Below are 72,089 nucleotides of genomic sequence, written 5' to 3' on the forward strand. Positions count from 1 at the left end.
TTCCTGTCTCTCTCTCTTCTCATCCACTATCAATCCTCCTAGCTCCTGTACTCTTCTGTCTGTCCCCTGCTCAAAGCGGTTTCTTCACACATTTGTACATTCTTGCTACTGACTCGAGGTCATAGCTTCAGAATACGTTTTCTCAGGATGTCTCTACTTCCACTTTATCTTTCAGTCAAAACTGATAAATCTATCTTTGAACCCATCCTATTCAGAATCCATAATCTCCTTCTCTTCCTTATACTCCCTTCAGGACTTAACATTGTACCACTACATTATTATAATATTATAATGATATTTCTCATGAACCATCCTGGTCAGGTCACCATAAATATAGAAACAGAATGTCTGATATATGGAAGTATACATAATGTTACCAGAAATTTTGCCTCAACATTTGAAAAACAATTTTTAAAAACAAGTAGACTGAAAGTTGTCAGAGGTAATCACCGGTTTCTTATGTAGATGGGATGGGGGGTTTGTGCATTTCAAAATAAAAACTTTCACAGTCTTTGATAGATAAATAATTAGAATAATTATTTAAAGACGAAAATAGGTAAATATGGCCATTTGAACTTCAATGTGTATTCAGAACTGTCCCATTTCATCAAATGCAATATTCTTGAGACTTTTAACTTGTTTATCTATTTTTTAATTGTTTCATATGGTCAATATGTTTGATGAATTAGTTACTAGTAAAGAATTCAACTCTTTACTAGTATCTGTATCCACAGAACTTTTAACCAGACTGCTCCCTCTTTTGGAGGTGCTGTAAGAGAGACTGCATCACCTTTCACTTAGCAGTGATTTGAGTAGGGAAATTTGACTAATGCAATAAGGAATGACCCAGACAGCTTGGTTATTCTAACAATGGAATTACCGTAACAATTACTGCAACTATTTACTTGTCTCTGTAACAAGGACATCTGAAAAAAAATGTACAGCTCTCTCTGTAGTCAGAATATTCCCTCATTTAGAGGAGCTGACCAAAAAACAAGCAATTCCCGGCAAGAAACATTTTTTAATAGATCCTATGGGACAATTCAGTATTCCTATGTGTGGAAAAGGTATTGAAACAAAAGAGACTATTTAAAAAACCTCACATATTTTTAAAAAAGCAAATTATGTATACATATATTTTGGATTTTTTTTAATTAAAGTAAAGACAAACTGCCTCAGTGAAGAGATACATGAAAAAGAAGAGCTGTGAGGGTGAGGGAACAGGTGGGTGAGAGAAAAAAAAGGCGATGGACAAAGAGATAAGGAGGGAAAGATAAAAAAATCAAAAGAGCATGAAAGAAAGATGCACTGTAAGTCTGGCAAGATACAGTACATGTACATTGAATTTTGGAATGACAATTGTGAGTAATTATGTGACATAATATCATAAAAGAGATCCATGCAAAATTTAGGGATAACAATCACAGCCATACAGTGCCAAATAGTATGCTAAAGGCAGCCCCTGCCTCTTGGGTCTGTCTCAAAGTGGTCAGTTTCCAGTTCTTCCATATTAAAAGATAACAGCATGCTACATTTTACTAACGCAGTACTGGCTTATGAGAATGGGTCTTTCTCTCTGAAAATCACATATAGGCACCTTGTCCCTCATAACTTTAACATAAAAAAAAAAAAGTCTGTTTTCATTAGAGATTACATGAGGGAAAAACAGAAGTACCTGGGGGCGCTGCCTCACTCCTCATCAATCTCTGTTCTGCTATTTCTGGGAAAACCCACACATTGATAAAAGCTGACATTAAATTATTTATACAAGAGATCTCAGTCATGTGTACTCTGAATTGCTGCAGGCTACTAGAAACAGAGAATGTCACTATATTTCAGCATGGGAGTTAATAAAATGTTTATTGAGCTTTCTGAATAAGCAGTGAAGAACTGCTCTTTCTATTAAAAACTCCCATACAGCGCTAAATAGGAGGGCTCATGAAGTTTACCCGGTAACACATTAAAATTGAATTTTTAATAGAAAGTATATTGGCAGTGCTAATATGCCCCCTTTTCTTTGGAAAAAAAATTTCAACTCATATTGAGCTGTACTGAATAATTCAAGGGTGACCAAGTCTTAGGGAAAGAAATACATATTTATGGTTGATAATAAATGCCTGAAAAAGAAGAATATAATTCAATAAATACATAAATAACAATAAGGGCAAAAGGATAATGCTTCCAGAATATCGTTTTACAAAAAGCGCCCTAAATTTGTACGTAATTTGGGAGTCTGATTTCCCAAAAGTTTTCCTCTCATTCTGAGTGGGAGAATCAAAGCTTTGAGGGGGGGGGGAATGATCTTTATAACAAATATATTGTTAAATAAAAAAGAAGACATGGTTTCACCCTATTACTTACCTGCTTTTTCTTTTAACAACGCATTCAGGCAGGTATTGAATGGAGAAGCAGAACGTGTCCTGCAAGTATCCATTTCCTTACCGGCACACATTTTTAGCATAATCTATTGTACTTTATATTTCTCTAATATCCATAATTTACAAGTTTTATCTGAATCGTGTCAGCTCCGAATTATCCAGCCGAGTGTTAACAAATCCGCGGAGTCAGTTTGCTTAAAATGACACCATCAGAGCACATCTGCCTGGACAACAAAAAAAAAAAAAAGACTGGGAAAACTTTGTACATCAAATCATGTCAAATCATGTATCTGATTCAAGTTAAAGCAAGACCCTCGTTTTTCCCCCGAAAAAAAAAGTAATCTTTGGAGATCAGTGTCCTTCACTGCTTTATATATATAGTGGCCGAATGGGTTGGAAGTTTGTTATTTTAAGTAACTAATTAAAAAAGTAAAGCAAACTCTCTTTTCGATAACAAGTTTAATAATACAGTAACAGAGGGAGTATCATCCAGTTAAAGTGTCCTGAAAAAAAAGTGCTGTAACTAGTAATGTACCTCAGATCACTTCACAATTGTAGATCTTTGCTTCCAAGTGAGGTAGACAGTGAAAACTTTATTAGCCCAGAATTTCAATCACGTAATATTTAAGAAACTTTAACGTTAAGTAAGGATGAAATGTTTGATTAATGCTTAACCCTGTACAACTCAATAAAAACTTAAAATATTAGAAATTATAACATTTTGAGTGCATACAATGTTTCGTACATTGAAGGAAATGCAGCTGTTTCACTTCTCTTCTGCACTTTTCAGTTCTTTAAATATTTAAAACACGTATTTACACACTTTAACAGGAAGAACAGTGCATCAGAAAGCAAGTGTGCATTTTTAAGTTATTTCCACCGGTCCAAACCTTTTCAGTATTTTTACAAACTGAGAAGAACAATATTCTCTTTTCACCAGTTTGTAGCTCTGGAGAAAATAAACAAACATGCTAAAACGTTCTTTCATACAAAGAAACGACTGAAGACACGAAAATGAATCTTTAAAAATAATCATGCTAGCTAGAAGTGCATTTTTCTTGGGTATTTATCAATAAAGCCTTGTTTCATGTTGAATGGAAGAAGGCAGCGAGCCTTTGACGGGCGCCTTCCCGTGACATTTGCATATAATACTGTAACAGGGCCCATGCGTGTGACATATCTGACAGGGTGAAATACATTCTGGGTTCCTTGAAGTAATGCAGAGTCATTCCAATCGCCTCCTGTTTGTGCTTTTCTGGAACAACACTTTGCTCTTTTCACAGTTTTTCATTACGGAGACTTAAAATATATACCTAAGTGGTAATTACAATCTGGAACAATACTTTTTTTTTTTTTTCTTTTTGGCCGTAGGCTTTTTCGGGCTGGTAATCTTGCAGGAATGTCAAAGAGAGGAGAAGCGAAATAACCCTTTTTAGACGAACTTCACAGGCAAGCCATTCCTCCCGCTCCCCTCTCTCTCTCCCTCTCACCCCTCCCCTTACCCTTCCCTCCCCCCCCCCCCCCCCGTCCCAGCTCGCTCTCTCTCCTCCCCCTTCTTTTTAGTAGGTCCTAAATTGCCTTCGCCCTTGAAGGCAGTATAGATTATCAGATAATTCTTGTGAGATGGAGAACACCGGAATAAAAATCTTTATTGGGGGCTTTTGCCTTGTCTGGTTGCCGGTTCCATTACTCTCCACATGCCAGCTCATGAAAGAGGGCCACTATTGCTTTACCTTCATCTTAAATGGCCTCAGTTTGAACAGGTGTCTGTCACTGTATCTTGTGTACACTCCGAAAATCAACAGAGGAGGCAGCAACATAATCCTTTGCTATCCAGACGTGACTCCTACCACCTGATCTGGATGGCTCTGGTTCCATCTGATCTGAAGAAAGCTCCCTCCCTCCCAAACTGCCTTCCCTCTCTTCCCTCCTTTTCCTTCCCCTGCATATTCTGGGAACACTTTCGTCTCCTCTTGGACGAAAATGTGCTCTGCTGAAGGGGACCTGCAGTTTCTGGATTATGCCAAGAATTACCGGTGCAAGGCTGCTAAATCATTAAATCAGGTCTGGTGACCTTTCCAGAGTCGGTTATAAAAATTAAAATGCATCCCTCTCTGAGCAGAAATCTGGAATCGCCCTGATCAGAATCGAAAAGGGGGGGGGGGGGGGTATGAGGGTTTTTGCTCATTGCCAATGTTTTGAAACTACAAATGGACACGAAACACCTAGATTTGTTCTCTGCGTAGGGTACATCGCTTAAACTCGCCATAGGCCGCTCAGTAAAACCTGAGAGGCAATATACGGATTACCGCAGGAAATCAAGCGAAAAACAAAAGGTTTTCTCGGAGCGCCAGACACGTGAGGCGAAGTTGGCAGGGGAACCTCCGGCTGGCCCAGCGCCCTCCTGCCCTCCAGTTCCTTTTAGCTCCGGGCCGGGCCAGGTTTTTCCCCCCCACTCCGGCTGGACCAGCTCTCTCCTGCCCCCCATTTCCTTTTAGCTCCAGCCGGGCGGGGTTTTTCCCCCACCGCTCCGGCTGGCCCAGCGCCCTCCTGCCCTCCCGTTCCTTTCTAGCTCCGTGGCCGGGCCGGGTTTCCGCGCCCCCCCCCCCCCCCCAACCCGTTCCGGCTGGCCCACAGCGCCCCTCCTGCCCTCCAGTTCCTTTCTACCTCTGGGCCTGGCCGGGTTTTTCCCCCCCCCCACCTCCGGCTGGACCAGCGCCCTCCTGCCCTCCAGTTCCTTTCTAGCTCCGGGCCGGGCCGGGGTTTCCCCCCCCCCCCCCCCCCCACCTCCGTCTGGAACCAGCCTCGCCTGCCCTCCAGTTTCCTTTCTAGCTCCGGGCCGGGTTTCCTCCCCACCTCCGCTGGACCAGCTCTCTCCTGCCTCCAGTTCCTTTCTAGCATCCGGGCCGGGCCGGGGTTTCCCCCCACACCTCCGGCTGGACCAGCTCTCTCCTGCCCTCCAGTTCCTTTCTAGCTCCGGGCCGGGTTTTCCCCCCACCTCCGGCTGGACCAGCTCTCTCCTGCCCTCCAGTTCCTTTCTAGCTCCGGGCCGGGCCGGGTTTTCCTCCCACCTCCGGCTGGACCAGCTCTCTCCTGCCCTCCAGTTCCTTTCTAGCTCCGGGCCGGGCCGGGTTTTCCCCCCACCTCCGGCTGGACCAGCTCTCTCCTGCCCTCCAGTTCCTTTCTAGCTCCGGGCCGGGCCGGGTTTTCCCCCCACCTCCGGCTGGACCAGCTCTCTCCTGCCCTCCAGTTCCTTTCTAGCTCCGGGCCGGGCCGGGTTTTGCCCCCACCCTCCGGCTGGACCAGCTCCTCTCCTGCCCTCCAGTTCCTTTCTAGCTCCGGGCCAGGCCGGGTTTTCCCCCCACCTCCGGCTGGACCAGCTCTCTCCTGCCCTCCAGTTCCTTTCTAGCTCCGGGCCGGGCCGGGTTTTCCCCCCACCTATCCGGCGGACCAGCTCTCTCCTGCCCTCCAGTTCCTTTCTATCTCCGGGGCCGGGCTGGGTTTTCCCCCCACCTCCGGCTGGACCAGCTCTCCTCCTGCCTCCAGTTCCTTTCTAGCTCCGGGCCGGGCCGGGTTTTCCCCCCACCTCCGGCTGGACCAGCTCTCTCCTGCCCTCCAGTTCCTTTCTAGCTCCGGGCCGGGCCGGGTTTTCCCCCCACCTCCGGCTGGACCAGCTCTCTCCTGCCCTCCCAGTTCCTTTCTAGCTCCGGGGCCGGGCCGGGTTTTCCCCCCACCCTCCGGCTGGACCAGCTCTCTCCTGCCCTCCAGTTCCTTTCTAGCTCCGGGCCGGGCCGGGTTTTCCCCCACCTCCGGCTGGAACCAGCTCTCTCCTGCCCTCCAGTTCCTTTCTAGCTCCGGGCCGGGCTGGGTTTTTTTCCCCCCACCTCCGGCTGGGCCCCGGCTGCTACCTGCACCCACAGGACTCCACCACCATGTCCTCATACTGCTTGTAGACCACGTTGTTGCCGGCATCGATGTACAGGATACTAATGGGCGTCAGTCTGGTGGGCACGCAGCAGCTGGGGGGGGTGGAGCCGGGGTCCATGGAGTTCATCAGTGTCTGGATGATGGCGTGGTTGGTGGGCTCCAGGTGCGAGCGCAGGGGGAAGTCACAGGCCCCCTCGCAGTGATAGGCCTCATACTCCAGCGGGGCGATGATCCAGTCGTCCCAGCCCAGCTCTTTGAAATTGACATGCAGCGGTTTTTTGCTGCACCGCGCGCGCGATTTCCTGCCGTGCCTCTTCCCGTGCCGGGGGCCAAAGGCCGTCCTCCTCTTCCGCCTGGTTTGGAACCGCAGCTTGGTTTCTTCCGCCCCCTTCTGACCCTTCGCCTCGCCAGTCAGGTGCCTTTTCCTTCTCGACCTGCTGAAGACCACCAGCAGGGCTCTCTCCCGCGGGGCGCGCGCCTCCCGGGCCAGGCCCAGGCCCCGCAAGTCCGCCCCTCGGCTGCTGGCTCGCAGCTCGAGACAGAAGGGCTTCCCGGCCGGGCCGGAGACCCGCCGGTGGCTCTGGAGGTCCTGCCATACGTCGAACACTTCCCAGCCAGAGCGGGCTGGGTCCTGCGGGGCCAGCGTCCTGGCATCCAGCAGGGTCCGAGCCAGGCAGGGGGCCAACTGCAGGGGGTAGGCAGCAGCAGCGGCCGGAGGCCTGGACCCTGGCGCTCGACGGAAGACCCTCAGCTCGGCCCCCAGCAGCTCTTCGTGGTCGGAGAGAGTCGAGACATCAAACAATACTTCTGTCTCCTTAAAGGAGTGCGCGAGAGATCGTCTGCAAGATAAAACAAAAAAATAATAATAATTACGGTCAGTTCCACTTAAGGAGAGATCTGGGAACTGCTACATCTACCTAGGAGAAAACAGTTACCCTGCCGGGTATAGCTCTGCCCTCTCTCTCTCTCCAGCTGCCAGATAGTTTAGAAGAAAGAAACAGTAAATCATTTCTATCTTTTTTTTTTTTTTTTAAATCGGAAATGCATTAAAAAAACAAAACAACTGCAACACTGGTGTGTACAGCAAATTGCACTACATGATTCTAAAATAAATGTCTATGTTTATTTCTAAATTATGTTGCAAGAGTTTGATACTTTGATTTCAACGTTTCACAGATATGTTTTTATTTACTGTGAATATGAATAAATGCTTCTGGCTACCAAGAAGGCTGGAGTGAGGTGCAGGGAGGGACCGTGGTTAAACTTAAAACCCACCCTTGCAGTGAGGGCTGGAATTTTTACAATAGCCTCACTAATCTTTGGTGGTTGTGGGGATTATTGCAAAACGTGGTAATAAGAAATAGAAGCGGCACCGGTGCTGGCTTAAGTAAGTATTGGTCTTTGAAGAATCAACGTTAAAGAGGGAAAGGCCTGAAATGGTCCTACTAGCAGAGGTGGTGGAGGCCATCAATATAATGGATTTTGAGCATGCGTGGGACAGATATGGAGGGCAGCAGTGGGGAAAAAGGGTTGAGAGATGAGATAAAAGAGATGGGGGAGGTCAGGGCTGGATTTAACAATAGGCAGAGTAGAGAAATGCCTGTGGTGGCTGGACAGCCACCCTGCAGCAGGAGTCGTTTGTTTTATCTCACCAGCTGCAGTGCCACACCACCTTGTATGGGAGAGGGGGGGGATAACCACCAGGGGTGTGAATCTTCAGTGGGAGATGACAGAGTTGGTGTTGGTGGGTGCAGGAGTGGTCTAGAGGTTAAAACAAGGGACTGAGAACAAGGGAATCCAGGATTCAAACCTTCTTTCTGTCAGTGACACTTATTGTGACCTTGGACAAGTCACTTTATCTCCCCTTACTTCAGGTACCTACTTAGATTGCCAGCTTTTTTTGGGGGGGGGGGAGGGGGCAGGAGCTTATCATACCTGAATACTTAGCACCAGCATCGAATATGCCCAGCATCACTATAAATACGATCAGCATTATTAATTGTTGGGTTCCATTTGGGAATTTTTGTGTGCAACTCCCTAAAGTGGACATACCTCAATTGTATAGACTGGATGGACTATTTTGGTCTTCATTTGCGGTCATTTACTTTGTTACTATGTTACCATGAAGAAAACAGGGAGAGACAGATCAGCAGATGGAGGAATAGACAGAGAGCGAGCAAGAGAGAGGGAGACGGGCATTGTAAAGGGGCCGGTCAAATATTAAAAAAATCATTTCAGTCTGTGTTGAATTCTCGATCCTTTTGTGAATATAAACACATTTAGCACGCAAAACAACTTCTTTTCTGCTTCAGTTAACAACATAAAGCACAAAAACTAGAACCAGATTCTCATACATTTACAACGCAGCACCCCAGACAAACTTTCAAAGTGTCAATAGTAAAAGTGCTCGATCTGAAATCCCTGGTCAGCAGCAGCAGGCGTTTCAAAACCGAGTCAGACAGAAACAGAACAAAAACATAGGATGCTGGATATTCACTAATTTCAGAATCACCGAAGCATTCTTTTTTTTTTATTTTGTTTTGCCTTTTTTTCTGGCGGGGGGGAATGCTTTCAAACTTGAAAAATCAAGATGGGCTAAAATATAATTCATAGGCCATTGTCTAATGATCGCATGGATTCAGAGATAAGATAGGAACAAGAGCTCTTTGCAGATGAAACTACTTAGCGATGACAGCAAGTTAAAGGCCCCCGAATACCAAAAGTTGTGCCATAGAAGTAAAACAAGGGAAAACAGCGAAAAAAAACGGTTCCCAAAACCAATGCAAGGGCATTAGGTACACACGATCGCTTCCCCAATCTTACACTTTTGCGGCCAGCTGTGAGGGCGTTCATTTCTAGCACTTGCCCACCAATGCACAGTTCCACAATGAAAATTATTGTTTGGATTTTCTTTTTTTTTTTATTACAACCACAAGCTTTGTCTCGTGTATTTACGATGCTTTCCTCGCAGCAAGCCTCTGGCAGCGTTCAAACTCTTCCAGCCTGCGATCCACACGTGGCATTTTAGTAATCCAAAACTATACCCCAAAAGGTTTGGTTGCTGTTTGAATATCTCTAAACACAATTTCAATTTGCTTTGCATGGAATTTGTATGGCCTGGGCTGCTGTTCAGGAGGCCGGGAAGTGTATGCTCTGGTTTTGTTATTCTAATTAAGGACAACTTTACTTTAAATTAGGTTTGCATCTCAAATTTACATGCATTCGACATCCAAAAACAAACTATTGAAGTAGGGTATGATTATAATCCCGTGGGCTGTTGGGTTTGTGCTTTTCAGGAACAAACTTATTTGAGGGAGCCAATACAGGACCAGCTATTGGGCGTTCTTCATAATCAGGGCAAGGTCTCTCACGTGGTCTCTACCTATTGCAGATTCACATTCCCTCAACTGAAAAAAAAGGCCAAGAGAAAAATGTGCGCAGATTTATTTTTCCTGTTGTTCCTAAAAATATTGTGTAGCCTGCTTTTTGCTACAACCACGATCTTAACTAAACGTCGAACGAGACAGCCTCCCTTTTTCACCTCAGAAGGACACAAGTTAGCTGATATTTCTTGTTCAGGTCTAGGCCGTAGTGAAAAAATGCGCCCCTAAATGTAGGCAAAGATCCTCATGCACGCACCTGATTTAAAGTCAGGCTTTGCGAATGACAGTTGCGTTTTCAAATGCCGGGGTAATGCAGTCATTGTGGCGCGCATTCTTCGTCAGCTGTTTTGATACCCAGTGATTAAAATATGTTCAAATTCCCGACCCTGAGAAAAGTGTAGACCTGATCGAGCTTCAGGTTTTATAGCACTGCTTCTTTTACGGCGTTGGGAAATGAGAAGTTGGCTCTGTGTTTTCATTTTCCTCCTCCTTTTTCTATTTGAGACGGCAAACTACAACAGAGCACAAACTACAGTCCAACTGCTCCCCGCCGCGAAAATCAAGCTTTGCTAATAGGTCTCCTTTTTATAGGCTTTCATCTATTTTACAAGTTTACTAATATTTTGGGGCAGCGGGAACATTGATGCTTTTCAAGAAGGGATCTGATTTATATATGTATATGTACATATAAATATGTATTTAAAACTATTTACGTTATAAAGCATGAATATGACTATGTAACCAGGCACAATATGAGGTTTTAAACTTTCTAACTATGCAAGATCAACCCTCAGACTTCTATTGTATTGATCATTTCCCAGGCTTGATAACACCATACACATGGTTTAATCACAGATATTCCTGTTTATAAAGTAGATCTCAAATGTATTAAGTAGTTTTTTTGTTTCATTTACTGTTAAATGTACTAAGTTGTTGTATATGTAAACCGGAGTGAAGGCATCTTCGGTATAAAAACAACCCTTAAATAAATAAACTAATGAAATGATAAAAGATATACTCTACTTGATCAGAGAAATCCTGCACATCTAGAGTCTTCTTAAAATTCTCATTCTAATAGTGAAATAAGCGATCCTTCACACATGTGCAGAAAACCTGATAGGGAAATTATTTAACGGTGACATTTTTGGAAATAAAGCAGCGGGGTATCCCGCCTATTTGAGCAAGCATTATCTCGGTTTTCAAAACATTTCTCCTGTCGAGATCCTGAGCATTCGTTTTTGGAAGTGCTTGCTCTGGCTTTTCCAGCCATTCGCACTGATCTACATCACCCTAGTATCGCCATCACTATAACACAAGAAATATATAACTCCAGGGCAGGAGATGGAACCGTGCCCAGTTTTAGCCAGGTCTGCACTGAGAGGTGTTTCAAAAGAAGGCCAAATCACTGTTGGGACTTGATTTCAGTGCTGTGGCGGGATGAGGAGGATTCCCAGCTCCCACGTCCCGTCCACTTTCCCCATCTGACCTCTGCCGAACGATGTCTCGTGGTTTCCTTTACATTCACGGCAATCATCCTATCCGGCCTTCATTTTCTTCTATCCAACTGGCAGGTGAGACAATTGACCTGACCGCGAGTGTTTGTTAAGCGCATTATTCAAAGCGCTGTGAAATGTATAATTTATTTTTTTTTTTGCCAAGCACCACCTCTACGGTTTGCACACACAACAGTGAAGCTGAGAGAGAGGGAGAGGAAGAGAGGAGCAAAATGTGTCCCGCCCCGCCAGCAGATCGGACAGGTGATGTGAGCTGCCTCCGCATCAGAATTCTGAAATGCTCCATGCTCTTCTTGCTGTGCTCTCATACATAAACACGCACACATGCATCGTTTAACCACTTCGGCAACACGTGTACATTATTATCATGCCCATAAAGTTTTCCGAATCTAAGAGAAAGTGAGAAGTGAGAGAGATTCCTCCTCTTTCTGTGTCCCCGAGGGCCAGGCAGCTGTCACGCTGATTAGTCCCCCTACAGCAACCAAAACGTTCATCTAATTATTCTCTTACAGTCATTCAGATTACGTGGAACCACAGGAGAATCCCCTTTCCATATTTCTGCTAAGTGAAAGGCGTCAGAAAATGCAGCCCCCTCCCCCTTCTTACCAGCCACCTGCTAATTCCAGCACACTTCTCCCCTTCCACCCCCCGCCCCGCCCCCACATCACATTAGACAATTAACTCAGTTAATATGGTTTGTGCTGTCAAATATGCATTAAAGGCATTTTTTTTTCCCAAACTGAAACGTGGAAGGAGTTTTGTTTTTAAATAAAAGTCCTTTTGAAAACAATATTTTAATTTTTTTAAAAAACCTTTCGCCAACGATTGGGATATCAAACAGCATGACATTTGCATTGTAAAATCTAAAAAATATCAAGATTTTGGCCCGGAAATGTTGCAGGTTGTACAATATGTGGCTTTGCTGTACTTCTTGGACTTGATTGTTTATATGTAAAAGCAGAGTCGACAATGGAAAACATTCGTGGGTGAGGCTCTCAGCCATTTAAGAAGGAGGTGGGACTCGGAGGAATCCTGCGCCCAGAAAGCTTAAGGCGCGTTTCGACTGGAAGGGAAAGCTTAGACACAGTAAGGGGGGTCTCTTATTATTTCCAGCCTAGAAAATATGCCTTCAGTTGATCGGGCAGCTTCCTGAATTGCCCTCCTTGTGTGGGGGGACCTGTCATAATGACTTCCCGTTTAAGTCTCACCCAGAAGCATGCTTTCAACCTCCTGCCCGCCGCGGCTCCCCTGCCTTATCGCGCTGGAAGTCTGCGGGAGCGTTGTCATAAACAGACAGCAATGTCTGCTGCAAGCTCCCAACTGGCAGAGGGGGAGAACAACCAGCCCGAGCACTTGGGAAATCCAAGGTATAGATTGCCTATATTTGTGCTATTAGACATCGAGTTAGTTCGGCAATTCAACTTTCAGCCTGCACCGACAAACGTATTTGTTCTCTTGTAACCTCATAATTGTACATGACTACATAATCCTACGCCATATTGACTTGCTAGAGGTGCAAACACTCAAGAGAAAGTGAGAGAGAGAGAGAGAACCCTGGTTGTATTTACCATGAGAGCAGTCAGGGGGGGGGGGGGGGAATGCTGTAAGAAAGAGCTGGATCCCTTTGGCAATTTTTCCTTAAATTTGCCCTTCGTTTTCTGACACAAAAAGACCACAGTTGAACAGAGAAAAGGAATTTCTATTCACTGTGTCGTACCGCATCTCTGGAATGAGGCGGTCACTTAACAACATCTTTATAAACTCTGTTCCAGCTCCATCAGCCCGGTGGCATATTTGCAAACTAAGGGCCAGATGCACGACAGGGGTTTTCCTATTTGCTGTCTATGGGAAAAACTGCTTTCCCCGCTGTTCAGAACATTTTTCAGAACCCAACCGTTTTCAGATGCTGTTGCTGTAGGAAATATAAGACAAGAGAAAATTCAAAGCAGAAAATGTTCAGCCTCTGAGCACGCTTTACCAGGAATAGTCTGGATTTTATTTCTTGGCTGACCTGATTTTTAGTTTTTATTGGTTTTGCTGGCTGTTTTGAGCTTGTTCGGTGTGTTTTTGGCGGCCTATGTTTGTTTTGTGGAAAGTTTCTGTTTAGTTTTGTTTTGTTATAAACGCCTTTCTTGAAGAAAAGGGAGAGCAAACAGTTTGCTTTTTTTTCATATCTACTCATCTTCCAGTGTTGATAAAATAGAAATGACCCCCCTTTACACTGTTTTTTTTTAATCAATATATAAATCAATATAATTGAAGTGAAAGAAAGGAACAGATGCCATTTCGATGTTATTATTTGGGGCAGCATCCCCGACTGAAATGTTTTTATTTTCTTTTAGGCTCCGAAGGGCAGAAATCTTTTTGAACGTTTTGAAATCTTTTTGAACGTTTAGTCACATCTCTATTACATGAACCTCAAATTATATATATATATATATATATATATATTTATATATATATATATATACACACACCCACCCACCCACATATAAAATGGGCAAGCATTTAAAAGCGGCAGTAAGACTTGCATTTATATGTTTTTACTGTATTGCTTTCAGTTAATTATATCTGTGGTTTAATAGGATTGCCTCATAAAATAGCTTATTTTAAGCCCCCACCCCCCCCCCCCATTAAAATGTATCTACTGGTTATCAGTTCCTCTGGCAATATGGTAGGTTAATAGAAGAGCAGAAAACGTTTCCTCTCTTTCCTAGCATATCAGGAGGTACTGGGATCCAGGCCAGCTCATCAGCGCTGGGATCTTAACTTTACATCACGGTAAATTACACTGAAAACCGCAGTTGCAATAATAATTTGCTGCCTTGAGAAGACATTTCCAACCACATTAAAGCCCCATACAGGAAACAAGTTTTAAACTGCACACTCCCGATTAATTTGTGGCAAAAAAAAAAAAAAAAAATCATACAACATCCTGAAGCTTGTTAAATGAAAGCTCAGTCAAGAGAAATCCTTCAGACGCATTCCTTCCCCGGCACCCTCCGCTTTCTGACTACCAGGCCGAAAGTGTTACTGCTCGTGCGGCTCAGGGAAGGGAATGCACCCTGCCAGACCTGCCATCTGATTAAACGCCTTCAAATGAGTGCTCGAGTTTGGAACAGACAGGAGACCAGGACTATAAACAAGTAGTTTCGTACCATTTCTGGTTAAAATAATAATAATTAAAAAAAAAAGAATCAACTCAGAACAAACAAGACTTCTAGCGTCTGTCATGGGAAGATGGCAAATCCCCAGTTCTGGCAGTTTATGGGCCAGGCGATTCTACTTTCTAAACGATCTTACTTTGGAAACTAGTTGAGTGACATCCTAAATCTACACCTTCTGTAGGTTAAAGTGAAACAGGCTTCTTTCTGCTTTTGGCAGCTCTGCTCTGGGCTTAGTGCCAGCCCCTTCATCTTCTATCGCTCCTTCTAATTCCATGGACAAACTTCAAACAGAGGGACAAAGCAGATGGGACAAGTGTACTCCAGTCACAAAGCTCAGGACCAGCTCCTAGCTTCTCTTTATCGCCTACCTTTCTGTCCTAGCTTTAAAAAAAACAAACAACAAAAAACCTTAATGGATACAAATCTTGGTTAAAAATCTACAAGAAATGTCCATTCTTTTACTTAAGAGTTCCGCCTCTCCGTTCTCCCCTCCCCCTCACACACTCCCACTAGTCTAAAATAATATATTTTAGTTTCCAAATAGTAATGATGACTAAACTATAACGAAAAACGTTTACCCACTGCCCATGCGTGGGCACGCTTCTTAAACAATATTTATTGTGAGGGATGGGGGGAAGGAAAGAGGTTTTTGTTTTTTTGTTGTTTTTTTTTTTTAGGAATCGCCAAGGAAAATACATTGCGTGTAAATTCTACTTTTAGGAGTATAACTTCTTTTCTAGAGCTTTTACGGTTTAGAAAAATAACCCGCTCTTAAAGTTTATTTTGGGAGGGGGCTACCTCTCTGATGCCCCTGGGGTAAGTGGAAGAAACCCCCCTCCCAACATGAAAATGCCTAATGTACAGCATTTCGCATTTAAGAAGGAAAGCAGGAAACGCCCAAACTGCAGTCTCTCCAACACTAAATGCCACTCGTTTTCCAGTTTTACCACCATGTGGAGAGCTGAACCCACATGATGTCCTGCAGCACCTGCATGTAATCCGCCTGAAAAAGCGGTAAAGAAATAAAATGTTAATAATAGTCCCATGGAATCAACCCACCCGAGCGAGGCCAGAGAACGCATCTGATTTTACATTGCTTTGGATTTCAGAGCGGCTGCTGATTTCTCTCCCTTCTTCCAAAGAGACATGATAAAAAAAACACACACACACACATACACACAGTAGCTTTGGAAAACAGGTCGGAAATTTGGAAAAGAATTAGTGTGAAGGCTTCCGGGCTTTTTTTCGATCTAGCAGAGTCAATTTACCCTGCATGGTATTTATCTGCTTAGTAGCTAATAATAACAGAGAAATCGATTATAAATGTGGAAGCTTTTTTTTTTTGTCAATTTCGGTTATATTTTTCTTAAACTGTACGATTTAGAAAAACGCTGCTTTCTCCTTCCCCGGTCCCCACAAGAATACAAACGATTGCATTAATATTTTGAGGCAAGATTTTTTTTCCCCTGAATGAAGCCATATTAAAAAAAAATTAAATATATTTCTTTCTGAACTTTATCCCCCCTCGTCGCCCATCGCCCCTTCTTTTCCCAGGATAAGCCAGTTCTCAGGGTAGACGGATAAAAGTGGCCGCGATTTTCTTATGGAGGGAAGGGGGCTAGGCTTGCAGCGTTGCAATCTAAACTGGGGAATATTTTTTCAAAGGGACGTCTCCCTTTGTCTGTTACAAAACTTTTTTTTTTTTTTTTTTTTCAATAAAAATAGGCCCTATATGCCAGCATTTGTGCAGATGTGAATGCTATTTCTTTCTTTTTCTTTTTCGGAAAGATGCTTTTGCAAAAAGCCCGGGGTCCCCGGCGTTAGTGCGCGCTCGGCTCTGCCGCTTCCCAGATTGGAACCTTCTGCGGCTTCTTGCCCGCTTGGGCGTCTGGACTGAATTAAGCGCTTTTTTTTATACGGGGCTCAAACAAATCGAATACAAGGTCACCAAATAACAGTTTCGAATTCCCTCCTTACCCATTAAAAGACTTCCCTGCTTAGATTTCATTTTCCCTTTTCGCCCAGGACAGCAGGGCCGCCGCCTTCGTAGTGCATTGCCCGCGTATATGAGATCCGCTGGGAAGGCGGGGGCCCCGCGCAAGCAGGTTTCAGGGAGTGGGGGAGGGGATTTCAGGGGACTGCCCCAGAGTTTCCAGGGGGGATGAGTGTGTGCGAACAGCAATCGCCTATTAAAGCAGGTCTTTCGGCGTTTTGCAGGCAAGTAACAAAGTGGCCACTGACAGACGGAGATCTGTTTTGCACTCTGAGACGAGGATATTTGGTACAAGCACGTTTATTGTTTTCGCTGCATCATAAGAATCACTTCTTAGCTGTAATCTAAACATCTTTTTCGTTCTAGCCAAAGGGGGTCTGCCTATCGGTCCTTCACAACTAGTTTTATTATTTGTGCCCTAAGAAACGCTTCTCCCTTCGCTGCCCAGCGCCATTTCCGCTTCCATGGGATGTGCAGGTAAAATAAAAGTGCGATGCGCGTGCATTTGCTCGTTTGTCAGCTTGTCCGTTCCGCTCCTTCCCCAGGCCGCGTCCCTCTCTGGCAGGCCCCTCACTGCCCCCTTTTACAGTAGTGGAGCTCCGATGCTGGGGGTCCCCAGGCCGGCCAGCACCATCTGCGTTTTAATGAGTTACCTCATGTTGTCAACACTAATTGTCCTACAGTCAGCAAGGTCCTGCCTGATCTTAGGATCGTAGCCAGGAAACAAAATGATGTACATAAAACGTTTTCAACACTTTGCATAATTGTTTCAAAAGCAATTAGCAGGACTTTCAGGGTGGGGAGGGTTGCCTGTGAATCTATGCTGAGAATGATCTCATTAGTTTATGTGCAAAGGAAGCAACCAGTTGGTAAAAATAATAATAATAATATTGGGAGCAGTGAGTTAACTGGTCCCCTGTCTCCCTCCTCTTCCATTCGTTCTGGAGATGCTGATGGACTGAAACGCTGGGTGTGGGATGAACATCTGAGTTTATGTACTTTGCCTTCAGTTTCATGAAATAATCCAGTGAAGCTTCTTCTTGTTGTTGAGTATTTAGCGATGTCAAAAGCTGGCCCCTTCACCCCCTTATCTCTCTTTTTTCTTTTTTTCTGCTAACTCAGAAAAACACGTTGTCCGGCAATGGTAAAGCAAACAAAGAAAATGAAAGAGAGCGGGAAGATCGCTAAAGCGGATCTGCCCTTACTGGCTCGATCCACTCCTTCTTTATGCCAACAGTAATACTGCTCCCACCTTCCCCTCTGTACCACCTTCTCCGATGTTAGAAGCGAAACAGGGCGCGTGGCTGCTTCCTCTTCCCAGATCTGCAGGGTCAGTAGTGGGATAAAGTGTGTGGGGGGGGAGGGGGAGGGGGGATTGACCCCCCCCCTACTGTCTGTAAATGACTTGACACAAACTTCCTGAGCCATCCTGTGCTCGGCAGCAGCCCCCACTCCAGATCAGCAATTCACGGCAGTGAAAAAGCAACCGCTTCAGAAGGGAAGTTTTCTTGGGGGAAAAAAAATGTTTTGTTTTGGGGTTTTTTGTTATTTTGGTTTTTTGGTGTGTGCAGAGGTGCCATTGGCTGGCTCGCTTCATTCCGGGAGGCTGGACACAGATTTGCTGTGTTATGACCTGAACACTCAATTAGATCACTGGAGCTCAGGGGCTGGAAGCTTAGGTAACCAGCAGAAGGGCCGGCGTAAGGTCACAGCCCCGTGACACATCAAATCAAAATCAATGGAGGAAAAGGCAGCCTGTCCCTTAATCAATCCAGGATTTCTTTTCACAACCCACATCCCCCCCACCCTCCCACAGAAGACCCTCCCGTGCAGCCAGACGAGGAACTTTTGTTGAACTGTCTTTCGGTTATTAAGGAAAAATTGTATTTACGATGTGCGTCGCCTTGTTTCCTTCCCCCTAAATTGCTCCCCGAGGAATTGAGGTTTCTGAGAGGGGGAGGTGGGGGGTGTGGGTTTACTTGGCTGTTGGCTGAAAGTTTCCAGCCTAGCTTGAAGGGTGTTCCTCTGAAAGCACGAGCAGCCAAGGGCGAAAACTGTGCTCCTATGCTGTCTTCCTACAGAGCACCAACCCTTCCCTGCGAACGATCCAGTGCACCCTTTGCACTTATAATGTTACCACAGTCATATGAACGTCTATCATCAAAGCACCAAATCAGGACGGGGAACCTCTGTCCCCCTCATCTCCCCACCCCCACCTCTTTCATTTTACTTGGCCAACAACTCTCCGAGTGTCAAACATAACGGATTATGAGGAAACATAAATTCTGCTGCACACAGGAGCTACTTCACTCCCTCTGAACTTTGCTTGCTGACCGCAGGCTCCTTCCCCACCTGTCTTCTCGGGGCTGAACTCGGTTTATAATCGCAACACCACTGAGCTTATGCATAAAGCAGCCGGGAATATTTTAGAGTCTGGAAGGAAATCTGGCAATTTACGCCCTAAATAGCATTGGCAGCAGCATCGGCCATGCAACTCCAAATCGGTTGGAGAAGAGCCGAGAAAAGAATGTTTTATCCCACCAGCGGAACAAATAAATACAAAGCTAAAGACACTATCCCAGTCGAGGCAGATTTGCAAAACAGCCCTCGAACTCCGAGGGAATAAACGATTTTTCTAAAATTGGGATCCTAGAGACTCTCACCGATTCATCCCCACTATGGTCCATTGATCTACCCGCTCTTCCTAATTCATCTAATGCAGTCCTACTACTACTGTTCCTGCTTCTGCCCTAAATGCACTGCAGCCTTCTTACAAGCCCCTCCCTCTTGTATCGATTGTAACCTGTTACTCTACATCTTGTAATAGGAATCTAACTCTAATCTGATTGTTATCCCTTTGAAACTACTTTGGCAAAGGCTGAATATCATACGTTTATAAACAAACAGACTCTGCAGGCTGGTTTATTAAGGTTTCGGCCAATTTTGCTCCCGTGTAAATATTGTATTAATTTTGTTCCCATTGCAAATCATCCGATTTTTTTTTTTCATCGCCTGTCTCTTGCACATTTTGCATTTGAGCTAAACTGTTAGTAGGCAGAGGTCACTACCATTTGCCGTAACCCGTTTAACTCACCTCCAGCTGATTCCTCTGCTCCTACAGTCTCCTTGTCCCGACTGGAACCTTTAGCAAATCAGCCCCAAGACGTACAAATGTGCCCCCTGCTTTTCATCGCCAGTATTCCGGGCACTCAGCACGTCTCTTTATTTCGTAAATCTCATGGCATTGCCAGGGGGAGATTTGTGCCTTCTCGCCTTTCATTTCCATATCTGAATAGTATGAGCCTTTGTTTCCCCACGAAAATGAAAGCGTCCAGAATCAAGGTGGTAAAGCAAAGCCATCGGCCTTCACTTACTATGGTGCGGGTAATTTTCAATGGGATTTATACACATACAACCATGTATGAAAACAATTTTCAAAAGCCCATTTACACGCTTAAAGGGCACTTATGGACCTAAAACCTATTGACGATTCCATGGCATACATTGTAGCAGTTTTCAAAATGTCTAAAGTGCATTCACCCACTGAAAACAATTTTAAGCATGTAAATCCTTTTAAAAATTGCCCCACGATATGTTATTTTCGGTGCTAGAGACATTAACACTGCATGATGTTGTCACCTGCCTTAACCCCTTTGATCCCAAATGTGAACTAATAATTTGTATGCTGCGAATTTCTCTTTTTTTTTTAATCTCAGATTTGTTTTTAACTGAAACAACATGAACCTACCGGCTCAAATATATTACTCAGAATCTACTCGGAAAAAAAGTGCAAACCAGAAGGAAAATTATATTTAACTTTTGTTGCTGTTGGATGCAGGGAAGGGGGGGGGGAGGGGGGAGAGAGAGAGAAGGCGATTTCTACGGAGTCTCTTCCTGGTCTCTAAAGGACACAGGCTGCCTTTCTGCAGATCAAAAAAAAGCAGCCCTTTGGGCGAAACAAGTCTGAACTGTGCTTTTTATTGAAGCCGGGGACTAAATAACCAGCGGCTCACAGAACTACAAAGGAGTCACGTGGCTTGTGAAAGCGGCGCATAGAACCTGCTGCGCTACTTCGCAACGCGGGGCTTGCAGCAGCTGACGAGCGCTGCCCCTCCGCGGTCTATGGAGGGTTGGGGGGGGGGGGGGGGGCAGCTACAGCCTTCATTACGAGCCTTAATGGCTCGCCAAGCAAGACGGGCTAAAGGTATCACGGTTTTGACTCTAACCGGAGCCGAAGGGCTCGTAAGCTTTCGCCTTCTCCCCCCCGACTGCCAGAGACAAGGGATGGCAAACAAGCGCTTTATCCGAGCTGCAGGAGATCGTGGGGAAACAGGAATGGGTAGCACAGGCTCTTGCCCGCAGGTTCCTTCGGTCTCACCGATTGAGCTGTGAGATCTGAGGCGATTGAGTTCTGTTCCTTAACTAAACCCGGTCTCAATCCGTGCGCACACACCACGTTTTTTTTTACAAGGAATGGATTGTTTTAAGGGACAACCCCTTCCAAAAATCACAGCAAAAAGGAAGAAGCTCCAGCTCCTGTTAACAAATGGGGAAAACCTCCATTAAAAAATAAATAAATAAAATAAGCTACAGTTCTGCTGCTTGTGCTCGGGATTCCTTCAGAGATTCTGGTGCAGGGCGACCAGTGCTAAAGTTTATAACAGAAAGCTTTACCGCAAGCAAACCGACCCAGGAACTTTAATCATGCAAAAAAGTGAAACCGGTTTCCAAACGTCCTTACGCTCATTTCCAAGCCTGCTGCTCTCATTCCAGATACTCCTGATAAAACAAAACAGGACTCTCCTAGGATAAGAGTACGGCCAGCAAATGTTTGCTCTCAACCCGTCTGAACTTTATATTTGCCCTAAAACTGGATAGATAATAATAAAAAAAAAAGAATCTTTCTTTGCAAGAAACTAGCAAAGAAATCCAGGTTTAGGTTCGACTAAATTTCAACGGCAACTCTGCCCACATCAAACCAGCCCAAATGGTCTCTGTCTAGTTTTTCCTGGTACAGATTCGGCATTGCAAAGCCCATCTCCCCCCCTCCCCATTGACTGAACCCCCACCCGCGCTGGTTTCCCCCACGGGATCGCTTCAATGTGCAGGTTCCCTCCCCGACCTTTGGCTGCAGGTCCCCGCTCCCGAAGAGCCCCAGACGGCGCCACTCACCTCGCCCCCGGTCCACGAAGCTGCTGATGGTGTTGGCAGCCTTGGAAGACGGGAAGTGGCTGGCGTTCATGCCCGCTCTCTCGGCCGCCGCGTAGGTCCGGTACAGCGCCAGCATGTAATCGGGGGCGACGGTGCCGCCGGGCTGGCCCTGCCGGCGGGCCCCTGGCCCCTGGGACCCGCCGCCCCCGTCGCTCTCCTTGCGGAACCTCCGGGTGCCCTGGCCGGGAGCGGCGGGCGGGGAGGGGGAGGCGGGGAGGGTCGCCTGCCGCGAGGGGGCCGGTAAATCCCACAGGACGAGGCCGAGCAGCAGAAGAGCTCGCTGGGCGTCCATGCTCCGGCCGGACTGCGAAGCGGAGCCCGGCAGCGGGAGGAGAAGCCTCCGAGAGGCTTCGGTTTGGGGGAGGGAGAGGGAGAGGGGGGGGGGGGGCTCGGACACGCCCCTTCGGGGCACGCCCTGCGCGCGGCAGGGTGGCGAGTGCGGGCAACAGGGCAGAGCCATAGGACGGGACGGGGTCGGGGAGGCCAGGAGGCGGAAAGGGGAGCTCAGGGGGTCAGTACGAGGCAGAGCAGGGCAGGGGGCGATCAGGGCCCCACAGATCACTGAACAGAGAGCACTTGACAGCACTGGGCAGGAGAGTAGACGTTCAATAAAGCACGGGGTGGGGGGGAGAGTATGGGAGAAGGGTGTGAGAGCAGGCAGGTGAGAAAGGTCCGGAGAGGGGAAGGAGCAGCATGGAAAACGACCAGGAAGAATAGATAGCACGGGACAGGGGAGCAGGGGTAGCAGGAGACAAGACAGGGGGAGTAGCAGGGGGCAACACAAGTCAAAGGACAAGAAAGCTATGATGGAACAAGAGAAGAGAAAATTCTTTTTCACTCAGCACCTAGTTAAGCTCTGGACTTCATTGCCAGATGATGTAGTTACAGCAGTTACTGTAACTGGGTTTAAAAAAGGTTTGGAGAAGTTCCTAGAGGAAAAATCTGTAAACTGCTATTACTTAATTAATAAGCAGTAGTAGCTTGTGATTTATCTAATGTTTGGGTACTTGCTCTGGTGACTTGGATTGGGCACTGCTGGAAACAGGATACTGGGTTTGACAGGCCCTTGGTCTGACCCAGTATGAAAGAAAAATAATTAAGAGGGATAAGGGACAGGACGAGATCACAAAACAAGAGAGCTAGCAGAAGACAGGCCAGTTAGTTTGGGATATGAGTGCTAAGAAAATACAATAGGGGACAGAGCAGAGGATGCAATACAAGAAATAGTAAAGAAAAGCAGATAGCATGGGGCTAGAAGGATATCACTGGAAAGGATGGGAGAGATAGCAGGGGACCTGAGAGGATCGATAACTCTAACAGCAAAGATAACAGGAGTACAGAAGCATGGGAAGGAGCAGAAGTACAGTTATACACAAAAAGGTTAAATTATTACAACTTTGAAACTTAAAAGCATTAAGAACATAAGAAATTGCCATGCTGGGTCAGATTAAGGGTCCATCAAGGCCAGCATCCTGTTTCCAACAGAGGCCAAACCAGGCCACAAGAATCTGGCAATTACCCAAACACCAAGAAGCTCCCATGCTACTGATGCAATTATAGCAGTGGATATTCCCTAAGTAAACTTGATTAATAGCAGTTAATGGATTTCTCCTCCAAGAACTTATCCAAACCTTTTTTGAACACAGCTACACTAACTGCACTAACCACATCCTCTGGCAACAAATTCCAGAGCTTAATTGTGTGTTGAGTGAAAAAGAATTTTCTCTGATTAATCTTAAATGTGCAACTTCCTAACTTCATGGAATGCCCCCTAGTCCTTCTTTTTTTTGAAAGTGTAAATAACTGATTCACATCTACTCATTCTAGACCTCTCATGATCTTAAAGACCTTTATCATATCCCCCCTCAGCTGCCTCTTCTCCAAGCTGAACAGGCCTAACCTCTTCAGCCTTTCCTCATAGGGGAGCTGTTCCATCCCCTTTGTCATTTTGGTCGCCTTTCTCTGTACCTTCTCCATTGTAACTATATCATTTATGAGATTTGGCGACCAGAATTGTTAACAGTATTCAAGGTGCGGTCTCGCCATGGAGCAATATAGAGGCATTATGACATTTTCCATTTTATTAACCATTCCCTTCCTAATAATTGCTAACATTCTGTTTGCTTTTTTGACTGCTACAGCACACTGAGCCGACGATTTTAAAGTATTATCCACAATCAGGCCGATTCAGTAAAGTCCGCGGAAGAGCAGGCGAACGACCGCTCTCTCGGCGCGCGCACAGGCGAGTGGCCTGTGCGCGCGATACAGTATTCAAATGAGGCCCGGTGGTAGAAACGGGCAAAAGGAGGCGCTAGGGACACTAGCGCTTCCCTAGCGCCTCCTTTTTGACAGGAGCGGCGGCTGTCAGCGGGTTTGACAGCCGATGCTCAATTCGTGGCGGCTGTTGGCTCAGAAACCGGACACCGGCAAAATTGAGCATCCAGTTTTCGACCTGACAGCCGCCGGCCAACTAATTTTTTTTCTTTTTTTCTAACTTTTTTTACTCTTCGGGACATCCGACTTAATATCGCCATGATATTAAGTCGCCAGTGCCGGAAGAAATTAGCGCCTACCTTTGGGTAGGCGCTAATTTCTGAAAGTAAAATGTGCGGCTTGGCTGCACATTTTACTTTCTGAATCGCGTGCGAATACCTAATAGGGCCTTCAACAGGCATTTGCATGTTGAGGGCGCTATTAGTTTCGGCGGGTTGGACGTGCATTTTCTGCCCCTTACTGAATAAGAGGTAAGGGAAAACGCGTGTCCAATGGCAGGTAATCGGCCTGTACAGTATCGGCCTGTATGATGCCTAGATCTTTTTACTGGGTGCTAGGGTTATTTTTCCTTATATGCAACACCTTGCACTTGTCCACATTAAATTTCATCTGCCATTTGGATGCCCAATCTTCCAGTCTTGCAAGGTCCTCCTGTAATGTATCACAATCTGCTTGTGATTTAACTACTCTGAATAATTTTGTGTCGTCTGCAAATTTGATAACCTCACTTGTCATTTTCCTTTCCAGATCATTTATATATATATTGAAAAGCACCGGTCCAAGTACAGATCCCTGAGACACTCCACTGTTTACCCTTATCCATTGAGAAAATTGACCATTTAATCCTACTCTCTGTTTCCTGTCTTTTAACCAGTTTGTAATCCACAAAAGAACATCGCCTCCTATCCCATAACCTTTTAGTTTTCTTAGAAGCCTCTCATGAGGGACTTTGTCAAATGCCTTCTGAAAATCCAAATACACTACATCTACCGGTTAACCTTTATCCATATGTTTATTAACCCCTTCAAAAAAATGAAGCAGATTTGTTAGGCAGGACTTCCCTTGGGTAGAAATCCATGTTGACTGTGTTCCATTAAACCATGTCTTTCTATATGCTCTAAGATTTTGATCTTGAGAATAGTTTCCACTATTTTTCCCAGCACTGAAGTCAGGCTCACTGGTCTATAGTTACCCGGATCGCCCCTGGAGCCCTTTTTAAATATTGGGGTTACATTGGCTACCCTCCAGTCTTCAGATACAAAGGTTGATTTTAATGATAGATTACAAATTTTAACTAATAGATCAGAAATTTAATTTTTGAGTTCCTTCAGTACCCTAGGATGCATACCATCCGGTCCAGGTGATTTGCTACTCTTTAGTTTGTCAGTCTGGTCTATTATATCTTCCCGGTTCACAGTGATTTGGCCTATTATATCTTCCTGGTTCACAGTGATTTGGTTCATCTCCAGAACTGGTATCTCCCCAACATCCTCATTAGTAAACACGGAAGCAAATAATTCATTTAGTATTTCTGCAATGGCCTTATCTTCCCTAAGATCCCCTTTAACCCCTCAGTCATCTAATGGTCCAACCGACTCCCTCACAGGTTTCATGCTTCGGATATATTTTTAAAAGTTTTTATTATGAGTTTTTTCCTCTATGGCCAACTTCATTTCAAATTCTCTCTTCGCCTGTCTTATCAATGTTTTATACTTAACTTGACAATGTTTATGTTTAATCCTATTTTCTTTAGTTGGATCTTTCTTCCAAATTTTTAAGGATGTTTTCTTGTCTAAAATAGCCTCTTTCACCTCACCTTTTAACCATGATGGTAATTGTTTTGCCTTCCAACCACCTTTCTTAATGCGTGGAATACATCTGGACTGCGCCTCTAGGATTGTATTTTTAAACAATGTCCATGCCTGTTGAACATTTTTAACCTTTGCAGCTGCCCCTTTCAGTTTTTTTCTAACAATTTTCCTCATTTTATCAAAGTTTCCCTTTTGAAAGTTTAGTGTTAGAGCTGTAGAATTACTTATTGTCCCCTTCCAGTTATTAGTTTAAATTTGATCATGTTATGATCACTATTGCCAAGTGGCCCCACCACCATTACCTCTCTCACCAAATCCTGCATTCCACTAAGAATTAAATCTAAAATAGCTCCCCCTCTTGTTGATTCCTGAACCAATTGCTCCATGAAGCAGTCATTTATTACATCCAGGAACTTTATGTCTCTAGCAAGTCCTGATGTTACATTTACCCAGTCAATATTGCGGTAATTGAAATCTCCCATTATTATTGCACTGCCAAATTGGTTTGCTTCCCTGATTTCTCTTAGCATTTCATCATCTGTCTGACCATTTTGTCCAGGTGGACAGTAGTATACTCCTATCACTATACTCTTACCCAACACATATGGGATTTCTACCCATATAGATTCTACTGAGCATTTATTCTCTTGTATAATCTTTATCCTGTTGGACTCTATACCTTCCCGGACATAAAGTGCCACACCCCCACCAAGTTGATCCTTCCTATCATTGCAATATAATTTGTACCCTGATATAGCACTGGCCCATTGGCAGGGCCGGAGAGAGCAGGAATTAGGCCCATGCCAGCTAAGAAAAGTAGGCCCCTATGGAAGGCCCCTATGGAAGAGAAATCATTTTCTAAATTTCCCAAATAAGTTTTATTTATTTAAGAAGGCTTTACAAGCTTTTTTGTTAGTAAATTCTTCAATTACAATTGAAATTTTTATTTATACATGTTAGAAATAGATATATTTAGCTTTTTAAAAATTTTGCCCAACAAGAGTAGGCCCCTTGAACATTGTAGGCCCAAGCCAAATGGCCATGCTGGTACCCCCGCTCTCCTGGAGTGCCCATTGGTTGTCCTCCTTCCACCAAGTCTCTGTGATGCCAATTATATCAATCTCATCATTTGCTGCTATACACTCTAACTCTCCCATCTTACTTCTTAGACTTCTGGCATTGCCATACAGCCCCTAGCTAATGTTCATTAAGGTAGAGCAGGGCTTCCCAAACTGTGGGTCAGGAGCCCAAATGGGGTCACAAAAAGGCAGCATTCTTCTGGTTCCAGCAGAATTAGAGGAGGTGAGAGGGGATCAGTTGGTAGAGGGGGGCATGTGAGAGAAGGACTGGAGGAGAGGAGATGATGCTGAAAGTGAGGGTAGCGGGATGAGAATGAAGGGGGGTGGAGATGAGAATGAAGGGGGAATAGGGGTGGGATGAATGGGAGAGGTTACAGAGGATCACTTGGGGTTATAAGAAGGTTTTGGGGGAGAGAGAGAATCAGCAGGGCTGATGTGAAAAGGGATGGGCTAGGGAGGTGAGAGGAGTGGAGGTTGAAACAGGGGTCTGGTGGAGGGGAAGAGGTTAAGAGAAGAGGTCCTCTGGAAGGATTGGAGGTAGAGAAGGGGGATCAGCTGGAGTATGGGGAGGGTGAGAAGTGATTGTTGGAGGGAGACCACAACCCTGCTAATTTGTTTTGGTTGTCTTCTGGAATCATGTGATTTGCTCTGTTCTATTACTTTTAATTTTATATGTTGATGTTGATTATGTATGTATTTCTGTGAAGTGCCCTGGACAGAATGTTTTTTTGAAGTGTGCAGAATATAAGATTGTGCAATAAAATAATAATACAAATTTTAAGTGCTAAAATAGGGTCACATTGGTTAAAATTTTGGGAAGACCTGAGGTACAGAGAAAGTGACCAAAATGATAAAGGGCATGGAATGCTCCCCTAACAAGGTTAAAGAGATTGGGTCTGTTCAGCTTGGAGAAGAGACGGCTGAGGGTGGATATGATAGAGGTCTATAAAATCATGAGTGGAATAGAATGGTTAAATGTAATTTGGTTATTTACGCTTTCAAAAAATCAAAGAGTAGGGGGCACGCCATGAAGTTAGTAAATAGCACATGCAAAACAAATCAGAGAAAATTCTGTTTCACTCAACACACAATTAAGCTCAGAAAGTCATTATCAGAGGATGTGGTTAAGGCAGTTAGCATAGCTGGGGTTAAAAAAGGTTTGGACAAATGCCAGAGAAGAAGTCAATAAACTGTTACTAACCAAGCAGTCTTAAGAAACAGCCACTACTTTTCACTGTGCAATAGCAGTATGGATAGGGTTGCCAACTGGCTTCAGATTTTCAGGGCAGGTTGATCCAATCCTGGTTTTACCCTATTGCATGCTGGGACTTATTCTGATTTTCCTATTGGATTTCCTAAGAAAATCAAGATTATAAGTACTTGCATACAGGGGAGTAAAACCAGGACTGGATCAATCTGTCCTGAAAATCTGGAGCCAGTGGGCAACCCTAAGTATGGAATCTATTTACTGTTTGGGATCTTGCCGGGTACTTTTGACTTGGATTGGCCACTGTTGGAAACAGGATGCTGGGCTTGATGGACACTCAGTCTGACCCAGTATGGCAAATTCTTATGTTCTTATCTTTCAGAAACAATCATAAGTGAATTACCTATAAAAAAAAAATCTAAAAATTCTATCAAAGTAAAAGTAAATTTCATTTACTTAGCTCATGCTTGGATCAATAAAAAGGCTTGGGCATACTAATGCTGATGTCCTTAGGAACTCTTATTAGGAAGGTTATATTTAATATACCTGGCTGTTTTCAAAGATCCTAGCATGAAGGGAGTGATGAAAGATGCACTTTTACTTTTGACGGATACTTTTGTATTTTAAAGATAACAGAATTATGAATGCTTGTGAAAGATACATAAACAGACAGCAGCCAAGTCTGAAACCTTGATGATTGGGATAACACCGCAGCCCACATGCCGATGGGCTCAGGAATTAGTAAACTCCATTGGCTTCCCATCAATTGGAGAATTAAGTATAAGACAGTTATGCTAATTCATAAATTCTTAGGCAAAATTGAATCCCTGTGGATGAGCTCTATGCTTCATATTTATAATCCCCCGCATACTCTGAGATCATCACAGACTGACTTACTGGGTGTTCCTTCTCCAGAGGCCGCACATCGCTTTGAAACTCGAGAGAGGTCATTTTCCATTTGTTGGAATAGTCTTCCAGAGCGGTTGCGTCTGACAGGGCATTCTAAGAGCTTCAGGAAATTGCTAAAAAAACTTACTTTTGTCAGTTGGCATTTGAGATGGTGAGAAGTAATTGAACAACAATTCGCTCTTGAATTGTCTAGGCAGTTAAGCTGAGAATTGTATCTTCAGGAAGAGAATAACCCATACTATGATCTTATAGGGTTTGTCTGTATGTTTGCTTGTCATTTTTATTTTTTATGGCATGTTATGTTTGGTTTTTATATACCACTTTAAATCTTATGTGGCTTTTTTTTTTTTTTTTTTTTAAATAAATAAATAAATAAATAAATAATAAATACCAATTTCAAACTTGCATTAATTCAACCCCATTTTCTATGTATTTTTATATCTTGGAAAGTAAAAGAATCAATGCATCTAAATCTGGAAGTATTTTCAATTCTTCGGAAGCCAAAGGAACAATAGGATGCCAGTTTTTAGAGAACAGCGCATATTTTGGAAATTAGTTACTTCTGTCCTCTAACGTTTGGAACCCTTTTGCACCCCATTTTGGAAGTAGAACATTCTTCTAATTTAGGTTTCTGCAAACACGCAAGACAGCACAGCAGGGTAAAGATTAGGGATGTGCACACAAAAAAAAAAGTTTGTTTTGGTTCATTTTCTCCTATATGGGGTGGCACTTGTTTTTTCAGTTTGTTTAATGTTTATTATGGTTTGATTCATTTGCTGAACCAATATAAACATTAAATAAAAAAAAAAGAAACCAAAACACGGCCTTCATGGGCTCCTCCTTCCCTGCTATCTTAACTGAGTGGGGTCTCCCCAGGTCCTTCTGCTCCTCCTCTGCAAAAAAAAAAAAGGACTTTCCCAGTCCTCTTCAGTCCTCCCAGCCACAAATAAGCCAGGCCATTCCCTCCCTGTCCCCACTCACCCCTTTTGTGGGGGTCTTTCATGAGGAAAGCGGCTGCAGCATTTCCCAGTCACTCCTGCCTCACTGGATCCCATTTAAAAATGGTGCCGGATTCAGGGCCAGCCAGCACCATATTGTTTTAGGACCATAAAGTATTAGAGCCACAAGGCAATATGGCCATAAATCTTGCTTTATGGCTGCATTGCTTTACAGCCCTGACACTTTATGACCACAAAATGATATGCCATTGGCCCGGCCCTGAGAACAGCACCATTTTTAAACGGAAGCTGGCAGGACAGGAGTGACTGGGGATTGTTCCTACCCCTTTCTTGTTGGAAGACCCTCTTGGAACGGATAAGTGGGAACTGGGGCAGCCCCAACCCTGGCTTATTTGCAGTTGGATTGCCAAATGGCTGCAGATTTTCAGTACAGGTTGATCTAGTCCTGGTTTTACTTCATTGTGTTGCCATTTTGTTATGGTGGGTGATAGAGGAGATGGCTGAATAAAAGGTCATTTCCCTGATGCAGGCATGTATGTGTGCCAAAGCGCTATAGCGTTGGGAGAATCTATATCGAGTTACTTTTTTAGAGACGATGAGATCCATCGGAAATGTTCACTTTTGATAAGCCGGGAGTTATGTACTTGGTGACTCGCATTTGAAGACGAGGTGACTTGGAATACGTTGGCGATGTGGACTGACAGTGAAGTGAACACATAAGGAAACCAGGCTGGGGGCTCTAATGTTTGAATATTGTGAAGATTATCGACAGAGATATGATTATATAGAGAAATTTCGATGTTGACGAGTTGGGAAGAATACATTAAAACTTTATTTCTTTTGTGCTAAGAACATCAAGAAACTGTATTTATTTCATATTGAGTATTTCTTGAGACTCTTAGAAGGTACTCCATAAGTTAAGTATAAGTCTGTTTATGGAATGCATAAACAGCTTGGAAGAATATAAAAACATTGAACGTGGCTTGTGCTAATAACACTTTATTTTTATCGATATTAAGGAATTGTTTTTTCCATGGAAAGATTAAGAACATTAATAGTGCATTTTTTGCTTGTGTTAAGATATTAGAATATGTATGCATGAGAATATGGATGTTGGAATGTATAAGAGGGGTTTTAGATAGATTAATACGTGTTTATATGATATCGCTTCTTTGGCATTGTTTAAATACATTAAGGTCTCTGTGAATAAAGTGGTATTAAAGAGATTTATTACTGATCATGATTTTGTAAACTGATAAAGTGGATACTGTTCTTATTGATACATGTTTTGGAGAGTCATTTTTCTGTAGAACAGTTTGATGTAATCTTGTTTGTTTTTTACTTCATTGTATACAATGAAAATCTGAAAATCTGGAGCCATTTGGCAATCCAACTGCAAATAAGCCAGGGTTGGGGCTGCCCCATTTCCCACTTATCCCTTCCAAGAGGGTCTTCCAACAAGAAAGGGGCAGGAACAATCCCCAGTCACTCCTGTCCTGCCAGCTTCCTTTTAAAAATGGTGCTGTTCTCAGGGCCGGGCCAATGGCATATCATTTCATGGTCATAAAGTGTCAGGGCTGTAAAGCAATGCAGCCATAAAAGGATTTGTAGTTTTGATTTCCCTATTAAATGTTCTAATAAAAGCAAGACTACAAGTCCTTGCATGCAATGGAGTAAAACAAAGACTGGATCAATCTATCCTGAAAATCTGGAGCCAGGTGGCAACCCTAATTTGCAGCAGAAGGGGGAGGGGCAGAAGGGCCCATGAAGGCCCCCGCTCAGTTAAGGTAGTGGTGGGGGAGACCAGGGAAGCTCCAAAAATGTCCAAAACTTTTCAGACATTTTTGGGTATGTTTAGTTTCAGTTCGTTTTGTTTGGAACAAACTGAAAATAGACTTTTGTTCCAAAAAACACATTTGTTTAAAATAAATGTACATCCATAGTTAACATGGGGCAGGAAGGTCCAGAGCAGGGAACAGGACAGCACCCACCTGTAGTGGAGTTAGTTTGAGGTAGAGTGGATAGAAAGAGTAAAGCAGGTATTGGGCAAGGGCAGAGCAATATTTATCTCTTACTCATCCCAGAGTGGAATGATTGGACCAAGAAAACTCAGGTCTAGGATACCCCTCTATCTCTGATGGCATGACATGGCACAACATGACCTAGCCTGGCTCAGGCAGACAGAATGAGACAGGTACTCCTCCCAACCTCACCTCTCCCTCAGCTCAGACTCCCCCATACAGAACAAACAAAACCTACAAACAGACTCCAAAAGCCAATACAATCCCTCAGGGTGATAGCACGAGCACACCTGAAGCTAGACATTTTACATGTGAGATGCCAAGTCATGAAGGGATTAGTAATATTATTATTTTAATGGTCACCCTTTTGCACTGGAATTCCATTGCTTAAGGAGAATTCTAACAAGTGGGAAAGGAGAAGGCTTCCTTCTGCAGGAGAAAAGAAGCAGAACAAATCAGTGCAAGGTATGGGAATTATTTCTTTTTTCACATTCTATAGGAAATAAAGAGAAATCCGATATTGAAATTCTTGTGAAAGCCTTTATTATTTATTAATCAGAAAAACAGAGTAAGTGCTCAAAATGAAATACTGATCATAAAAGCAAGCTCTACTGTCTGTCTAATGTATATATGGCAATCAGTAATATTCACCTTTTAGCAGTTACAAATGTATTTGTTATTTCACTAGTTCTAAATTTCTTTAAACAGCTCCCCCACAATTTCACTGAACACTTGTAAAGAATCATGTGCTGAACAGAGTCACAATTTCCTTGTTTGGGCTAGAATCAGACTTACCCATGCCGTGTATGATGTCCTTTCTGATATCATTGCTCATATGGACCAATCAGATCTAGTTAGTCTGAGGTAATTTGTAACTTTCTTTCTAAGATGGCTGCTTTCAGAGGTTCAGGAGAATTTTTTGAGCAAATGTTTAATTACAAAAATAATTTAACAATATAATATTTGACACTGCTTATCAGCTTTATTTTTAAATGCTGCATAGGAGACAGAGGGTACTTCTTTCTTCTAAATTGTCTGATTTGATTGATTCATGTACTTTAGAAGCTGAGATGCTGATAGGTCTCTGAACTGTGATGATCACTGTGATATAAGGGTCCCAAAACTGTGAAAGACTCCCTAGTCGTATCAGATTCCATTGTCACGGGCTGCTTCATCTGCTAATATAAGGATTAAAACCTTGTCCATTGAAGAGCTTTTTTTTTTGCATAACACATCTGAATAGATAGAAACCATGCCTTGTCAACAAAAAGAGTTTAATGCAAAGCCAGAGCATATTACTTAAAAGTGACTCATAGAAAACCAAAGATTCCTGAAGTTTCCCAACTGTTCTTGTATGAGCCCTTTTATCTCTTACAGACAGCAGGATACTAAGTGAAAATTGCTTTAATAGCAAAGCACTCACCTGTTCCTGACATACTGCTTAGCCCTAAGGTCTTCATTTTCCAAAGGCTTAATCCCATTCTGTGCCCATGGGGGAAAATCTTTGGAAAATAATTGCTGACTCTGGGGAGTCAGATCATTGGAATGCAGATCCTTATGAAATTAGCTCTTAGCCATTTATATGTGTTGCGGTCTCCACCGCTTCCCCCCTATCCGCTCTGCACTGCGCTTACCTACAGTGGTGGAAACACCGCTCCCGCAGCTCTGCCGGCCCTCCAGGGCGTCCGCCATTACCAGCTCATCTCCCTGCCGCCACGCGCGCGCGCGTGAGGACGCACACTATGGACGCACAGCCGCCGGAAGTCTGGCCCTGCCCGGGCTAACGACGCCACGCCCCAAGCTTGATTTAACCGGCGTTCGGTTACCGTCTCATTGCCTTGCAACGAGGGTCGCTACTGGTTAGTAGTTCTGAGTTGCGCTTCGCTTGTTCCACGTTCCTGACTTGACTTCTGCTAGTTCCTGACTCCGCTTCTGCCTGCCGCCTGCCATTGACCTCAGCCTGTTCCTGACTCCGCTTCTGCCTGCCGCTTGCCATTGACCTCAGCCTGTTCCTGACTCCGCTTCTGCCTGCCGCCTGCCATTGACCTCAGCCTGTTCCTGACTCCGCTTCTGCCTGCCGCCTGCCAGTGACCTCAGCCTGTTCCTGATTCCGCTTCTGCTCGCCGCCAGCCACTGACTATTGCCCATGCCTGATTCCGCTCCTGCCTGCTGCCAGCCTGACCTGGGTTCGTCTGCGTTCCTACTCGCAGGTTGCTTCATCTCACAGCACGCTACAGACTCTGTTTCTGCTCACAGTCGGTTCCAGTTCACGCTACAGACTTCGTTCCTGCTCACAGCTTGCTTCAGCTCAGCACGCTACAGACTACGTTCCTGCTCATAGCTTGCTCCAGTCCACAGCACGCTATAGACTCTATATCTGCTCACTATCTGCTCCAGCACACGCCGGACCCAACTAGCCCACAGACTACAGCATTCCTATTGGACTACCTTATCATACTCTCTGCTAGGGGTGTGCATTCGGATTGACCGCATTAGTAAAACGCAACTCATATTTTTTTTTTACTTAAAAAATTGATTCGACATAAACGATCGGATTTCCCACATATCGAACATAGATATGTTCGATATGTGGGAAATCGCGATTGTTGAGCCAAAATAAAAATATAAACCCCCTCACCCTCCTTAATCCCCCCCCCCCCCCCCGACTTACCACAACTCCCTGGTGATGGAGCGAGGAGTGAGGACGCCATTTCTGCAATCCTTGGCGAGAAGCATGTGACGTCGGCGGCACGTCGAGTGACGCCGGCGTCACGTGATTCCCGGCTCGTTCGCGCCGGACGGCTCGTTCGGCCCAAAAAGAACTTTTGGCCAGCTTGGGGGGGTCAGGAGGCCCCCCCCAAGCTGGCCAAAAGTTCTTTTTGGGCCCCCCAAGTTGGCCCCCCCAAGCTGGCCAAAAGTTCTTTTTGGGCCGAACGAGCCGTCCGGCGCGAACGAGCCGGGAATCACGTGACGCCGCGTCACTCGACGTGCCACCGACGTCACATGCTTCTCGCCAAGGATTGCAGAAATGACGTCCTCACTCCTCGCTCCATCACCAGGGAGTTGTGGTAAGTCTGGGGGGGGGGATTAAGGAGGGTGAGGGGGTTTAAATTTTTTTTTTGCACATATGTACATATACCCAACTCATTGGATTTTTTTTATGTCCATATTGGCCGCAAGTGGGACCCCCTTTCGGACATAAAAAATATGAACATAAAATTTTGCTCTGCACATCCCTACTCTCTGCCCAGGCCTTCTTCTTCTATAGAGACTCTCACTGTTCTCCTAAGTCCCAAGGTTCTAGGACCCTACGGGCTTGTCTGGTCGAATCAAAGATGAACTGGCAGGAAGGGAAATCCCTGATGATTTGAACGACTTAATGGACATTGCGGGTAAAGTAGACCGCCGTCTTCAGCAGCGGGACAGAGAGAACCGTTCGTCTAGTAGAAGTCTGCATCGCCTGCCTGCCTCCTCTAAGTCACCCCCGCTGAGGGCTTCTTCTGCTTCTACCCCTGCATCCGAACCCATGCAACTGGGCAGGTCACCACTTACTCCGGAAGAGAGGAGCCGACGGCGCTCCCTGGGCCTCTGCCTATATTGTGGGGGCAAAGGACATTACCTGTCATCCTGCACTGAGCACCCAGGAAACGCTCGTGCCTAGGTTATACCGAGGAGCTACACCTAGGTGCTACCGGATCAGCTCCTCTCTGCACACTTCCTGTAACCCTCAAATACCCCGGTGGGGAAATCCAGGTTCAGGCCTTCGTCGATTCTGGAGCCGAGGGGAACTTTATTGTGGCCGAGCTGGTGACGCAACTTGCCCTGCCTACTGTACCTAAGGTTCCTCCTCTATGGATCTCCTCGATCCGAGGGACTTTGCTTCCTGGGATTATCTCTTTTTCCACGAAACCAGTGACTCTGCAGACAGGCCTATTTCACTCCGAGGAAATCTCTTTACTTGTCCTGGAACGAGCAGTGCATCCGCTGGTGTTGGGACTTCCGTGGCTTCGTCAGCACTCTCCCGTCATTAGATGGGATGATTTCCAATTAGTCAGCTGGGGTTCTGCCTGCTTTGAACGGTGCCTACACCTCCCACATCCTCCTCAGTCTCTACATCTCTGTTCCTCGCACCTTCTGCCTGAGGCCTACCAGAATTTCCAAGATGCCTTCTCCAAGGAGATGGCGGAGATCCTTCCTGAACACAGGCCGTTTGACTGTCCCATTGACCTGATTCCAGGTACCACACCGCCCCGTGGCCGTGTGTATCCTCTATCATTGCCCGAGACCAAGGCAATGTCCCAGTACATCTCAGAGAACCTTGCCAAGGGGTTCATCCGTCCATCCCGTTCACCGGCAGGTGCCGGATTCTTTTTCGTGGCCAAGAAGGATGGCTCGCTTCAGCCGTGTATTGATTACCGCGGCCTCAACGCCATCACCAAGCGAGACCGGTACCCACTCCCGCTTATCCCAGAACTGCTGGGTCGTCTTCAAGGGGCTCGTATCTTTACGAAGTTGGACTTTAGAGGAGCCTACAACCTCGTCCGCATACGTCCAGGGGACGAATGGAAGACGGCATTCAACACCAGAGACGGGCATTACAAGTACCTCGTGATGCCCTTCGGGCTTTGTAATGCCCCCGCCGTCTTCCAGCACCTCATGAACGAGGTGCTTCGAGAGATGCTCCATTCCCACGTGATAGTCTATCTAGACGACGTACTCATATACTCTAAAGATATGGACTCTCCCCGCCAGCATGTCCGCCAGGTCCTCCAGGCTCTCCGAGCTAACCGTCTATATGCCAAATTGGAGAAATGTGTCTTCGAGGCCGAGTCTCTGCCTTTCCTGGGCTATATTATCTCAGCTACCGGCTTCTGTATGGACCCAGAGAAAGTAGCGGCCATTACGAAATGGCCCCGGCCCACAGGTCTTAAAGCCCTCCAACGGTTTCTGGGCTTTGCGAACTTTTATAGACATTTTATCCCACGGTACTCTCACCGGGTGACTCCTCTCACAGCCCTGACCCGAAAAGGAGCTGATGTTAAGCACTGGCCTGATGCTGCGGTTGCAGCCTTCTCTGATCTCAAGGAGGCCTTCCTCTCTGACGTCTGCCTCCGGCACCCGGACCCCTCACGACCATTCATCGTGGAGGTCGATGCCTCCAGTATCGCAGTGGGAGCGGTCCTCAGCCAGCATTCTGACTCTGGACAACTTCTTCCTTGCTCGTACTTCTCCAGGAAGTTCTCACCCACTGAAAGCAATTACTCCATCGGGGACAAAGAGCTGCTAGCAATAAAACCCGCCTTCGAAGAATGGAGACAGTGGCTCAAGGGCTCCTTGCACACCACCACCGTTTACACGGATCACAAAAATCTAGAATTCCTGACTCAGGCTCAACGACTGAACCCTCGCCAAGCCCGCTGGGCCTTGTTTTTCAGTCGGTTCGACTTTGTTTTACAGTATCGCCCTGCGGCCAAGAACCTCCGGGCAGATGCCCTGTCCCGCACCTCCTGTGCTGAAGAGGACCATGAGCCACCTCAATTCATTTTGGATCCCGCTAAGGTTCGTCTGTCTGCCATGACTATCCTCTCTCAAGACAGGACGGTGCTCTCGTGCCGGGACCAGCTGACTGCCTTACGTTGGGCTCACGACTCCTTGATCGGAGGACACGCTGGACGAGAAAGGACCCTGGAACTTGTTAACTGGTATTACTGGTGGCCTAACATCCGGCGTGATGTCGCCTCCTATGTCGCCTCCTGCCCTAACTGTGCTTGCCAGAAACCCAGTCCTGGCTCCCCTTGCGGGCTCCTCCACCCACTTTCGGTCCCCACTGAGCCATGGACCCACATAGCTACGGACTTCGTAGTAGATCTACCTCCGTCTGATGGACATATGGTCATCTGGGTCACGGTTGACCGTTTTTCGAAAATGGTCCATCTAGTTCCTCTTCCGAAGCTTCCCTCTGCACCCGAGTTGGCCCATCTGTTCGCCCAACATGTCTTCAGGCTCCACGGTCTTCCCCAGGACATAGTGTCGGACAGAGGCCCTCAGTTTGTAGCCCGCTACTGGAGAGCGCTCTGCAGATGCTGTAAGGTAAAGCTCAGTTTTTCCACAGCCTTCCATCCTCAAAGCAACGGATAGACCGAGAGGATGAATAGAACCTTAAAGGCATACCTCCGGGCCTTCATTAACGAGAGGCAAGACAATTGGTCTGAGCTCCTGCCCTGGGCCGAATTCGCATATAACAACCAGGTCCATGCTGCTACTGGCAAGTCTCCATTCCATCTGGTGTATGGAAAGCCGTTATGGCCTCCGCTGCCGCTGGAGGCTCCCAGTGCCTCACCTGCTGTTCAGGTAACTGCCCAGCAGCTCCAGGCGTTGTGGCACATGACACGAAGACAGCTACTCCGCGCGGCCGCTAGGGCCAAACAGACAGCCGATCGCCATCGCCGACCGGCTCCCACGTTCCAGCCAGGGGATAGAGTCTGGCTCAGCACGAAGAATCTGCACCTCCGACTTCCCTCTCGGAGATTCGCTCCGAAGTTCTGCGGACCATTTCGAATCGCTGAACGAGTGGGCCTGGTGTCCTATCGGCTAAGATTACCATCTTCCTTCCGGGTCCACAATGTCTTTCACGCATCACTGCTCAAGCCTGTAGTTCTCTCCCGGTACCACCGCACACCTCCGGATCCTTCGGCCACGACCATCGATGATGATCCCACCTATCAAGTGCGGGAGGTCCTAGATATCCGCTTCCACAATCGTAGATGGGAGTACCTACTGGCCTGGGAGGGCTGTGGTGACGAAGACAACACCTGGGAGCCCAGCCGTAATATCCTGGACAAAGACCTCTTGCACCAGTTCCACCGGGACCACCCAGGTAAACCCGGGCCTCTCAAGAGGGGCCGTAAAGGGGGGGGGTACTGTTGCGGTCTCCACCGCTTCCCCCCTATCCGCTCTGCACTGCGCTTACCTACAGTGGTGGAAACGCCACTCCCGCGGCTCTGCCGGCCCTCCAGGGCGTCCGCCATTACCAGCTCATCTTCCTGCCGCCACGCGCGCGCGTGAGGACGCGCACTATGGACGCACAGCCGCCGGAAGTCTGGCCCCGCCCGGGCTAACAACGCCACGCCCCAAGCCTGATTTAACCGGCGTTCGGTTACCGTCTCATTGCCTTGCAACGAGGGTCGCTACTGGTTAGTAGTTCTGAGTTGCGCTTCGCTTGTTTCACATTCCTGACTTGACTTCTGCTAGTTCCTGACTCCGCTTCTGCCTGCCACCTGCCATTGACCTCAGCCTGTTCCTGACTCCGCTTCTGCCTGCCGCCTGCCATTGACCTCAGCCTGTTCCTGACTCCGCTTCTGCCTGCCGCCTGCCATTGACCTCAGCCTGTTCCTGACTCCGCTTCTGCCTGCCGCCTGCCATTGACCTCAGCCTGTTCCTGACTCCGCTTCTGCCTGCCGCCTGCCAGTGACCTCAGCCTGTTCCTGATTCCGCTTCTGCTCGCCGCCAGCCACCGACTATTGCCCGTGCCTGATTCCGCTCCTGCCTGCTGCCAGCCTGACCTGGGTTTGTCTGCGTTCCTACTCGCAGGTTGCTTTATCTCACGGCACGCTACAGACTCTGTTTCTGCTCACAGTCGGTTCCAGTTCACGCTACAGACTTCGTTCCTGCTCACAGCTTGCTTCAGCTCAGCACGCTACAGACTCTGTTCCTGCTCATAGCTTGCTCCAGTCCACAGCATGCTCACTATCTACTCCAGCACATGCCGGACCCAACTAGCCCACGAACTACAGCATTCCTATTGGACTACCTTATCATACTCTCTGCCCAGGCCTTCTTCTACTATAGAGACTCTCACTGTTCTCCTAAGTCCCAAGGTTCTAGGACCCTACGGGCTCCTCCTGGGGGGTTCCTGGTTCCCGGGTGAAGACCTCTGCCTGTGGCTCCGCCTCCCGACCTGCCCTATCTTTGGGGTAGTTCGGCCCAAGGGTTCACTCCTGGTCTGCAGCTTCCCAGACTGCAACAATATGTAAATTTCAGGTTGATTTCTCCAAACTGATATTATTAGGAGCACATTACAATAATGTTCTCTTTCCCTTAGGACCATATTTTCCAAAAAGGTTTTCTTAGGCATGAATAAAAAGCTTGAGAAAATATAGAACTTATCCGCAACATGAAGTGTAAGCAAGCAGTGTATTCTATTCTATTCTATATACTGCCTTATTTCCCCATTAGGAGACCTAAAGTGGTTTACAGCATATAAAATAAAAAAACATTAATACAGTATACAATGCATTTTGAAAATGCAAATTGAAATGCAAAATTCAGTCTAGTTCAGTATCACATCCCTGCCTGGAATGTGTAACATAGAGTGTAACATGGTCATTCTTTGCACCTGTCAAGAACCAAGAAGCAGAAAACGCAACAAGCAACTTCTGTTGAGGATGGAACAACTTCCCATATCTATAGATTCAGATCAGTTTGTAGCTCTAAACCTGACCACTGCAGGGCAATAATGTAGAGATAATCTAACGCTTCCCTCAGTATTACTTTGGAGGCATAATAAACTTTAATATGGATTAATATAGAAAATTATATGCTTGAAATGACTATGAAAATATTGTCTTGGCGTCTTTATTTGAGATCTCATGCTTTCAGTGACACATGGGATGATAATGGGGCAGTTCTCAGGAAGAAAGCCTCTGTCTCACTGGAGATACAATATAAATTTAAATCTGTATTAATAAGAATAGATCTCTGAAAATCAGTAGTTATAAAATTAATACCTATCTGCAGAAATTTACTAGTTGTAATCATTTCTTAGGCTGCAAAAATTGTTTACCTTCATTTTTCTGCCCCTGCACAAATCAAATAATTCCCTATAGTGGAAGGAGCCCCCAACAGAGACTCCATATATGCCCTTAATTCTAATTCATAACAGTGACTAATCATGCTTTTTGAACAAAATCCCATCATAAAATCATAAGTGCCATGCTGGGTCAGACTAAGGTTCATCAAGCCCAGTATCTTGTTTCCGACAGTGGCGAGTCCAGGACACAAGTACCTGGCTGATCCCCAATAGTTGTATCTTGCTCCCACTGATAAGCGGCATTGGCTTTCCCAAGTTTACCTGGCTAATAGCTGTTTATGGACTTTTCCTTCAGGAGCTGGTCCAAACTCCTTTTGAATCCCAATATGTTAGTTGCCTTGACCAAGTACTCCGGCAACAGATTCTTTAACGTGATTGTGCATTGAATGAAAAAATACTTACTACAATGTTTTAAATCTAATTTCATGGCGTGTCCCCTAGTCCTAGTATTGTTTGAAAATGTAAATAAATATTTCCTATTTACCCATTCATCTCCACATGTGATCTTATAAATCTTTTCCAAGCTAAAGAGCCCTAATTTGTTTAGCATTTCTCCGTAAGAGAATTTTCACACCCTCCTCATCATTTTCGTTGTACTTCTCTGCACCTTTTCTATGTCTGCTATGTCTTTTTTGAGATGGGATACCAGAACTGCACACGATATTCAACATATGGTCTACTGTAGTTGATGTGCTTCTAAATCTGTATGAGACAGCTGATATCTGGAGACATGCAATTGCAGGAATCAATTGGCACCTTTATTGCAGATCCCTGTATTACAATTCCTCCTTTTGCCTTCATTTTTCCTCAGGCCTCTTTGCTTACCGTACATTATTCCTACCCTTCCTACCCTCTTCTCTTCCCTTTTTACTTGTGTTTCACCCCTCTCACTTTCATAATGCCCTCTGTCAGATGGCGCTTCCTTACTTTGTTTTTCTCTGAACATTGACTACCTTTCCTTTGTCTTCCTCTAGCTTGCCCCACACATTTGGCTGCTTCCTCCATTATTTGTCTCTTATGTGTCCTATTTTCCCACTCTTATCCCACCATTCCCATCCCATATCTCTTCCACCTGTCAGCTGTCTCACACATTGACCTTTCCTTTTGACATATCCTCGTATTCTTTCCCCAGCAGAATTCCTCCATCTACAGGTCCCCTTCTCCTTCCAACACTGGGATTTCTACTTTCTCCCATTGCCTTCTCCTACACTTGTGTTTCACATTTATTTTTCTCCTTTGTTCCATACACTATATTAAAAAGATATACTAACCTCCCTTGACCAACCTCCAAAAGTAGGGTTTCTTTTCTTTTATGCACAACCACCCCATGATCTCCATACATAACAAAGCTAAGAAAATGAGCATATTTCACCAGTAATTCCAACCATGCTGAATGCAGAAGAGGAAAAACAATTTTCCAGAGATTTATGAGGGACCCGGTAGTTCTTCAAACTATGCAGGAGGTTCTAATGCACATAGTTTGCATAATTTTTCAAAGAGAATCCATTTGCATAGTTTCTCTTTAAACATTAGCATGTGCAAAACGTGCACATTGAAAGTATCCATGTACTTTGAACCTGTTTAATTGCACAGTGGTGATGGGGGAAGGAGGTCAAAGTATTACATGTATGATGGAAAATTGAATGTGCATGTGCTGTTTTATTCCTCTGAACCAAATTTGTCCACTAGACACCCTCTTGTTAATGCAGCTAAAAGTAAGCACACATTATGGAACCGACGTGTACTCTGACCACCTTTAAGGAGGGCAGTTTTTAATCAGGCCATTTTATCCAGGTAAATACCTTTGAAAATTGCACTTTTAAATAGTTAGCCATTAGTTTTTACACTTCTGAAAACCTTGGGACAGAATTAGGGCATGTCAGATGTTGTGAGCTGGAAAATCATCTTTAGAGGTGAAGCTTATTTATGGGGGAAATCTAGAGCCCAATACAAAGTGGTACGCTGAGAGAGGGAGTGTAAGTAGCAGGGGAAGGGGAAGGGTAGCAGCATTGCTCAATGGGGGTATATGCTAAGTGTCCAAATGACCTTTATACCTGGCCCTGCACAGAATGGAAGAAACCTTTTGAAAAGTGATCTCTTAAAGGCAAGTTCAATAAGAAGGTGCCTGGCACCATGTGTTTGGGAAGTATCTTCAGTAAATCCGGCCCCTATTCTCTGTCCACTGGTTACAAACACTCTGTACCACCTGTGCTTTCCCTTTTTCACTCAGCTCTAACCTGAAACAGTTCACAGGCTTTGTAAGGAAAGTATTTGAAGTATGTGTACAGAGTTTGCTCTGAAATGTACAGTGTAGTGGGATACCATCTGGGGAATGAGCGAGTAAGTGAGGGTAATTCTGTTTCAGGAATGATTTACTTTAAAAATAAAAATCTGGCACAAAAAATAAAAATGATGTAGCAAAGTGACTTTCCAACTGAGGATTAGATTTGTTTATGAAAAATGACTACCAACTTCGTAAACACTAAACAGACGCAATAACGATGTAAACGTTTGCGCAGGTGATCCAGAATGCTTGGGCAATTGTAAGCATATGGTTCTTTTACGTGAGGTCGCCCGTGATTGCTGGTGCTGTGGGAGAGCTGAGGTTCTTATTTATTGATTTGCATATGCAGAACACATCATGTTTCCCATCGTGCTACGTTAATCTAGAGTTCTTTTTCAGAACAGCGGGAACTGAGCAGAGTCTGTACAGCTCGTGCTTTGCTTAGATGCAGTCCTAACAATTCATATGTTGGGGTTATACAATTGATTCTGTCTAAAAAAAAAAAAAGGAACCAGCAGTGTTTCTTTTCAACTGGTATTTGTAACCCAGAGTACATTATCAGAGCAAGTTTCCATTTACAAAATTCAACAACATTTGCTGATATGCATGCCCTAAAAGTTGTCAGTTTTAAGATTATTGATTGTTAAATCTGCAGTTATTACTATTGTTATTGTTTTGCTTTTCTGTGTATTGCTGATATCATTTATAGTGCTGTACAAGGGATACAATGAATGATAACCCTGCTGATCATCCCCCTTGTTCAAATAAGTGCGACTTACCATGGCCTCAGAAAGGGCCTTCATCTATTCAGGTCCTGTTTTGTAGAATGAGTTGCCCCTTCCCCCCAAAGCCCGGAGTTGTGAGCATTATTTATCTTCTCTCACAATAGTAAAAGCTTGGCCTTTTAGAAGGGCCTTGACTGGATAGGACATATGTTCTTTATTTTTCTTGGGACTGAGCAGATTTCATTTTGACCAGGATTGTGAATTCAAGTCCTTGTAGTATGGTTTCAAACATTAAGTATTCTTTGCGATGGTAGTTTTTTGATGGTAAGTAATTTGAATTGATTTATGGATCAAGCCAATATTTTAGGTTTATGTATACCGATAAATGTATATTTATTGTATTGTTGTATTTTTTTAATTGCTTATTATTGAAATATACATCTAATATAGTATGTTTCTTTGTTCTTACCGTCATTATTGATAATCACACTCACTAGAGAAGTTTGATTATAGAGTGGTATATAAATGGTAATAAATAAATATATAAATAAATGTTATCTAATTAACTAGTAATTTATTTATTCTGTTTCTAGTCAGCTAGATAGTCAGTGATGCTCCTAGCATGTCATAACAAAAGAGCAGACCTTTGGAAAGGTTGTAAAAATATATTCAGGCTACTCTGAAGGCTGTGCCCTTCTATTAGCAGTCTCTGCGCCACTGCTGGCCCTACCCTAAAGGGGTTATTCATCTTATCTAGATACATGGCTTTTATTTATATCTTCTAGGCTTCCACCCTGAATAGATTAAAATCCAAGTCAGAGCAGGAGTAAGTCCAGGTGATCTGTCTTTTTCCTGTATACCTCACACTATTTCCTATGGGAAGAACATTTTTTTTTCATTTCTTCCCTCCACTCATAGAAAATCACAGAGATGGCCCATGTTCCCCCCTCTTTTCTTTTACTCCTATTTCATTGGAATGGAAACAGAAAAATATCTCAGCAATCTCCTTTTCAAGACTATTTCTTAACACTTTTAAAGAGATAGTGCTGTAATCGCTGAAGCAAATGACAGCACTTATTTGTTTCTAAGTGGCTTTGACAGTCCTTTCATACTTGGTAAGCATTCCAACACATTTGTTAACTACATATGCACACCTCCTTTTCTTTCGTTTTTACATTCTGCACATGCACTCAAACTCCGGCACTCAGAACATTCATTCACACTCATACTCCACTAATAATACACATAGGACACAGAAAGTATAAAAAGTAAAAAAAAAAACCTTTTATTTAAAAAGCAAGGAACAAAATTTACCTTTTTCCCTCTTCTTGGAGAGGAGTGGGAGAGTGGATGATGGTCAGATCCTGATGCCTCTTTGGGAAGGAGTTGTATTTTTTTGCCCTGCCTCCAAGGAACCCCTTTTTAGGATTTCACCTGCTACATAACCTTATCCTACCTTCTGGACTCCTGCAATGTTGCCTCCACAGCAGCAGAGGCCCTCAGGTAACCCCACCTCTAGCCTTGCTAAGCTCCTTCTCTTTGCCTTTGCCATGTCTCAGCCTCAGCCCTATGTAAACCTGTCTTTCCAGAGGTTCCTTGTCTTCTCATGGTGTTACTTCTGGCTCTGTGACCTGACCCTTGTTCTTGCCTTGCCTTGTGGCTTACAGGCCTTCTATCTTTGCCCTGTGGCCTTCTTGCTTGCCTAGCCTTGTGGCCTTTGGGCCTTCTAGTTTCTTGCCTTGTCTTGAGACCCTCGGGCCTATCTTGCCTTGTTTCCTGTCTTGAGGCCATCTGGCCTGTTCTCTCTTGTATCCTGCCTTGGGGCCTTTGGACCTATTCTGTTCCTTCCATGCTTTGTTGCCTTCAGGCTTGTATGCTCTTTGTTGCTTGTCATCCTTGTCTGCCTTGTACAAATCCTACCCTAGTATGCCTTGTTGATCTTGTCATGTCTGTTCCAAGTATCCTGTCCTACCTGTACCAGAGTTCTGCCCTTGCCTTGTCTCACCCTTTGTATTCTTTAGTTCCAGGACCTGTAGAGTACCAAGCCTTGCCTTGTCTGCCAAGCCCTGCTTGCTTTGTCTGCCTTTCTTGTCTGCCTTGTCCAACCTGCCAAGCCCTGTCTGCTGTGTCTGCCCAACCTTGCCTGCCTTGTCCAGCCTGCAAAGCCTTGCCTAAGCCTTCCCTCCAGCCTGCCTCATCCAAGCCTTGTTGCCAACCTGCCTTGTTCAAGCCCTGTCTCTCCAGCCTTGCTAGTCGTATTCCAGCCTGTGTGAACTCACCACTATGATGTACTGCCGCCACAGAGACCTACTGGCCCCCAAAACCCAAGGGCTCAACCTGCAGGGGAGGGGGCTGGCTAGGTGGAATACCGGCCCTTGTCTTTTCCTGAGTCCTTCCCTGAAGTCCTGTGCTGCTCCCTTGGTGGGTTTCCCTGATTCCGGGGCCCGAAACACCCCTTCTCCTTTTGCCATCACTCCCAGAAGTCCAGTATGAGCATGTCCAGAGGAGACTGAATGAGAAAAAAGACAGATGCCTCACAGACAAGAAAAAGAGCAGCAGGTGCAAAGCAGGAGAAAAAAAAGTAGTACATACATTACACCTCCAATACAGAAAAGCCCAGAAAACACAGGTACAGTATGCCTGAGCTGCAGGACATCTGCTTTGTGGAGAGGATGCTGGATGTTCAGAGAAGTGGGATGAAACTTAGATACAATGGAGTGACAAAACATTCAAAGGCATGACAGACAGAAGAGAGAAGACATCCAATGTAAGTAGAAAAACAAAGCCAAGAATCATGACAGATCCTGCTCAGGAAAGAGAATCAGCACATGTTTTTTTATTGCTTGCATCAGATCAGACCCAAAACACAGAAAGAAAACAATGCCACAATTCATGCACGTGCACATACAAGCATGACAGTGAGAGGGGAGGGAGCATGCACTCAGGAAATGGACCAAGTGAAACACATAAACAAAATATGAGAACAAAACAGATGCCACATGGAGACAAGCGTCATATGAAAAGACATTTGCAGACACATAGATTTACACGTCTTTAGCGAGATACTGTAGCTATGTTAGTCTAGTGTAGCAAAAATGACAAGAAGCGGGTGGCAACTTATAGACTAACCAATTTATTGAGGCATAAGATTTTGAGGACGGAGTCCACTTCATTAGATGCAGCATCTGATGTACGATAACATGGACATATATAAGGAAATATAGGGTGAATCTTCTCTATCACCCACAGTTATTATTACAGAACTTCATACCTCTGAGGGTCTTCCATTAACTAGCAGAACATCCTTCCTCAATCCACTTCTGCCTCCTGACTCAGTCTGATTCCCAGAGCAGGATCAGGTGCTTCACATGTTCTAGATCAGTCTGAAATCATAAATAAAACAGAAGACTCTCATTAATGAATAAAATCCAATAAGTGCAAAACAAAGAAATAGTCTAGAGAAAAGATTCACTCTCACTCTAGAAACAGACATTGTACCCATCAACAATGTGGAAGACTCTACTCTCAAGATTGTATGAGACAAGACATGTCAGTCTTATCAGAGTTGAGTGGAGGACCCACTCAACTCTGATAGATTAGAGATAAGTATGAGTGATGAATTAGGACCCCACAGTGTTTTACCAGATCAGGCACACCTGAATGTTCTCTTGCCCACTGGGTTGTAGTATAATAAGTGCTGTCATAAAACCCACCCAATCTAGTCTTCTAAAGTTAGGGTGGGAAAGCAGGAATCAAATTAGGAAACATCTAGACTAGAAGTAAGTTTAAAAAAAAACCTTTATAATAAATAAATTCTGTTATTTGTTGTTTACAGTTTTTATTGCACTAAATAAATTAAAATATATCAACTGGTAGAAGAGTTATTTTCTTTCCTTTTCTCTAACTTCTATTTTTATTAACTATCAATATTGTATTGAGAAGTGATTCTTTCCTTCCTTTACATGTTGCAAGTGATGTTTTGTATTTCTTTCAGGTAAGTATTCACTTTTCTTTCTTTTTTTTTTTCCGTATCATAGTGTAATTATTTGTGTTTCCTCAGATTGTCCTTCTCTTTGCTTATGGTTTGTGTTATCTTTATTGCTTCTTATTTTGGCCAGAACTTATTTGTGATGGTTTCTACACTCTTACATTTTCTCCAAAGATTTCCTGTGAAGAATGCCAAAGTCTGGTTCGCTGAGTTGTCTGACTTCTTCTCTTCTTGGTACCTACTACCCTAACTTAAAGAAATCAATAAACGAAAGCACTTCTACACTGTCACAGGTTCTTAGTCTGTGTCTTACTATCCTTTTCCAGGATTCCTTTTTGTTTTTTGAGATTGCTGGCTAAATGCAAAAGAAAAAGTAAATGCAGTGTAATCCCTGTCTATGTCCCCAAATATATTAAAATTACAGGTTTCCTGTACATAGTGACTCAATAAAAACCAAGTGTAAAGATACTCAGGAACTCCCTCAGTCACCAGCTTAATAATAATCTGCCCCCTTCTTTTTCATTAAATGGGACACAGGAGACCAGGAACACCGAGATGAAGACAGGAATGCTGAGGCAACTCACTCTACTTTTTAGTAGTGGACCTATTGATGAGGCATGGATTGCAGAGAGGAAGGCCCTTTTATGAGCCCAGAGAAGGACAACCAAAATGGTGGGGATCTCCATCAAATGACTTATGAGGAGAGGTTGAAAGACCTAAATATGTATACCCTGGAGGAAAGGAAGTGCAAGGGAGATATGATTCAGACCTTCAGATACCTGAAAGGCTTTAATGATGAACAATCAACAAACCTTTTCCATTGGAAAGAAATCAGTAGAACTAGGGGTCAAAAAATTAAACTTGAGGGAGGACGACTCAGAACCAATGTCAGGAAATATTTCTTAATGAAGAGGGTGGTAGATGCTTGGAATGCCCTTCCGGAGGAGGTGGTGAAGACAAAAACAGTGAAAGAATTCAAAGGAGCATGGGATAAACGCTGTGGATCCCTAAAGGCTAGAGGATGGAAATGAAGAAAAAAGTGCATGGGGTAACTTGCTGAATTGGCGGTTACTACTCTTAGCTAATAAACCTTTACATTGTTGATGCAACTCTATCATTGCTCTCTGCTTCAACAGCAGGGGCAAAAGAGGAAAAGGGGAATTGGATTCAGACAACAACCAACAAAGACCCTGACTTTTATGGTCTTGGGAAACCAATAAGCTTGATGGTAACTTCGTGATGCGGCTGTTACTACCCTTAACCAATAAGCCTGATACTTTTGATGCAACTCCAACATTGCTTACTGCTTCAATGGCAAGAGATAATGGGGAATTGGACTCAAACAGCAATAAACAAGGGCCCTGACTTTTACAGTCTAGGAAACTAATAAGTACGGGGTTGACCTGTACAGTGTGGCAGATATGACCATAAGCTTGCTGGGCAGTCTGGATGAACCGTTTGGTCCTTTTTTTGCATCATTTCTATGTTTCCATATTAGCCTCTAGTGAGTAGGGGGCTGTTGGTGATGTGCAGTATTGTAGATGGTTTATTAAGTGGTACTCTTTAAGGAGGTATTTTGAAAGAGAACCACTAGGGACCGTTTTCATATAAATGGGTGCTGAGGGGGATTGGCGGGGCTTTGGAAGAGTCTTGGGCTGGAAGATGAAGTGAAGCCAGAGTGGGAAAATCTCTTTCTCCTTCTCTGCAGTCCAACTGGCCAGTTTCCAACAAATTAATATAGAGGTGTATGGTTTAGTTGTAGTTATTCCCTTAAGTGTTGTGTGACAGTTTCCAACAAAGCCATACCTCAAAGATTACCTGATTAGGCTCCTGGGCAGTAAAGCTGAACTACCTAAGGAGGATCATGGATTAGTTGGGATGTAGAAATCTATAGAAGGATATAAGTAATAAATATAATTTTCTTTTGATGAAAAAGGACTAAACCATTGGTCCTGATGTCAGAAAAGCAGGGTTTTTTCAATAATTAAGTGAAGACTTGGAGGAAGAGTGTTTTGTTGTTATTGCTGTTGGTGCTGTATGACCCTGCGATCCTTTTAGTAACAAAGATTTTTATAAAACTCATTCTTTTCTGACTGCTGAAACCTTAAACCAAAAATAAGTTTTTTCTTGTTTGAAGATACCTTTGAGTGAGACCCTCTTTAATCCCAAGGTGAAGGTCCATAAGAAGCATCTATCAGTCAACAATAGAGCGGGATTGATAACCTTGAGTTTAGTGAGGTGCAGTCAGAGGGGGGTCACAGAGGGAAAAGAAAGAATGCTGATTTCCTATCGAGCATGAGAAATATCATCCTCGTCTGTTGGCCAAGTCCACAATACCATCTGATTGACCATGTTTATTTTGTGAATCCACAAAGACTAGTGCTCAGCTCCTAAACTAGCATCAGAATCCCTATCATTTTATGTGCCCCAAAAAAAGAATTACACCACTTTCCAACATTGAAGGGAGGAAATTTTTTTACAGCTACTACAAACTTATATACCCTAAAGAGTTGGCCTATTAGTTATTCTTTGAATGTTTTTTGGAAGTTAGCATTCAATCCATTCATATCCGGAGTTCTGTTAAATTTTTAAAGTTTTTATTGTCATCCCAATCTCCACCCCAGAGCTTTCCATTTTCAGAGTGGCTTTTTGTTCAGGATTAATATAGGGGAAATGTAGAAAGTCTAAATACTCATCTAATTCTTTTTCTTTGATGTTCTTGTCTTTATTATAGAATTATTTACAAAAGGCAGCAAATATTGCTCTTATCTTAGTGCTAACAAAGTATATGGTCCAAATTATCTTTAACTTTTGGAGCAAATTTTGCTGTTGCCTGTCCCCTTAATTTAAGAGCTAGTAACCTATGGTATCTGGTTTAGTACCTTTTTTTGTAAAAGATTTGTCTGGCTGTCTTCAATTTAAATGTAATTTCCTCTGTGGTAAGAGATTGCAGCTTGCTTCTTAAAAAAGATAATTTCTTGGAGTCTTACTTAAACCCTGCATTCTTATATCTCATTTCTAATATAGCAATCTGACCTTCATCTACAACTCTTGCTCATTCCTTTCTCTTTTTAGCAGCCTTCTCATTAAGCTTTCCTGTAATGATTATTTTAAATTCATCCCAGACCACAGCCTGTTCTACTTCACCATTATTGTTAATTTCAAAGTATTCTCAGATTATGTCCCCAATCTCTTGTTTGAAACTGGCATCAGTTAACAAAAATTAATTAAGAATCAATCTTCTATAAACAGGTCCCAGACTCATATCTTTAAAAAAAATGTCAAAACTCTCTGCAATACACCATTTGCACATGTAAGTAGGCCTGTAGAGATTTATGCAAATATTACTATTTTATGAACTGTGTGGTGGGAGCTGCACAGTTTATAAAATACCATGTATTTCTGCCTCAAAGCACACATGTGTGTGTTTCAGTATGTGAGTACATTTGTAGTGCAAGGGCACACATTTTTTCTACCCATTTTATAAAAATATGGCATATATTTTATGTGCATAATAATTGTAACAATTTGTGCAAAAGAACACAGAATTAAATACAGAGGCAGGTATGTTCTAAAGTATGGTCTTACTCCGCTTCTGAAAATATCTACTTGCACACATTTTATTTATTTATTGACATTCAATTTTTCTCTTTTTACCATGAATGGTTTCAAAGCAGATTACAATAAAATAAGCTACAACTGTATTACACCAAAAGACAATATTGGTTGAGCATCTATATCAGGGCTTCCCAAACCTGACCTGGGGACTCCACAGCCAGTCAGGTTTTCAGGTATCTCCAATGAATATGCATAAGATACATTTGCATATACTGAGTCTCCATGATATGCAAATTGAGCTCTTGCAAATTCAATGCGGATATCTTGAAAATCCAACTGGCTATTGAGTCCCCAGGACAGGTTTGGAAAGCTCTGATCTATATATTTAAAGACAGATTCATAGTCAGGTTATTTTGTTATTGCTGTAGAAATAAGAATGCTTCTGTGATTACTAGCCTTCTGGACAGGAAGTCTCTATTGAGGATGCTTGGTTTTTCCCCGAATGTGAGATAGCTGAGCTCCAGAACTTTGATGCATAACAACTAAAGGCCTGAAGTCTAGTGCAGGACAGTCTAACAGAGGCCAGAGGTGGGGTAGAAAGTAGAACCAGTTGGGAAGATCTGAATTCTCTCTTGGGGGCATACGGGAGAAGGAGGGGGCGAGAGATATTCTGGGGCCTGTTTGTTCATCCACTTGAAGGTGAAGTAGAGTATTTTGAATTTGATCCTATTGGCAGCCATTGTAGCTGAGACAGAATAGGTTTTATGTGGTCAGATACTTCTCTTACTAGGATTCTTGCTGCTGTTTTATGTAGGAGCTGGAGGCATTTTGAATTGTATAGGAAGATGCCATTGAATAAAGAATTGCAGTAGTCTATTCTGCAGGTGATTAGTCTGTTGATTACTGTAATCAAATTGTGTTTGTCTAAGTAATTTCATAGTTGGTGGACCTGATACATCTATATAATGAGGTTTTTACTTCTTTGGAGATATGTGTTTCCATACTGAGGTTTTGATCAAGTAGAACCCCTAAGCTTCCTACTAATTCTTTGGGATAAAATAGAGTGTCTTAACAGGTAAGGAGGTGACCATAAGAGACGATCTTGGCGGATAATCCAGTTCGCCAACACCTCCATCAGTTCACTTAGACCTCCCACCCAAAAACTGGAGAAAAAAACAAGTCGAATTCCAAATATATAAGTCAATTAGCAGGTGTGAAAGTATTCTCACATCTTCCATAATGTATGCATGTATACCGCTTATAAAATAGCTACTTGCTATTTTCTGAGCCCTGCTCTGGAACACCCCTAGGTCACCCCTGAGGCCAGCAGGACTTAAGCAAAAGTCCACAGCTGAGGGCATTTTCAAGCAGAGGTTCTGGGTGCTCAATCAAACCTTGTCTCCTGGTTTGAACTGGGGTGCAGGGCAGCGCTTCTTGCCAGCAACTATTTTATATTGTTCTTCAGCCAATAATTTCTTCCTCAGAAGTCCTTGAGTCCACAGGGCAAGGAGCAGTCAAGGATACTGGAACAAGGATCCTAGGATGTTGCCCGAAGACAATTGAGAAAGGTGATGTTCCAGCTGCCTCTCCTACATGATTGTTGTAGCAAAACTCTGTCCATGGTAGCAGGGAAGCCCAAACATCCTATCAGGTTGACTTATTGTGGGAAACTCAGTGAATGTCCCCTGACAATAGCACATAAACAGGTGACTGCCTATTGGCTGACTGAAGTAAACACATTCAGGCTGGGTAACAACAAATAACTGGCCATAAGCTTAGCAGAGCTAAAATCACTGAAAACTGAGACTGTGGAGGGCCTGAATCACTGAACGCTAAGCAAATCATGTGCCTAGTAGATCTGCAAATCCAAGCCATGAAAAGCCTTTCTACCAAGGGAGATGAACCGAAGAACAGCGGCAGATCTGGAGGTGGAATGGTCCCCCAAGAGGGCGGGAACTCCCATGGCAGATTGGGAGGTAACTCTGGATCCTCCTTGAGCAAGGGAACCCCAGGATCAGATTGAACAGCCCCTCAAGAAGGTATGGAACCCAGCGGCAGATGAGTGGTCCCACAGGAGGGCATGGACCCCAGTGGCAGATCAAGCAGTCCCCCAAGTCCCTAGGAGGGTGTGGACCCAAGTGCCAGATCAAGCAGTCCCCCAAGAAGGTGTGGACCCTAGCGTCAGATGAGTGGTCCCACAGGAGGGCATGGACCCCAGTGCCAGATCAAGCAGTCCCCCAAGTCCCTAGGAGGGTGTGGACCCAAGTGCCAGATCAAGCTTTCCCCCAGGAGGGCTTGGACCCCAGCAGCACTTCAGGAGGTAGAGTCAGGTCCCCCAGGAGGGCGTGGATGCCAGCGATAGACTGGGAGGTGGAGTCAGGTCCCCAGGAGGGTGTGGACCCAAGCGTTGGCAAAGAACGTTCAGCAGAGTAGAAGCAGCACCGAGGAGAGGGCAGCAGTTTAGATACAATGGGCCTCCTGGGCCAACACTACCCACCAGCCCAGTTGCATCTTTTCACATAAGTGAATCTTGGGATTTATTTATTTATTTATTTATTTATTTAACATTTTTCTATACCGTTGTTTGGTGGGAACCATCACAACGGTTTACATTAAGGCACATAAAATGATGCTAATGTATCTTAAGTTACATAGGTGCCTTTTTAGAGTCGGTAACATAGTTTGTAAATGATATTAATTGGTAAGTGTAATGAGTCATTTCCAATTCACATTTTACCAGTTTAGGTTACTAGATTACCTTTAACATTGTACTTTCACCCTTTTGCTGAGCTTTAAAAGAATGAAACATAATCTGATTAAAATTACACACATTGATTTTGGTTATGTGTTTGTTGTTCAATTGTTTGTACCTGCTTTCCCTTGAGTGCTATTCTCCTTTCTCTTTTTGGTAAGCTAGTGTAAAGAGCCAGGTGTTTAGATTTTTTCTGAAGGTTTTGTTGTTGCTTTGTAGTCTCAACTCTGTGGGCATGGTGTTCCAAAGTATGGGTCCTGCCAAGGATAGAGCTCTTTCTCTTACTTGTGTGAGTCTAGCTGTTTTGACTGATGGAATAGTGAGGACTCTGAGGAGTGCTTTGTTGGCAGATCTCAGATTCCTATTTGGTACATGTACACAAAGGGGTGGATTTTCAGAGCCCTGCTCGCCTAAATCCGCCCAAAACTGGGCGGATTTAGGCGAGCAGGGCCCTGCGCGCCGGTAAGCCTATTTTACATAGGCCTACTGGCGCGCGCAGAGCCCCGGGACTCGCGTAAGTCCCGGGGTTTTCGGAGGGGGCGTGTCGGGGGGCGTGTCGGGGGCGGGCCCGAACCGCGCGGCGTTTTCAGGGCGTGTTGGGAGCGTTCCGGGGGCGGGCCCGGGGGCGTGGCTACGGCCCGGGGCGGCCCGGGGGCGTGGCCGCGCCCTCCGGACCCGCCCCCAGGTTGTGTCCCGGCGCGCAGGAGGCCCGCTGACGCGCGGGGATTTACGCCTCCCTCTGGGAGGCGTAAATCCCCCAACAAAGGTAAGGGGGGGTTTAGACAGGGCCGGGCGAGTGGGTTAGGTAGGGGAAGGGAGGGGAAGGTGAGGGGAGGGCAAAGGAAAGTTCCCTCCGAGGCCGCTCCGATTTCGGAGCGGCCTTGGAGGGAACGGGGGTAGGCTGCGCGGCTCGGCGCGCGCCGGCTATACAAAATCCATAGCCTTGCGCGTGCCGATCCAGGTTTTTAGCAGATACGCGCGGCTCCGCGCGTATCTACTAAAATCCAGCGTACTTTTGTTTGCGCCTGGAGCGCAAACAAAAGTAGGCTATTCGCGCTCCTTTTAAAATCCGCCCCAAAGTGCTGTGTTCAGCCAGTCTGCTTTTTCATTGTGTATTAATTTATGTATGGTGCATAGTGTTTTGTACTGAATTCTTTGTTCAATGGGTAGCCAGTGTAATTCTGCTAGGGTATCTGTGATGTGGTCTCTTTTGCTTTTGCCGGTTAAAATTCTAGCAGCTGTGTTTTGTAATATCTGTAGTGGTCTTAGTGACGTGTATGGTAGGCCTAGCATAAGGGCGTTACAGTAATCGGTACTAGCAAAGATCAGCGCTTGGAGTACTGATCGGAAGTTGGCGGTTGTTAGAAGAGGTTTAAGTCTTTTCAGCACCATTAGTTTGGCGTAACCTTCCTTCACATTTAGAGATATGTGTTGTTTTAAGCTAAGTTCTGTGTCAATTATTACACCTAGGTTCCGTACTTTATCTGCAAACTCTATTTTGTTGTTATTGAGTATAATTGGTTGTTATTGAGTATAATTGGGTTTTGAACGATCTCTGTTCTTTTTTGTTCTAAATGTATAAATTCTGTTTTCTCAATATTAATTACTAGCTCCATTTGGTTTAGCAGTTGTTTGATGATATCCAGATACATATTTGCTATTTTTAATGTTTTTTCAATTGTGTCGTCAATGGGTAGTATTAACTGGATATCATCGGCGTATATGTAATGTGTGATGCCCAGACCCACCAGTAGGTGGCATAGGGGTAAGAGATATATGTTGAATAGTATGGCCGATAGGGCAGAGCCCTGTGGTACTCCTGTTTGAAGGTTTATCTTTTCTGACATTACTTCTTTGATTTGTACTTGAAAATATCTGTTACTTAGGTAAGATCTAAACCATTTGATCATTTTGTTACTTAATCCTACTTCATCTAGTCTATTTAAAAGTATGTCGTGATTTACGGTATCAAAGGCTTCAGAGAGGTCTAGCATCACAAGGATGTAATGTTTACCACTATCGAACCCTCTCATGATGTTATCTGTTAATGCAAGCAGCAATGTTTCTGTACTATAGTGTTTTCGAAAGCTGTGTTGTGACGGATACAGTATATTATTGCTCTCCAAGTGTTCTACAAGTTGCTTTTGTATGGCTTTCTCAATTAATTTTGCGATTAGAGGGAGGTTTGATACTGGTCGGTAATTGCTTAGATTAAGTGGATCGCTTTTTTTTTTCTTTAAGATTGGTTTTACTACAGCCCCTTTTAGTGTCTCTGGCATAGTTCCTTCCTCTAATGAAAGATTCACGATTTTTGTTAAGGTCGGGGATACTGTGCTTACAACTTTTTTTATGTCTATGGTTGGTATTGTGTCATTTGGATGTGGGGCAGGATTTAGCTTCATTAGCATTGACTCGATTTCTAGTTCTGATAACTCATTGAATGTTGTCCATGGTATAACATCTCTTTTATTCATTTTAATTACTTGTTTTTCTGTAGTTGGGATTTTAGCTTTAAGGTTGTTGATTTTGTCATTAAAAAACTTGGCTATTTCATTACATCTATTTGCTGGTAAATTTTGTGGCGTTCCGGATTTGTCAGTTGTTAGGTTTTTTACTATGGTAAATAAGGTTCTAGGGTTATTTGTGTATTTTTCTATTTTAGTGCTGTAGTACTGTTTCTTTGTATCTAGAATTGTTTTTTTGTAGTAGGCTAGTAGCTTTCTGTATTTGGTTAGGCTTTCGGTTGTTTTAGCTTTTCTCCATTCTTTTTCTTGTTTCCTTAGATTTCTTTTGACTTCCTTTATATTCTCATTATGCCAGGGGTTTGTTAGTTTGGGTTCCTTGATGTTTATACATTTAATCGGGTTTGTCTCATCCGCTATGCTTTTTGTTATTTTCATCTATGCAGTGGTAGCAGTGTGGCAGTCTGTGTAGTCTAGATTAGTTAGATTTTCTTCTAGTCTGTCCTTCAGGTTATCTAAGTTATAGGGTGGACGATATTTAAATTTGATGATTAAGTGGAAACACAAGAGGTCCTTTTTACTCTATATGGTGGTATACTGTGGGGGTCAACAACCCCAAATCGCCAAATATTAAATATTCCTACTATCTTGTAGAAATGTATATAGTTGCATGACTTGAGACAACTAACCACGAATAGCATATATTTTTCCTTATCCTCTTTACTCCTATGTGCATTACAATGAGGTGACTACTTCAGTTCAATCTAGGTGCCTTATATATACATTTTTTCTACAGCAATATATTTTTTAATGCAACCGTTAATTATGATTCACGACATTTTAGTTAGAAGCCTTGTTTTACTATATGTTGATCCGCGGTCATCACTGATTCCTATAAATAGTAGTATTATCGGCATTTCTTCAGTTTTCTTTTTCTTTTTTTTCTTTTTTGTTTTTCTCACAGTACAGAGGTATTTATTAGATTGTAGCCACGTCTACTACACAACATTGCTACATAACACCTGTCAAAATGAGCACCCTCTTAATTTATATAAACTATTAGTTTTAATAAATAATAACATAATTAATATTTGTTTCGCCTTTTAGACAAAAGAATAACGAATTGACATACTAACTATAAGTACTATGTTGCGGAGCGCTCGGAGAGCGATCCCACTCCTGGGAGATGTATGTGCCCTTGGGCAGCGGCTCGACGCCAGAGAGTCTGAAGAGAGGCCGCGGGAGGCGTGGCATGCCCGAGCATGGGCTGGACGGAAGCAAGTTGGAGTGAAGACTGGAAGATAGGCCCTCCTCCGGGCCTGCACGCTTCGGAAGACCCAAAAACGCTATGTTGGTCTTGTGAACAGTCCTCCGACCGTTCCCAGCCCTTTCGGACCTGCCGCAGTGTACGGCATGAAGCGGCAGGCCGGATGGAGGCCAGGGCAGCGAGGACTGGAACATGGATGCAGACAAGACTCAGAAACGAGGTACTGGAAGTGCAGACGAAGACTCAGGCACAGGTACTGGAAGTGCAAACGTGGACTCAGAGACAGGGTACTGGACGTGCTGACGTAGACTCAGGAACGAGGTACTGGAAGTGCAAACGTGCACTCAGAGACAGGGTACTGGACGTGCTGACGTAGACTCAGGAACGAGGTACTGGAGGAAGAGATGTGGAGTCAGGAACGAGGTATGATGCATACAGGAGACTCAAGGGCGAGGTACGAGACTGGCAACATGGAGCGCCCTACACAGCCCGCCCGTGGGGCTGGTCACGGACCACAACAGGGGTTGCCGCAGGATACCAGGCTTTCAGAGAGTTCAGGAACAAGGTAAGGCTTTCTCAGAGGCTCAGGAACGAGGTGCATGGCTTGCATCACGAAGCGCCCTACTCAGCCCGCCCATGGGGCTGGTCACGGACCACGACATGGCTTGCCGTGAGACACCAGGACATCTTGGAGACACGGGAACGAGGTGCTAGCTTTCAGGAAATTCAGGAACAGGGTAAGGCTTTCTCACAGACTCAGGAATGAGGTGCATGGCTTGCATCACGAAGCGCCCTACTCAGCCTGCCCATGGGTCTGGTCACGGACCACGACATGGCTTGCCGCGAGGCACCAGGACATCTTGAAGACACAGGAACGAGGAGCTAGCTTTCAGGAGATTCAGGAACAGGGTAAGGCTTTCTCACAGACTCAGGAAGGAGGTGCATGGCTTGCATCACGAAGCGCCCTACTCAGCCCGCCCATGGGGCTGGTCACGGACCACGACATGGCTTGCCGCGAGGCACCAGGACATCTTGAAGACACAGGAACGAGGTGCTAGCTTTCAGGAGATTCAGGAACAGGGTAGAAGCAGGTTGCTGCACTCCTGGCAGCCTATAGCAGGGTTTGCTGCACACCGGCAGCCAAAGGCAAGGTAAGCATCATCTGAACTGGAACACGGGTACCGGATTGGAAGACAGGCCAAGGGCAGGAACAAGAACAGGCAAACATCAAGGCTGGTACATTAAGCAGACATCAGGACTGGAACAGCAGGTAGACATCAGGACAGGACGAGGAGCTCCGACAGAGAACAAGCAACACTGGAACTTGCAGAAGGCTGTAACACAGACAACTCCTGGAGCAAGGATGGTAGAGTCCCAGGAGTGACCAACTCCTTGCGAAGGCAAAGATAGACTGAAGCTGAGCCCTTTAGTAGGGCTGATGATGACAACGCCCAGGGAGGGGCCAGCAGGGGGCCACACCTGGCTGGCCCTAGAAGAGGAGTAGAGAGGCGCGCACGCGCGCCCTAGGAAGCTGGAGAGGCAAGCTGGAAGCTGGTGGTGTCCTCCCGGCCATGTGGAGAATCCAAGGAAGGCAGGCAGGCAGCGGAGCAGCCCTGCCCTGAAGCTGGAGAGGTGGCAGGCTGCTTTAGCGGCTCCCAGCCGCGAAGACTGAAGCAGGAGTGAGGTAAGCTGGCTGCAGGGATGGCTCCATGCCACGGAGTCAGCCCCAGGGAGAGCCGAGGGCTGCAGGGTCCGAAGCAGGAAGGCAGCAGGCGCAGCCCCGCCACGGGGCCGAAGGGAAGCAGCGATGGCAGGCTGCAGGAAGCTGGAGTGGCTGCAGGCACCGGCAGGGACGGCATCTTTGCCGGGCAAGGACCCAGACTGCAGCACGGGCACCGGCAGGGACACCTTCCCTGCCGGCCGAGGACCCCGGGAGCGGCAGAGCACGCCGGGGAGAGCCAGAAGCAGCAGCGGGGGTCCCGACCGCGAGGGAGAGCTCGCAGCGGGTCGGCCCCGCTGCAGGGAGCAGAAGGCGAATGGAGGGTGACCCGGAGGCCGCGGAGAGACAGGCGCGGCGGCAACAGCATCAGCGGCCCGACTGGCCGCACGAGGTAAGAGCCTGCCCGCGAGGAGCGCGGGCAGGATCGCAACATACTATACATTACAACCACCATCCGCGATTTTTCACCAAGCTAGATATTTTTCAACGTTCTATGAGATAAATTTGTATTGACCATAAGCGGCTCATTTTTGACAATCACAAATTGCTATTATATGGGTAAAACAGCATTGTTCGGATTGCTTTTTTAGTATGCAGTGTCACGGTGCACATGCTGCATGGATAGTGGCAGTGCCGAACTGTAGCTCTGTGGACCATTAACTATACAGGTTTAGTCTGTGACAATTTATCTAAAGTTATTAATATTTTGTTTTACTGGATTATTTGTACACCTATAACTATAAACAGAAACCAACAGAGCTCACTGTTTTTTGTTGTTTTCCCACACTTGTTTTAGTCTGCAAGGTAATACTACCATTTATTATTTATTTATTTTATTTTTCTTTTCTTTTCTCCCCCCGCCCCCACTTCCCTTTTCTCCCTCCTGGGAGAGTGTCATACTCTATTATCTGTCCTATCCCTACTGTTCTGTTTATTCATGTGTTGATTTATTCCTTTGTAATATATTTGTTTAAACTATTCCATTTGAAAATGTGTGATATTAATTTTTATGATTGTGCTTATATTATGTATTAATGTTAATTTATATTATTGTTTTACAGTCCTGACGCAGCCCAATATTAGGAAAAAACTCACCCTCAGTCGGGTGTTTTTATATATTTTTTTGTAATATCAATAAAGGATTCCCTTTATTTTAGTCGCGTGGTCTCATTTTACAATTGTTGCTCTCTGGCTTACGAGATCGTCTTCTGCTTTGTTTTTTCTTATACTATGGGGGCCAATAATCCCAAATCACCAAATATTAAATGTTCTTGCTATCTTATAGAAATGTATAGAGTTGTGTGGTCTGAGACTATTAACCACAAGAAGATAAGTGTGCTGTTTGACATCCTATTAGCAACGTACATAGTCATGTAGAAATGTATATACTTATACAGTCTAATAAACTTGTGTATATTTGTACATATTGCCAGCCTTATTCACAGTCCCATTTGTTTTACTGGGGTGAAGGGAGGAAAATTCCACCCACTAACACTTTCTTCCCCAAGTGGAGGCACCAACAATAGCGCTAAGAACATGAGGACCAATGGAGTCTGCCCTAGGGGGTGCTCTCACCAATTCGGGCCTGGATTCAGGAATATCCCGCAAGATAAGGGATCAAGGAAGCATTACAAGAGGGTTTATTGGTAGCGCAGGTTGGACAAGATTCAATATACTGCCAGATGTCCTTAAAGAATTGCGGCCACCAGTAGTGCTGGGAGAGAAACTCCAGTATTTTGTGTACATCTGGCTAGATGGGAATCATGACCCCAATGAAGAATCTTTTCCCAGAGGCATTTGAACACCACAGTATTTCTGGGTGGTACCGTGAGGGAGGATATAGTGAGAATTTGTTTAAACATTTTTAAAAATGGAAAAAAAAAAAGAAACAGGGCCTTTTGAGGCCTCCTGTCCCCACCACTCATACCTCCAACCTGAAAAAATGCCAGGGCCAGGATCCTCCCTAGCTCCCGCTCACCCAGTCCAGGAGGAATCCAATGCCAAAGCCTAAACCGAAGCCTTGGCCTTACATAGGCCTAGGCTGCAGTGGATCACCATACATCAAAATGGCTCTCTCCACTGGGGAGGATGCACCAGAGTAAATTTACTCTGGAGCTGCCACAGCGGACGGCATCATTTCAAGAAGAAAGAAGACAGAAGTTATCTGAAGAGGACAGCTGAGGCCCTGGCATTGGACCCAGCCTCTGGATCGGGCCCTGACAGGGATGGGGTCCAGGCCGAGTCTCAGGTGTTGGGACCTGGCTCCAGACTGGGCCAAGATGTCGGATCAGGTAAGTAAAAAAATTTTGGGAGCTTGAGCATTTGCTCTGGTTTCACAAAGGCACCAGAATTGGGCCAAGGCCTAGGCTGAGGCCCCATCATTGCACTCTGGTTAAGGCCATGGCCCCTGCTTTCGGCCTTGGCCTATTCCCTAGGTGAGGCTCCGGCTTTGGGTCTTGGCCTAGGCCCAATTGGTGAATTTTATTTTTTTTAAATCAATTTTCAAAACAAAATAAGATTCTGATGAAACTTCATCAGAATTTAATTTGTTCCATTTTGAAAACAACCCGAAATGAAATAGGAAATTTTGTCTTATTTCCTATTTCATTTCTCCCGAATGCCCATACCTAATGGATTTGAACATAAGAACATAAGAAGCTGCTATACTGGCTCAGAATGAGGATCCATCAAGCCCAGCATCCTGTTTCCAACAGTGGCCAATCCAGGTTACAAGTACCTGGCAAGTACCCAAAGATCCCATACTACTAATGCCAGTAATAGCAGTGGCTATTCCCCAGGTCAGCTCGATTAATAGCAGTTTATGAACTTCTCCTCCAGGAACTTATGCAAACCTTTTCAAACCCAGCTACGCTAATTGTCCTAACCACAACCTCTGGCAACAAACTCCATAGCTTAATTGTGTGTTGCGTGAAAAAGTATTTTCGCCAATTTGTTTTAAATATGCTACTTGCTAACTTCATGGACTGCCCCCTAGTCCTTCTATTATCTGAAAAAGTAAATAACAGATTCACATTTACCTGTTCTAGTCCTCTCATGATTTTATAGACCTCTTATCATATCCCCCCTCAGCTGTCTCTTCTCCAAGCTGAACAGCCCTAACCTCTTTATCTTTTCCTCATAGGGGAGCCATTCCATCCCCTTTATCATTTTGGTCACCCTTCTCTGTACCTTCTCCAGTGCAACTATATCTTTTTTGAGATGAAGAGCTCCTTCCATTCCACTAATGAGAGTTTTATGGTCAGAAGCTCTCACTCTCCAATAGTGTAGTTCCTATCAAACGGTGCGAATTTCTTCGAAAAGAAGAAGCATGGGACCAGCTTCCCCTTGTGATAGAATAGCTCCAATCCCAATGGAAGAGAAATCTACCTCCAAGAAGGAAGGTTTCTGAGGATCAGGGTGTTGTAACCAGGAGGTGGTAAGGAAGGCTGACTTGAGCTGATTGAATGATTGGCCTGCCGGTTTGGGCCAGTTGTGAGTTTCAGACCCCCTTCTTGGTTAGAGTGGTAAATGGTGTTGCTAGAGAAGAATAATTGTGGATAAACTGACAGAAATAATTAGTGAATCCTAGAAATTGTTGGAGGGCCTTGATGTCTACTGGTCAAGGCCAGTTCTGGATAGCAACCAGCTTGTCAGGATCCATCCTAAGACTGGGTAATTCCAATTGCTCAATGGAGCACTTTTGCAGTTTGCATACAGTTGATTATTCCTCAGTCGATGCAGGATGGTTTTAATGTGCTCTTTATACTGGATGAGAGAGTGGGAGAAAATAAGACTATCATCCAGATTTACTAGTATACAAGACTGTAGGAGATCTCTGAAGATTTCATTTACCATATGCTGGAAGACTGCAGGGGCATTGCAGAGGCCAAATAACATGACTAAGTACTCATAGTGGCCATCCCAGATGTTGAATGCAGTCTTCCACTCATCTCCCTCATGAATCCCTGATAAGGTTATATGCCCCTCAGAAGTCCAATTTTGTGAAATTGTTGATGTCCTGGAGTCTGTTAAATAGCTCAGAGATGAGAGGTAGGGGTACCAGTTTCTTCTAGTAATAGCATTGAGACCTTGATAATCAATGCATAGTCATCCTTCTCCCACCCCCCCAAAAAAAAATCCAGCCACAGCCAGGCAAGTAGGCAGTTGAATGAATTCACATTCAAGGTTTTATGGCTTGAATTTTAGAGACAGAGAGGGGGTAAACTCGACCGTGTGGTGCGGCTTTTCCAGGAAGGAATTCAATGGCATAATTATAGGACATGTGGGGCGGGAGTGTCTTGGCTTGTTGTTTACTGAAGACGACCACATAGGCTGCATAAACTCATGGACGTCCAGACAAAACTGGGAGTATAGTCAGGGTGACGGTTAGGGGTGGTGGTACCAGTTGTAGACACATTCAGAAACACATGGGCCCCCATCATGAAATCTCAGTCAATGCCCAATCAATTGTAAGATTATCTTCCTTTAGTCACGACAAACCCAGAATTATGGGGGTTCACCGATTTAGGAAGAACAAGGAAAGTAATTTACTCCAGATACAAGGCTCCTGTTTGTAGAGTCAACGGTTCGGTAGTAATAATTAACCTTCCTGATAGCATTTTTCCATATACTGAGTAAATCGTGACTGGGGAACTGAAAGGAATAAGTTGCAGGTTGTATTTTCACACCAGGTCTTCTTCAATGAAGTTCATGGCCACCCCAGAATTAAAAAATGCCTCAGAGGAAATCTCTAAGATATCTGTCTTCAGTATGACTGGAACCAGTATTTGTGAAAAAGGAAATGAAGGAGAACAACCTAGGGCTGCCTCTCTGACCAGACCTAGGTTCAGGAATTCCCCACCTTCTCTAGGTACTGAATGGCATAGCATCCTGATCCAGTGCAGTACAGACAGAGGTTGAGGCGCCTGTGTCTTTGCTTCTCCTCTTCGAATAATTTATCCTTTCTAAACTACATGGATTCCTACAGCGCTGGGGATGAGACATGCACCCTGGGAGGAGTGATGACTGACCATTGGAATCGAGGAGCCAGTCTTAGATGTTTACAAAGAGAGTCCTTCTCCCGGGCTCACTGCTGGAAACTTAAGACAATTTTAATGCAGAGGACAATGAGAACATCCAATCTCGTGGGTATGTCCCACCCGGACAGCTCATCCTTAATCTGGCTGGCAAGGTGCTGCCAACAGATGGCCACCAGACTTTCCTGATCCCACCATAGCTTGGATGCAACGGTTCAGAAGTGGATGGCATAATTGCCTTGGACATAGCTCCCTGGTGAATGTGAAGAAGATCCACGGCCGTGGAGCAGGAGCATCCAGGCTCGAAAACTTTGCAGAATTGGTCTAGGAACATCTCAAGATTCCATATTCCATTTCCACAGTGGGGAAGCCGCATTCAGGGCTGCTCCAGACAACAGGAACAAGGAACAAGATAAATGTCACCTTGTACAAGAGCTACAAGCCTCTTGCACTGGTTCATAGGGATGTGCATTTGTTTAAAACAAAAATGCAAAAAACAATGAATAAGGCTAATTCATTTCATTCTGGGGGCCTCCCCAAATGAAACAAACCTTATTTGTTCATTTTGTTTTAAACTAATGCATCAAGCCTAGACCTAGGTCCAAAGCCGGGGCCTCACCTAGGTCATGGGCCAAGACCCAAAGAAGAAGCCACGGCCTATGTCAGAGCGCAACATCATGGTCTCGGCGGAGGCACGGGCTGATGCTGGGGTCTCGGCAGAAGCACAGGATGATGTGGGGCCTCAGCTGAGACCTAAAAAGTTTTAAAAAAAACAACTAATCTGATCCATCAGGTATCCAACGAAGGCTGGGTTCTGGCACAGGGACCTCGGCATGGACACAGGCCCATTGCCTCAACCCAACCCAGAGGCCGTGTCCTGGGGCCTTGGCCCAGACCCAGGCCTGACATCAGGGCTTCAGCCAGGATGCCAGGGCCCGACACCTAGGCCTCACCCCAGGGTCAGGCCCAGCCTTTGTAGCCCAGGCTTGGGAGCTCCTCTTTGGATCCTCTTCTTTCTTTTTCTCTTCAACGCCAAATGACACCATCCACTGGGGTGGCCTCAGAGTTAACTAGCTCCAGCGCATTCACCCCAGTGGATGGCACCATTTTGATGTATGGCATTGCCATACATCAAAATGGCGCTGTCCATTAGGATAAATATATCTGAGTTAATTAACTCTGGTGCAATCCCAGCAGATGCCATCATTTGGCTTTGAAAAGCCGAAGAAAGAAGAGGATCTGAAGAGAAGCTTCCAGGCCTGGGTTCCAATGCCTGGGCCTGACCCTGGGCTGATGCCCAGGCATCAGGATCCAACTTCCTGGCCAAGGCAAGGGGCAGATCGGGTCGCAGTGTCAGGCTTGGGCTCCAGCTTAGGTCAAGGCCCTCAAGTGTTAGGACCCAGCCTCCGGGTGAGGTCGTGGCATCGGGGTTGGGTTCGGGCCAAGGCCCCGGCACTGGGACCCAGACTCTGGGTCAGATTATGGTGTCAGGGCTGGGATTGGGCTCCGGAATAGTCCGAGGCCCAGGTGTCAAGACCCGGCCTTTGGGTCAGGTCGCAGCTTTGGACCTGGGTCCGGGTCAAGGTCCCAGCATCAGGACCCAGCCAGCATGACCGAGGCTTTGGCCTAGTCCTTGTCAGCAGATCTCCACGGGACTGGGTAAGTGGGGGCCTGGGGGGGATCCTGACCCTGGGATTTTTCTGGGAGGGTGGAAGGGAGGCTTTGATTTCATTTTTTTGGCTGTTTCTTTATTGCTTGATTTGTATTTTTCACACAAATGAAATGAATCAAGCAAACTATGAACTGAAATTTGTGGGGAAAAATCCTCCTGAAAATGAATTGAATAACAAAAATGAATTTTTTTTGTCCCCTGCAAATCCCTACTGGTTACTAAATCCACAGCAAGCCTTGGGATCACCATTGTACCTGGGCAGCAGTGCTATATGTGGAACTGAAACTGGTGTGCAATGCATACCAGCCATGTCGCAGGGTGGCACCTGGGCCTGCTAAGCATCCAGGCACATGGACAGACCTTGAAGCAATTCCATTATCTGGGTTAATTGGCCTTGCTACTGCAGCACCATGAGAGTCAGTCCTGGTGCAGCTTGGGGCAAGGGCGTGTCTGCCAAACTCATAGCCTCAGCAATCTGTCACGAGTTGTGAGTCTTTGGATTGTGGCATGGTTGGTACTACTCAACATGAGGAATGAGCTAGGTCCATGCCGATAGCTTGCTGCTGGATGGAATTACGAAAGTTTCGTCAATATCCGAGCCAAGATCGGGGCAGATGGAGATCCAGACAGGGACAGCTTCTGTGCAGAAGTCAGGGCAGGTGGCAGTCAGAAGGAGTCAGAATCCAGGCATGGCTCAAGCATGAGAAATCAGTCCAAGTAGGCAAGGAGGGAAGGCAAGAGCAGGGCAGAGATGAGAACAAGGCAGTAACGAAGCGGGAAAGAGCCAGGTGCTGGAACAAGGCAGGGATAAGCAGGTACTGGGACAAGGCAGGAACGGGCAGAAACTAACACCAAGGAAACACTGGAGGACCTGTTGCTGAGGTATCAGCTGATTGCATGAGCAGCGCTAAAATATCCAGGCCGCATGATATCATCAGGAAGCTCCACCAGAAGATTTCCCACCACGTGGCCTTTAAAACGGTGCAGTGCATACAAGCATGTGCTTAAGGGAAGCCTCCTGTTGTCTTGGCCAAGTCGGCAGCATCCTGAGTCTGGGCCTTATTGCAGGTAAGGGATGCTGATCACAGGATGAGCACCACCTCAGTGCAGTATTACATGGGGAGATACCTACAGCAGTAACCATCTTTGAAGGTGATTATTCAGAGGAACTAAAGTGAATAATTATGAAACCAGAAGAGGTAATAGAGCAACTTGACAAACTAAAGATTAACAAATCAACAGGCCCATATGGTATTCAGTCCAGAATTCTAAAAAAAATGCAAATATGAAATTGTAGACTTGTTACTAGTAATCTATAGCCTATCATGAAAATTAGCCAGTGTGACTGAAGACTGGAGAGTGGACAGTGCAATGCCAAATTTTAAACAGGACTCCAGGGATGATTCGGGGAAACTATAGATTAGTGAGATTGAGACTGATGCTGAGCAAAATAGTGCAAGCTATTTTTTAAAATAGAATTACTGATCATTTGGATAGACATGGCTTAATGGGGAACAGGCAACACAAATTCAGCAAAAGGAAGTCTTGCCTTACCTATCTATTAGAATTTTTTGAAGGTTTAATTAAGCATGTAGATAATGGCAAGCTAGTTGATGTAGCATATCTGAATTTTCAGAAGGCATTTGACAAAGTCCTTCATGAGAGACTCCTCACAAAATTACAAAGTCATGCAACAGGAGACCATGTCCTACTTTGAGTTGATAACTGGTTAAAAGATAGAATACAGAGGGTTTGACTAAGCAGTTTTCCTAGCAGAGAGAGGGGAATAGTGGAGTGTCCCAGGTATCTGTACTGGTGCCACCAGTTATGTTTATTATTGATATATATGATCTGGAAAAGGAAAGTGGTCAAATTTGCAGATAATATAAAATCATTCAAAACTGTTAAAACATGAGCGAACTCTGAGGATCTGCAGAAGAACTTTGTGAGACTGGGCAACTAGCATCTAAATGGCAGATGAAATGTAATGTGGACAAGTGTAAAGTGATGCTTATAGGAAAAAATAATCCTAATTATAGGTACACAATGCTGGGTTATGTGTAAGGAATCATCACCCAGAAAAAGGATCTTGGAGTCATTGTGCACAATATGTCGAAATCTTCAGCTCAGTGTGTGACAGCAGTGAAAAAAGCAAATAGAATGTTGGAAATTTTTCAGAAAGGAATAGAGATTAAAACTGAAAACATCCTAATGCCTTTGTAATGATCCATGGTGTGGCTGTGTATTGTGTACAACTCATCACAAAAAAGATATAGCAGAACTTGAAAAGGAACAAAAATTACAAAGGGACAAATTAGCTCTCTTATGAAGAATGGCTAAACAAGTTAGGGATCTTCAGCTTGGAGAAGAGATATCTGAAAGCGGATATGACAGAGGTTTATAAAATCAGGAATGGGATGAAACAGGTAAATAAAAAATGATTATCTATGCAGATAGCAGGTAAACTAACAAGCAAAAGCCGGCAGCGATTGCACCATCGCAGTGCGATTGCTGCCCGCTTTCGCACCAATAACGCCATCATAAAAGTGGTGCTATTGGATGTGAAACTGACGGCGATAAGGCTCCTTACCTTTTCGCTGTCAGCGATGTCTTCGCGGCGTCTGCCCTGGTGCCGCCCCGACTCCTCCCCTTCCGGTGCCAACACAGCCCAGAACCCGCCCCGATGTAGGTATCGCACGCGAAAAGGGACTTTTCACGTGTGAAAAGTCCCTTTTCGCGTGCAATCCCTTTAAAAAATGACCCCAATAGACACTTTAAAGTAGGAGAGACATAATCCCATGGCTTCAAACCCTGAAGAATCCATGTAGCCATGTATTGAATAAGTTGCAGCCTATGCACTTGCAGTTTATTCACACCAACATACAAGGCATTGCAATTTATCCAATCTACTGGTAACTGTTGGTTGAATGTCCATATTTTCCTATGATAGATATGGTCACTGAGACAGACAGAACAAATTTTAATAGTTTTAGACATTTGTGAATTAAATTCTAGACCTGAATCCAATATGATACCCAAGATACACACTTATTTTCAACTGGTATTTTACCAGTCATCCTTAAACAAGCTTCTGTATGACCAGGGCTAGTACAAGAAATATATGGCATCCCAGACAAACCTTTGGTCATGCACCCTCCGCAACATAGCTACAGCATTGTGCTCTCTTCTATCAGGGGCAGTGGCTCCAACACATCTCTCCATTCTTTGAGGATATTGGTTTTGGCACAACACCCCCTTAGCTTCATGCTGGCGGGATTTTCCTGCGCCCAGAATTTTGGTACTCTAGGTGAAAGCACTGGCCTTGTGGACGTCCAGTCCTAAAGAAAGCTTCTGCTTATCCTCTCACTTTGGCTAATTACAGACCAATATCCTCTCTTCTAACTCATTCCAAGATAATTTAAAGTACTTTTCTATTTCAGCCTACAGATTTTGTTGAAGTTCATGCTATCATTGACGAATACTAAATTTAGAAAGGCCTGCAGTACAGAAACTCTTGTCAAATTTTGATATTATCATCAGGGGTTTTGATAGCGGCATTGAATAGGTATTATTATTATTAGACATCTTCACTGCATTTGATACCCTTGATTATTCACTGCATTTGATACCCTTGATCATGAAATTCTGCTGGCATAAGTATTTCTGGTCTTGTACTGAATTGATTTTCCTCCTGTCTTTCCAATCGGACTCAGCAGGTCTGAATAGGAAATGCAGTATCTGATTGGATTGTTGTGGCTTCTGGTGTTCCTCAGAACTCTGCGTTGTCGGCAACCCTTTTCAACATTTACATTTCTCCTTTATGTAAACTTTTGGCTTGTATTGGCATAAACTACAGAGTTTACACCACTGATATTCAGTTCTTCGTCCCAAATAATTCTTCTTAGTTTTAAACATTTCAGTTTGTTTCTCTTTGCATGAACTCTGGTTATCACATAATAAGCTGATGGTGAATCTTGCCAAGATGGAAATTATTATTTTGAGTAAATTTCCACTTGCCAATGTTCCTTCAACATTTCAATTCAGAGGTCCTAGCATTCCAGTAACCCAAAAAGTATGTAACTTTGGTGTTATCGTTGATCTTAGTTTATCTATGGCTCCCCATATTAAAGTAACTGTCAAATACTCATTTTATAAGCTGCGAATGATCAGGAAACTTAGATGAATTCTTGAGCCACATGACTTTCATACAGTGCTTCAGGTTGTTGTCTTAGTTGGCCTTGATTACTGCAACGCGTTATACTGTGTAATGGCCTCCCAGCAAATGTGATCCAGATGCTATAATTAGTGCAGAACACAGCAGCATGGATCCGATTGGGTGCACAGATGAGGGATCACATTACCCTTGTTTTCCCATCACTGCACTGGCTACCAGTTAAATGGAGGATTCAATTTAAACTAGCTTCCAATAATATGGAGATTTATGCATGAGGATTCCAGGTTCTGGACAAATGTAACCTTACAAGTTTATAAATCTACTCAGTCATTGAGATCTACAACAAAAAACCTGCTGGAGGTTCCTTCTGTAAAATTGGCACATCTGGAAGTTACCAGAGAAAGAGCCTTCTCAGGCACTACTGCGCTCTTTTAGAACTCTACCTGATCAACTCCGGACTATGAAATGCAAAAGATCCTTTAAAAAAAGCATTGACAATGTTTTTGTTTGGCTTGGAATTTAAGTAATAATATTTTTTTGGATACAAAATCCTGGTATTTAAGGAAACAAGCAGGTTTTTTTTGTCTGTCATAGCAGTACTGTTCTATTTGTAAATTATGTAAATGTGTGTGTGTAACAATTGTACTCCACTTCGAACATTTTCCATTATTTGCATGGAATATAAATCTTTTAAATTAAAATATCCTTCAAAATAATTGCAGGTGGCTTGAATAGCAAAGAAGATTTATTAATACAAATAATCTCCATTTTTAATGGGTTAACTATGAACTTATTTTTCAGCCAAGATGGAATTTCAATGAATCCTACATTAACTCTCTGTGTCTAGTTTAGGTGTGAAGAATCAGGGAGGATAACTTTATAACAAGCTCACACTCGCCCATATAGGGGCTATGACAGTAACTTTTAAAAGACTGCACAGGTGTACATATATGCATGTATGTTGGCTTGCACGAATGGACTCTGCCATTTTATAACATATTTACGTTTATGCGTGTATGATATAAAATTGGCTGTCTGTGCGTACATGTGTGCACAATTTTGTATGGATACATGCTTATGCGTGCAAATGCCTGCTCTACCAGCAAGTGGGGGGATTTTATAAGATACGCGCACCAAAGCAATTACCAGTTTCCCTAGTCTGTTCACAGTTCACCCAGGTAAAGGCTCCCAACTTCCTAACCCCCCTAATTAATCTTCCTCCCTTTTACTCTATTAGCCCTGACCCTTCAAACCCCTTTGAATAGCCCTGATTTATTTTATTTAAAAATTTACACGACATCCATAGCAGAAGTAAAGTTACACGGTAAGGGATCCCAGTGCACGCTTGTGCACATAAATACTTATGCTCATAGTTCAAGTGACCTTCCCTGAATGCCCATGTCCTGCCCATGCTCCACCCAGATCACGCACCTACCCTTTTAATTTTTTGATTTGTGCGCGTACTGGGAGATGCATGCGTACTCAGGCGCTTCTTAAAATCCGTGTGGCATGCACCAGCCCAAGACACACACATATCTCCCAGCTTTGGAGCACATTACAGCTTTTAAAATTCACCCTTATATGAAGATTTTGTATCTTTGTGTGCACATTAAATAAAATATGCTTAAAGCTACTGAACAACATGTTCACGTATCTAAGATATGTGGCATGTATTTTCAGAACTCTGGGGTGTATGCTATCCGGTCCAGGAGATTTACTACTCTTCAGTTTGTCAGTCTGGCCTACCAC

The 72,089-nt window shown here is 44.5% G+C and overlaps 1 protein-coding gene across 1 annotated transcript; it reads right to left on the minus strand.

The window, feature by feature from the left end:
- Positions 1-6,124: 6,124 nt before the first annotated feature.
- GDF6 (growth differentiation factor 6) lies at positions 6,125-21,890 on the minus strand. Its single transcript, XM_029592710.1, is given in 3 exon segments — positions 6,125-7,106; positions 7,109-7,144; positions 21,535-21,890. Coding segments are annotated over 3 exon segments (1,191 nt in total). The 5' UTR covers positions 21,866-21,890; the 3' UTR covers positions 6,125-6,282.
- Between the last annotated feature and the right edge of the window lie 50,199 nt (positions 21,891-72,089).

This window comes from Rhinatrema bivittatum, chromosome 2, assembly GCF_901001135.1.
Source record: "Rhinatrema bivittatum chromosome 2, aRhiBiv1.1, whole genome shotgun sequence".
NCBI lineage: Eukaryota > Metazoa > Chordata > Amphibia > Gymnophiona > Rhinatrematidae > Rhinatrema > Rhinatrema bivittatum.